The 72,089-nt window shown below is 38.0% G+C and overlaps 3 protein-coding genes across 3 annotated transcripts; 2 read left to right on the top strand and 1 right to left on the bottom strand.

Annotated features, from left to right (window-relative positions):
• Nucleotides 1-27,492: 27,492 nt before the first annotated feature.
• Nucleotides 27,493-30,560, top strand: LOC107827209 (cyclic phosphodiesterase-like). Its single transcript, XM_016654301.2, has 3 exons — nt 27,493-28,077; nt 29,420-29,474; nt 30,200-30,560. Exons 1-3 carry the CDS (start codon nt 27,745-27,747, stop codon nt 30,400-30,402), a joined length of 591 nt encoding a protein of 196 aa, XP_016509787.1. The 5' UTR covers nt 27,493-27,744; the 3' UTR covers nt 30,403-30,560.
• Nucleotides 30,561-36,982: 6,422 nt separating this feature from the next.
• Nucleotides 36,983-55,454, bottom strand: LOC142177970 (uncharacterized). The gene is made up of 8 exons (XM_075247157.1): nt 55,174-55,454; nt 54,617-55,013; nt 54,033-54,478; nt 53,631-53,961; nt 38,454-38,873; nt 38,247-38,389; nt 37,699-38,099; nt 36,983-37,569 (listed from the first exon to the last, which is right to left on the bottom strand). The coding sequence occupies exons 1-8, from the start codon at nt 55,452-55,454 to the stop codon at nt 36,983-36,985; spliced, it is 3,006 nt and encodes a 1,001-aa protein (XP_075103258.1).
• Nucleotides 55,455-59,246: 3,792 nt separating this feature from the next.
• Nucleotides 59,247-69,153, top strand: LOC107830708 (serine/threonine-protein kinase 12-like). Its single transcript, XM_016658343.2, has 13 exons — nt 59,247-59,732; nt 61,224-61,298; nt 61,439-61,533; nt 63,955-64,024; nt 64,142-64,227; nt 64,362-64,482; nt 64,689-64,768; nt 66,008-66,070; nt 66,227-66,345; nt 66,609-66,694; nt 67,528-67,649; nt 68,235-68,346; nt 68,817-69,153. The coding sequence occupies exons 1-13, from the start codon at nt 59,388-59,390 to the stop codon at nt 68,922-68,924; spliced, it is 1,482 nt and encodes a 493-aa protein (XP_016513829.1). The 5' UTR covers nt 59,247-59,387; the 3' UTR covers nt 68,925-69,153.
• Nucleotides 69,154-72,089: the final 2,936 nt, after the last annotated feature.

Below are 72,089 nucleotides of genomic sequence, written 5' to 3'. Positions count from 1 at the left end.
GTTTACCGTCAAATACTAGCATTCATTCCATATAGAGCGAATGGTTTCTTCATGAAATTGGCTATTGGTGCTAACCTCGATTGCATAAACACTGAGATCTTCATCTGGGTGTACCACCTGACACCTCCCTAACTGTCTCATCACCCGGTAAGGCGCATAAGGCTGAATGCCTCGTAGTCCCATTAAGAGGAAGTAAGGACCCGTGGCGGGCATGTACACAATTTCTTCAACAGGAAGCCAACCCAATGTCCACCCTATTTGCGCTGTAGTGATGGTGTGAAGGCAAGATACCCAGTCTTCAGACCCTTCTGGCAATTTGAGCCCTCAAACCCTCTTGTTATATCCTTCAATGCAACCTTCGTTTGTAGATATATAGCTCATATACCGAGGATGATGACACAAGTGCATGATCATCCACATCTGCAATAACAAATTGCATCCTTCGAAAAAATTTGCCCAGGCTTTACAGGCTGTGAGAGCTCGGTATATCTCGGACACTATCATAGGGGCAAGCGTGCTTTTGTTGTTGGCAATCAGGACCTTGACGACTCCAGCCACCTTCAAATCAATATTTCTGTCTTTCTGAGGAAACACCACAATGCCCAAGAACGCTACCATGAAGGCGAACTGCCTATGTTCATCCCATTTTGTCCGATTCCCTCTGCTGCAAACCCCGCTTTCCAGTTCGTCGAACCCTCCTATATGCCCATACCTCTGGTATATGAACTGCAGAGTAGAAAAACCTCTATCCAACTCAGAGTACGGGACTCCCTTGCTTATCTTTAGTAGATCCATGAACTTGTGCGAATTGACGGCTCTTGGAGCAATCAGATATTTGTGCCTTAGCCCCTCAGTAATGTCCATATAACCTGCTACCTCTTCTAAGGTTGGGGTGAGTTCAAAATCTGAGAAGTGGAATACGTTGTGGGCCGGGTCCCAAAATGTACCCAAAGCCTTTATGATGTCACATCTGGGTCTGACGTTCAACAAACTGGCGAGACCTCCCAGATGTAGTTTGATCTTATCTCGCTCTGACTTTTCCAAATCCTCCCACCACAAGCGCAACTCCAATGCGATCTTGCTCCTAACTGTTACCGGCAAACTTGGACTCGGGCTCATTCTGTATATTTGTTTGGGGTGATTAACACTCATTGGACTCAAAGAAAGAATAAACTAAAATTGACACACATTTAAATAAAACTATGGTCTTGTCAATACGGCCTTTCAGCACTTCGAAGAAGATTTAAAGGCTGTGTTTTACCAACCAGACAAAACCTTGAAAATGACCCAAAAGTGGCTATTTTCGCAAAAACAGCCTTCCGGCGTCTTTTAAGGACATTAGGCTATTTTTAGAAGAATGGAATCACCCGACTTATTTATGACGAAAGATTAAAATTTTTGACATTTTTGGCTATTTTTGCAAAAGGGGAGGTTGGACCCGATGAGGGCTGCCTATGTATCTCACATCCTGTGACACCTCCTTTTTCACCTACACCCAGTGAAGGGACATAAAAGGAGTTTTTTCAATTAAAGGATAATCGAAACGGGATTTATTATTTAATTCAGAGTCGCCACTTGGGAGATTTATGGTGTCCCAAGTCACCGGTTGGATCCCGAATCCGGATAAGGAATTCTGTTAACCTGGGAGAAGGTGTTAGGCATTCCCTAGTTCCGTGGTTCTAGCACGGTCGCTTAACTGTCATATTCGGCTTAATTATCTGATTTTTATACAATTATGAACCTATGTGCAAATTTTAACTTAAACCTTTTTTATTATTATCATTATTATTTTAACAAAGAATTGCAACGTTGTGAAAACGTATCTCGAACTCCGTCACATTAATGTACCCGTGGTTATCGACACATTTCGACTCCGTTGAGATTTGGATTTGGGTCACATAAATGTGCACCCGAGTTTAAGAAAGTAAATCATTAAAGGCGCGCCTAACAGTGACTAACGCGTTATTACTTTGGGGAAGGCCGTGAAATCTGCTAAACGGCCCATCCCGAATTCTATGTATTCATGATATTCCTTTATTGAGGGCCCCGCAGCTTGTGCATTTTATTTGGCGAGGCTCGTCTCCTTTTTATTTTTTTAAAAAAAGCAAGCCTAAAGCAACTATAATTTGCTATTTTTTATTGTCTCTAAAGTAAAAAAAAGAAGTCCTAATTAATTTGTTTTAAGAGCTACTTCCCCTTTAAGAAAGAAACTTATAATTAATCCGCATCGGGCCTCCAAGGCCTACCTGTGGGACAACCGGCTTTCATCTCCAAATCCAAGCACAACTTTCCTAATCAATTAACTAATTAACAATGGTTACAATTATTAGCTTAATAACACATTACCATTAATTTCCAATCTCGTGTTAACTATTGACCATTGTCTATTACTATCAGATTAAAAACGTGTACCATAACATTATTATTACAACTAAAATATATTACTTGTCTAAACTACAACGATACAAGTTTAATTCTTAACAAAATATGAATAACGGATGCACTCTTAATCAATAACCACATTTAAACCCATACTTGCTGATTTCAGCTCAATTTTATTAGTGCATGCGAAATGCATGAATTCGAAAAACACTTTATGCGCCTTACCGTTGGTGGTATTGGTTGTCAAGGATAGTATTGGTTGTCGTGAACCTGAAACACTGGTTCATCAGATGATTTTTGCAATGTGGCGGGTGGAGGTGCCACAAAAACAGGAACAGTTGGTGGAGGAGGGTTTTGTTTGGGTGATGGAGCTTAGGGATTATAGGAAGTTTCTCCCTGATAGTATTGGGCAATGGGGAAGCTCGTTGATGGACCAGTGGGAGGGTTTTCCGGAGTCCGAGCCGGTGAGAGGGTAGGAGTAGGGGGAGGTATTGGTGATGTTTGTCCCCTAGCCCAGGCTAGGTGCATCCCAACTATCTCTTGTCTCAACCTGTCTACTTCGTCCTTCATTATTTGCATCTCCGTCTTTTCCTCCTCAACACTTTTGTCCGAACCAGACATACTTTTCGGAATGGGCCCTTTAGATCTTGTGTGGTAATGGTAATCTGCCAGAACGTTCTAACGAGCTAACTGTTTCGAAATCTCTGGATCAACAACAAACTTGTTAGCGTTAGAGTTTAACACATATTGCAATTTCACGTTGGAGATGCAATGTTCCTAAGCAGTTTAACCATTTCTATCATGTCTTTGTTCTGACTGCATGCGTCATTCCGACTTCTTTTAAGTGCCTCCAAACTTTCCTTTTTTTAGTGGTGGTCGAATCTTATGTGGATTGCCTACGTATCATGCCCCCGCATGAATCAGACCGTGCGTAATTCTGACACATAAATGCGAAAGCAAATTTTGGGAATTTTCCATTTTCTTTACTGAAAAATTATAATACAAACTAAAAAATTTTTGGAAAGGAGAACAATCCCGAAGTAAAACCAATGACGGACTAAAAAAACTACTGACACATTTTGATGCAAAAGAGAATACACAGACAGACAACAAACTCTAAAACAAAACACTGACTCGAACTATGAATACATTAAAGCTCCAAAATTTGGTGCCCGCGAGGCATCGTTCAGCCTTGCCGCGGGCTTTGGTGCGAGATCCCTTTCAAGTTGCTCCAGTTCGTACATTGTCCGCTTGACGAAAATAATTACTGCTGACATGAAGGTAGTGCGGGTCATGTATTTACACATTCGGCATCTCCTAATGATGCATGGGCAATAGTCTCAATCTTGTTCCTGGTTCGACCTTTTTCCATGAGCAGGCGCCTTATCTAATCACTACATCCCCCCAAAACCTGAGAATCCTGGAGATGCCGCCTTTGCAGCTGCCGTATTTCATCTTCCATTCGAGCCAGTAAATCGTAACAGTGTCCACTTTTGATTTCATAAGCTTCAGCTTGCTTAGCTGTCTTGTCCTCGAGGGTGGTCATTTTTCCCTTTAGTTTGGCGATGGTTTTTTCATATTCCTTCTTCACCTGCTGCAAGTACTGTGTGCGCTCTTTTGTTATTTTTGCCCATTGTGCCCGGAGCTGTGCTACGGCACCCTCGGATTTCTTCAGGTCATCCCTGCGCTCAATGATTTCCTTATCCTTGTTAGAAGTTAAATTTTGGTTTCCTTATAATTTTATTGAGATTCTGCCTTATCTGTTATTCCCCGAAGCATGTTTCCCCTCCCCAGTTTTAATTATTTGTTTTCGTCTATCTTTCCACTGTATATATATACATAACTGCACTAGTTTATCTGGAGTCTGGTCCTAGCCTCGTCACTACCTCGCCGGGGTTAGGCTAGACACTTACCAGCACATGGGGTCGGTTGTGCTGATGCTACACTCTGCACTCTATGCAAATACCGGAGCAACACTTGGTTAGCAGTAGTAGGGGAGCCAGCCTCCGATCCACTGAGAGTCCGAGGTAGCCCTGCAGGCTTCCGCAGGCCCGGCGTCTCCTCTATCTTTTATTATGTTCTGTTATCATTTGTATCTGAAATAGACAGTGATTTTTCTTTCAGACATTTGTATGTAGTAATCATAGTTAGTCCGTTAATGTTGTGACACTAGTTTCTAGGTAGAGGCATATGTTGATTTCCGTATTATTTTGGTTTATTTTGTCCAAGTCTTACGCTTAAATTCATGTTCCGCTATTATTTAAATGTTTATCACCTGTTAATGCAATTTGTTAAAAGAATTAAGAGAAAAGAGTTAAAGATTTCTAAACTTCATGGCTTGTCTAGCTTCTATGAGTATGCACCATCACGACTCCCGAGGGTGGGAAATCTGGGTCGTGACAGGTTGGTATCAGAGATCTAGGTTACATAGGTCTCACAATTCACGGACAAGCTCAGTAGAGTCTGAGGGATCGGTACGGAGACGTCTGTATTTATCCCCAAGAGGCTACAGGGTTAGGAAAACTTCACATTCGTTCTTTCTTGTCGTGTCGTTTGTTTTTCAATGCTAATTGAATTTCTACTCTGTTCTTTCATAGATGGCAAGAACACGCGCCTCCTCATCCACCGCTCAGCAGCCTGAGCCCCCAATAGTAGCTTCCACGAGGGGCAGAGGGCGAGGCCGTGCTAGAGGGTAAGGTCAAGGCTATGCTAGAGGCCGAGGTAGGGGCAGAGCTCAACCCCGAGTAGCAGCACCAGTAACAGAGCCTCAGGTTAATTTTGATGAGGAGGTTCCAGCCCCAGCAGTTTCGGTGGGCCCAGCTCAGGTCCCAGAGGGGTTTGTTGCTACCCCAGCTCTTTAGGATGCTCTGGTCTGATTAGTGGGCCTCATGGAGAGTGTCACCCGGGCAGGCTTGCTTCCTGTAGCACCATCCGTCTCTCAGGCTAGAGGAGGGGCCCAGACTCCTACTATTTGCACTCTAGAGCAGGTAGCTCCTTAGATTCAGACTCCAGCGATTCAGCCAGTTGAAGCAGTTCAGCCGGGTGTGGTAGCTCAGACCGACGATGGAGCGGCTATGTCTGCCGATGCTTTGGGGAGGTTGGATAGGTTCACCAAGCTCTTCACTTTTACTTTCAGCGGTGCATCTGCTGAGGATCCCCAAGATTACCTAGACAGCTACCACGAGGTTCTCAGGAACATGGGTATTGTTGAGATCAATGGGGTCGATTTTGCTACGTTTTGCTTGTCTGGATCCGCCAAGACTTGGTGGAGGGATTATTGCTTAGCTAGACCAGCTGGATCGCTAGCCTTGACTTGGGAGCAGTTCATACAGCTATTTCTAGAGAAGTTTCTCCTCATTACTTAGAGAGAGGCCTATCGGAGGAAGTTTGAGCACCTCCAGCAGGGTTCCATAACTGTTACCCAGTATGAGACCAGGTTCATCGACTTAGCTCGCCATGCTCTTGTCATACTACCTATCGAGAGAGAAAGAGTGGTGAGGAGGTTTATTGATGGTCTTATTCAGCCGATTCGTCTATGGCTAGGGAGACTGGGAGTGAGATATCTTTCCAGGAGGCGACCAATGTGGCTAAGAGAGTGGAGATGGTCTTGTCACAGGGAGGTGTTCATGGGTCGGATAAGTGGCCCCGTCATTCAGGCAGATTCAGTGGTACCTCATCTAGAGGTAGAGATTTATATGGTAGAGGCCATCCCCCTAGGCCTTTCCAATCAGTACTCCAGGTTTCTCACGGTGCGTCAGGTAGCCGTGGTCCTCAGATACAGTATTTTGAACAGCAGTCCTACAGTGCACCACCACTTTAGAGTTTCCAGGGTCGTCAACCCCAGTAGCCGAGGGCTTGTTTTACTTGTGGTGACACAAGGCACATTGCTAGTTATTGCCCTCGAGCTTCGAGTAGTTCTCTGCATCAGGGTTCCTGTACTATGGTTCAGGCACCAGGTGTCCCACAGACTACCCAGCCAGCTAGAGGTGGGGGTAGAGGTGCTAGAGGTGGAGGTAGAGGATTTAGAGGTGGAGCTCAGGCCGCTAGAGGTGGAGGACAGCCAGCTGCAGGTCATCCCAGAGATGTAATTCAGGGTGGTGGGGCCCAGCCCCGATGTTATGCTCTCCCAGCCAGGCCCGAGGCTGAGGCTTCAGATGTAGTTATTATAGGTATGGTTCTGGTTTGTGATAGAGATGTTTCAGTGTTGTTTGATCCAGGGTCTACATACTCGTATGTGTCATCTTATTTTGCACCATATTTGATCATTCCTAGTGATTCATTGAGTATTCCTGTTTATGTGTCTACACCGGTGGGTGATTCTATTGTGGTCGATCGAGTCCATCGTTCTTTTGTTGTAGTGATTGGGGATCTTGAGATTCATGTAGATTTATTGCTTTTAGACATGGTCAATTTCGATGTTATATTGGGGATGGACTGGTTATCACCTTACCACGCTATTTTGGACTGTCATTCCAAGATTGTGACCTTAGCTTTACCGGGTATGCCTCGTTTAGAGTGGAGAGGGACTCCTGGTCATTCTACTCGCAGTGTTATCTCGTATGTGAAGGCTCTGCATATGGTCAAATTTGGCATATGTTCGTGATTCTAGTGCTGAGGTTTCATCTATTGATTTTGTGCTCGTTGTTCATGAGTTCCATGAGGTACTCCCTTCAAACCTGCCGGGTATGCCACCCGACAGGGATATTGACTTTTGCATTGATTTGGCTTCAGACACTCAGCCCATTTCTATCCCGTCGTATCGTATGGCCCCGCCTGAGTTGAAAGAGTTGAAGGAACAGTCGCAAGACTTGCTTGAGAAGGGTTTCATTAGACCCAGTGTTTCACCTTGGGGTGCGCCGGTGTTGTTTGTTAAGAAGAAGGATGGGTCGATGATAATGTGTATTGATTACCGGTAGTTGAACAAGGTTACAATCAAAAATAAGCATCTATTACCGAGGATCAATGATCTGTTTGATCAGCTTCAGGGTGCCAAGGTATTTTCAAAAATTGATTTGAGATCTGGCTACCATCAGCTGAGGATTAGGGCATCTGATGTCCCTAAGACAGCTTTTCGCACTCGGTACGGGCATTATGAGTTCTTGGTGATGTTATTCGGGTTGACAAATGCCCCAGCAACTTTTATGGATTTGATGAACCGAGTGTTCAGGCCTTATTTGGACTCGTTGGTGATAGTCTTCATTGATGATATTTTGATATATTCCCGCAGCCAAGAGGAGCACGAGCAGCATCTCAGGGTGGTTCTTCGGACTCTGAGGGATAGTCAGTTATATGCTAAGTTCTCGAAGTGTGAGTTCTGGTTGAGTTTAGTTGCATTTCTGGGTCATGTCGTATCAGTAGAGGGTATTCAGGTTGATCCGAAGAAGATCGAGGCAGTCAAGAACTGGCCCAGACCAGCATCAGCTACAGATATTCGGAGTTTCTTGGGGTTGGCAGGCTATTATCATCGGTTTGTGGAAGGGTTTTCATCCATTGTAGCCCCGATAACCAGGTTGACCCAGAAGGGTGCCCATTTCTGATAGTCGGATGAGTGTGAGGCGAGCTTTCAGAAGCTCAAGACAGCTCTGACTACGGCACCAGTATTGGTTTTGCCCACAGGTTTAGGGCCTTATATAGTCTATTGTAATGCATCTCGTATTGGACTTAGTGCAGTGTTGATGCAGGATGGCAAGGTCATTGCTTATGCTTCGCGGCAGTTGAAGATTCATGATAAAAACTACCCGGTTCATGATTTGGAGTTGGCAGCCATTGTTCACGTATTGAAGATTTGGAGACATTATCTATATGGCGTGGCATGTGAGGTGTTCACGGATCACTAGAGTCTTCAGTATTTGTTCAAGCAAAAGGAGTTGAATTTGAGACAGAGGAGGTGGTTGGAGTTGTTGAAAGATTATGATATCACTATCTTATATCATCCGGGAAAGGCCAATGTGGTGGCCGATGCGTTGAGTAGGAAGTCAGCCAGTATGAGCAATCTTGCTTATATTTTGGTCGGTGAGAGGCTGCTTGCTTTGGATGTTCAGGCTTTGTCCAATCAGTTTGTGAGGTTGGATGTCTCTGAGCCCAGCCGTGTGCTAGCTTGCACAGTCGCTCGTTCTTCATTATTGGAGTGTATCCGTAATCGGCAGTATGATGAACCCCATTTGTGTGTCCTTAGAGACATGGTGCAGCGGAGGTGCCAAGCAGGTTACCTTAGATGATGATGGTGTTTTGAGATTGCAGGGTCGATTTTGTGTGCCTAATGTGGATGGACTCTGAGAGTTGATCTTAGAGGAGGCCCATAGTTCCCGGTACTCTATTCATCTGGGTGTCACGAAGATGTATCAAGATTTGCGGCAGCATTATTAGTGGTGTAGAATGAAGGACACCGTTGCATATGTGGCTCGGTGTTTGAATTGTCAGCAGGTTAAGTATGAGCATCAGAGGCCTGGTGGTTTCTTTCAGAGGATTGAGCTTCCCGAGTGGAAGTGGGAACGGGTTACTATAGATTTTTTTGTTGGACTCCCGCAGACTCGGAAGAAGTTTGACGCAGCATGGGTCATTGTTGATAGGCTGACCAAGTCAGCGCATTTCATTCTTGTGGCAGTCTCCTATTCATCCGAGAGGTTAGCTGAGATCTATATCCGGGAGATTGTTCGTCTTCATGGTATGCCCGTGTCTATCATTTCGGATCGAGGTACGCAGTTTACCTCACGTTTCTGGAGAGCAGTGCAACGAGATTTGGGCACTCAGGTTGAGTTGAGAACAACATTTCATCCTCAGATAGACGGGCAGTCCAAGCGGACTATTCAGATTCTGGAGGATATGCTCCGAGCCTGTGTCATCGATATTGGAGGCTCGTGGGATCAGTTTTTGCCTTTAGTAGAGTTTGCCTACAACAACAGCTACCAGTCGAGTATTCAGATGGCTCCTTATGAGGCTTTATATGGTAGGCGGTGTCGGTCTCCGGTTGGATGGTTTGAGCCGAGAGAGGCTCGGTTGTTGGGTACTGATCTGGTTCATGAGGCCTTGGACAAGGTCAGGATTATTCAAGATAGGCTTCGTACAGCTCAGTCCAGGCAAAAGAGTTATGCAGACCACAAGGTTCGTGATTTGGCATTCATGGTCGGTGAACGGGTATTGCTCTGAGTGTCGCCTATGAAGGGCGTGATGAGATTTGGGAAGAAGGGCAAGCTTAGCCCTAGGTTCATTGGCCCGTTTGAGATTCTTGATCGAGTTGGAGAGGTGGCTTATATACTTGCTTTGCCGCCGATCTTATTAGTCGTGCATCCAGTGTTTCATGTGTCCATGCTTCGGAAGTATCACGGCGATCCATCCCACGTGTTAGATTTCAGCACTGTCCAGTTGGACAAGGACTTATCTTATGAGGAGGAGCCGGTGGCTATTCTAGACCGGCAGGTTCGTCAGTTGAGATCGAAGAGTTTTCCTTCTGTTCGTGTTCAGTGGAGAGGTCAGCCTCCTGAGGCATCAACCTGGGAGTCCGAGTCCGATATGCGGAGCCGTTATCCCCATCTTTTCCCCGACTCAGGTACTTCCTTCTTCTGTCCGTTCGAAGACGAACGGTTGTTTTAGAGGTGGAGAATGTGATGACCCACTTGTGTTGCAATGAAATTCTACGTTCTGAGGCCTTAAAACCCTCCTTTAGTACCACCTCGATTTTCTTGCATAGTCCGGGTGCGTAGCCAGAAAGCTTAAATGTGAAAATCTGTTAAAAATGATAAGTTTTGACTATAAAATGAATAAATTTGATTTAGGTCAACTTTTTGGGTAAACGGACCCGGACCCGTGATTTGACGGTCCTGGAGGGTCCGTAGGAAAATATGGGACTTGGGCGTATGCCCGGAATCAGATTCCGAGGTCCCAAACTCGAGAAACGAATTTTTTAAAGAAAATTATTTTTTGAAATTATTTAAAGAAATTTGAAATGAAATTAGCTTAGAACATGGTGGTATCGGGCCCGTATTTTGGTTCCAGTGCCCGATACAGGTCTTATATATGATTTAAGACATTTCTGTGGACTTTGGTGAAAAACGGATGTCATATGATGTGATTCGGACTTAAATCACAAAATTTATATTTAAAGAAGTTTTGAAAAAATTTCATTGATCTCGAGATTTAATTTGATGTTATTTTGATGATTTGATTACATGAATAAGTCCGTAGGATGTTTTTGAGGTTTTGTGTGCGCTTGGTTTGGAGTTTTGAGGGCTCGGGTGAGTTTCCGGTAGGTTCCGGGGTGTCTTAGGTTTAAAAACTGAGCTGTTGCAGGCTCAGAGAGGCGGAGGACCTCTGAATAGGCCAGTGCGGTCCGCACAATATGGACTGCTACCGCGGAGAGGCATGTGCGGCCGCACTAGTTTTGGTGCGGTCCGCGGTGAAGAACAATTCACTGGTCCGATTTCTAAAGCCTATATCTTTTGATCTACAAGGAATTTTGAGATGATTCAAAAATAAAAGTTGTATCCCTTCATGTCTAGTTTCCAGAAAGGTAAAGAAATCACAATTTGGACATCTGTAGAGAAAGTTATGGCCAAAATACTAAGACCTGTCACTGCAGAACACAGGAAGCATGTGCGTCCGCAGTTGATTTTGTGCGGTCCGCACATGGCATCTGAGGGCAGTATATTTAGACGGGATTTTTAGTTATTTTTCATTTTTTAAGACCCCAAAAACATAAGAGGTGATTTTTCAAACAACCTTTCTTCTCCAAATCAGTTGTAAGTCATTTTTAACTAGTTTTCTTCAATCATTAACATCTTTTAACATGATTTCAACTTCGAATCAATGATTTTCATGGGGGAAATTGGGAGTTTTGTGTAGAACCTAGGTTTTTCAAAAATTGGGGATTTGGACCTCGATTTGAGGTCCAATTTCAAAACAAATTACATATTTGAGCTCGTGGGGGAATGGGTAATCGGGTTTTGGTTCGAACCTCGGGTTTTGACCACGTGGGCCCGGGGGCGATTTTGACTTTTTGGGTAAAACTTTGAAAAACGCATTTTCATGCATTTAAATTGATTCATTTAGCGTTTATTGATGTAATTAAGTAACTTGTCGCTAGATACAAGTGAATTGGCAGAGGAATCAAGGGGTAAAGCTATAATTGAAACTTGAGTTGTGTTTGAGGCATCGAGGTAAGTGTTCGGTCTAACCTTAGCTTGAGGGATTAGGAGTTGAGTCCTATTTATTAATTGCTTCTTGTTGAGTACGACATATAAGCATGGTGACGGGTATCTATACGTTGGAGTCGAGCATGACCGTGAGTCTTAAATTGATAGTTGTTGTGTTCTTAAATGTTACTACGGATGCTTTAATTGATGATTCTCGATATTGAGCAAAGATTTAGTTTATTCTCGTGGATTTTATTTATGATTGAGTATTGGTATTAATTGAGCTGAGTAGAAGTTGAGTTAGGATTGGTTATAGCTGATTCTCCCTTGCCGGGATGATTGTTTCGATATTGATGCTCCCTTGCCGGGAAGTTATTATATTGCTTTTGTTCCCTTTCCGGAAAGTTATTATATTGCTTTTGTTTCCTTGTCGGGATTCCTTGTGATTTTGTGCTGGCTTGTAAATGGGAGCGGGTGGTACGCCTACCACGAGATTTAATGAAATGGGAGCGGGTGGTACGCCTACCACAAGATATGATAAAATGGGAGCGGGTGGTACGCCTACCACAAGATATGATGAAATGGGAGCGGGTGGTACGCCTACCACAAGATAAGATGAAATGGGAGCGGGTGGTACGCCTACCACGAGGTTTGATGAAATGGGACCGGGTGGTTCGCCTACCGCGAGATTTAATGAAATGGGAGCGGGTGGTACGCCTACCACAAGATATGAGAAGTGGGATCGGGTTGCACGCCTGCAACAAGATGTAAAGTGAAAGTGAAATTTGCCTTTATTTTCCTTATCCTTGTTAGAAGTTAAATTTTGGTTTCCTTATAATTTTATTGAGATTCTGCCTTATCTGTTATTCCCCGAAGCATGTTTCCCCTCCCCAGTTTTAATTGTTTGTTTCCGTCTATCTTTCCACTATATATACATAACTGCACATGTTTATCTGGAGTCTGGTCCTAACCTCGTCACTACCTCGCCGGGGTTAGGCCAGACACTTACCAGCACATGGGGTCGGTTGTGTTGATGCTACACTCTGCACTCTGTGCAGATACCGGAGCAGCATTTGGTCAGCAGCAGTAGGGGAGCCAGCCTTCGGTCCATTGAGACTCCGAGGTAGCCCTACAGGCGTCCGCAGGCCCGGTGTCTCCTCTATCTTTTATTATGTTATGTTATCATTTGTATCTGAGACAGACAGTGATCTTCCTTTCAGACATTTGTATGTAGTAATCATAGTTAGTCCGTGAATGTTGTGACACCAGTTTCTGGATAGAGGCATATGTTGATTTCCCTATTATTTTGGTTTATTTTGTCTAAGTCTTCCGCTTAAATTCATCTTCCGCTATTACATAAATGTTTATCACCTATTAATGCAATTTGTTAAAAGAATTAAGATAAAAGAGTTAAAGATTTCTAAACTTCGTGGCTTGCCTAGCTTCTATGAGTAGGCGATATCACGACTCCCGAGGGTAGGAAATCCGGGTCGTGATACCAACGTTGGTTGGTCTGCCTTTTGTTTGATTAGTGGAAGGGAGTATGAGCACCCCTGACTTGTGTGTCCCAGCCTACCGTATGCTTTGCATAGTATATCATCTCCTTCATATAGGATAGGTTGTTTTTGGTGACCAATCAGCAAATAATTTTGCACTGGTTGCTCCAATGGTAACTCCACACAAAGCCTGGCATATCTTTCTCTTAATGTGATTGATGTGCAGGCATCCACTTTGAGTAGTTTGCCAATGGAGTTGCCAATTCTTGTAAGAATAATTCCATCGTAAAATTCAGTGAGGAGTTATGGTAGTCGTACCCATACTACTGTATAGTTTTGATGTGCTTCTTTAGCTACAAATTGGGCACCCATTTTTGAACTGAGAGGAAAAAACCATTGATGAACCAAGGTCCATTATGTAGTATCTTAGTCATACTTTCCTCCTTAGCCAACTTGACTGTGTAATAATCTTCTCCAAGATCAATAAGTGAAAAATTCTCATTTATCTTCCACAGGTCTTGGAGTTTCTTTTTCAAGTAGTGATGCACCAATCGTTTACCCATGAGTTTTATGATGATGGAAAATTTTCAAGGATTGTACATGCGTTTTCTGTCCTCCTCAGATAGTATTATTTGCTTTAATTTGTGGGACAAAACCTCTGGATTATGATCATCCAATTCTGGTGATTGGATGTCCATTGGAAGTGTTGAGATTTCTTCCACTGATTAAGTAGTGTTGTTGATGAAGAATTCATCTTGAATCAGTGTATCTTTGTAGGATAGTGTATTAGGTGTTTGAGGATTAAATTTATCAGGGGGTTTGGGAGGAATGTGATTTTGAGTACCTGAATGTTGTTTTAGTGAGAGGTCACTCATTCTCTCTCTAAAAACTAGAATCCCTCTTACTATTTGGTTTGTTACTTGTACTTAGGGGTGTCAATGGATATTCGAAAACCGACTAAACCGATCACATCGTACCGCACTGAACCGGTTTTTAGGTTTCTTTTTAAGAAACCGTAGGTTTTTATATAAATATATAACCGCACCGAAATTAGGTTAGGAACCGAAAAAATACCGAACCTTACCGAATAAATTTTACATGTAGAAAATATATTTATTTAGTAAGTTTAAAAATAATAATGCATTAAATTTTTTTTAGCCTTGGAATTATGAATACTATTACAAGTCAACAAGTAATTAAACTCAAAATACTAATTCCTAAAACCTATTATGCTACTTCTACTTAAACTAAGCTATTTCAAGTATCTTTATTAACAAGACACAACGTATTCTAGCGATTATGAGTAGCAAACTACAATGTATTGAATATGTTTCCTTTCATATAATTTAGATTTACCTTTTTGAATATTTAATCTTCTATAGACTTTATTCTTGAGTCCTAGCTTGGTATATCTTTCAACTCGTGTGATTAATATTTTCTTTGTCTTTGTTTGATTTCTTTTACGTTGTTGTAGAATAGTTGATGGATCTATACTCTAGCCATCTTTTTTTTTTAATTCATCACTCTTTAAACAGTAAAAATGTCTAGAGAGTTTTGTTAAGTCCTATAAAAGAACGTATGTTATTGCAATTCTACTTCTACTGGTGACTTTTACATGATATTAAAAACAATACCGAAAATTAATCGAACTGTATCGATACAGAAGAGAAACCGACATGATTGGAATGGTTTCGAAAAGTCTAATTTTGGTTATACATAATAGAATAACCGAAAAATTAGTATGGTACAAATTTTATAAAATAATCGGCCGAACCGAACCATTGACACCCCTACTTGTACTATTGTGTATGTTTCCTTGTAAGCCCATTTTTCTCTTAACTTAAAAGTAAGACAACTTGCTCATCTTATTAAATCAAAATAAATGGCAAAAGCATTTTTCTTGAAAAGGAAAATCTGATTCCAGAATTAATTTCCTAAATTATTAATTCCTTTCATGTGAGTGATTGAGATTGACTAAATTATTTGAATTTAGTGATGTAAAGTAAATCATAAATCTTGGGTGGTTATAAATTATTTTATTAAAATTAAATGAAATATTAAATTATATTTATTCTAAATATAAAAATATGCTATTATCTTTGTATTCAGAACAGACTAAACATGAAGAGTATCAATAAGGGCTATTATCATTTTTAACCAGCACCAGAAACTATTTATATCTGGTAGCCGAAAAGTGTATAAAATTTGTATATAACATATATATATATATTGTACACACACACAGTATATTAAAAGTATGAAGACCCTTAGCGAAATGTTGTTTGCCTTTTTTACCCTTTAATTATATTGGACAAAATTATAATTTAAATTATTTTTCTAATATCTAGGACAATAAAATCAACTAAATGTTTGATTGTTATATCTTTCCTTATGGAACTAAGTAAGAAATCCTAATATTTAGGTTTAATTAATTAATTTTTTTGATATTGGAAATAACATGATGTATAGGTGGTGGAAGATATCTATTTTTTTAATTTTCTTTTCTTCTTACAATTAATATTATTTTTGGTAAGTAAAAGAATTTTATTTACCAAGTAATATTTACAAAGTATAAAAATACTTTACAACCTAGACATAAATTCCCGTCTGTCGTAAACTCTCAATCTTTAGCTATAACTACGAATCCATCCTACTTTGCAAACAAACTAAATTGTACAATTAATATTATTCTTATCTTTTAACAATATACTAGTATAAGCACCCGTGTGACGCGCGGACACAAAGTATGTCAAATTATAATTTGTATTATTTAGGTTATGTGCAAATAACCTTACTATTAAATTTTCACATAAAAATTATAGATAATCATTAGATATTAAGAAAGAAGAGTACATGAAATCATTTTCCAAATCTCGTAGTGGATAAGATATTTTTTTCTTTTTGAATTTGTAAGAACATAATCTCTTGATTTTATTACTTTCATCTCATTTCGTAATTAATATTAAAGAATACTAAACATGTCATGTTGTGATCTAAACATAATTAAATCATATTATTTTAATAAAATTGTTACTAAAACTTTGTTTTACATCTCAAGTTAAAATATATCTTATCTTTCTACATTTTTTTCTCTTTTTGTTCTTTGCTTATAGTTATTGTATTACTCATTACTTAATGTTGTCTACTATCATGTGATTTTTTATTAGTTTGACTTAATGTCTTGATAATTTTTCTTATAATAATTATCGATAATTATAATTTTTATTCTTGAAATTTAATGTCTTTTTACACTTTACCCTCTTACTCGAGACTCTTTTATCATTTAAGTGTATCAATAATATTATATTATCTAGCTACTTAATTTATTTATTTAAACTAATTCAAAGTATAAGTATAATTCAAAGTATATATTTAAAGTCTAATATATATAGTATTATCACATTTTCATGTGGTTTTCATTAACTTGTCACTTCATTTAATATCATTATCCAAATATAATATAAATAGATAAGTAAAATTTTGATCTTGAATAAATATTTATTTTGTTTTAAAACTATTACTCTAAATTCTTAAATTATTTCAATTAGTCAATAATTTTTTTAAGGGTTGCATATTTATTTTATTTATCTCTAATTTATTTTTATTCTTCCATTTTTTTTTTTTGTTTTATCTATCAGACTTTAGTTACGTGGCCTTAGCCACAATATGACACTTTTATTAATCTACTAATGTTAAGTTCGGCATTACAATTATTTATTTTAACTTTCTTAAGTGTAGCAACAACATAATCTCTTAATTTTCTTACTTGTATTTCGTTCCGCGATCAATATTAAAGAATACTAAATATCACGTTGTGATCTATCTTGTTTGAGCATATTAAATTATATTATTTTAATAAAATAGTTACTAAAATTTTGTTTTACATCTCAAGTTCAAATATGTCTTATCCTTCTGCATTTTTTTTTTCTTTTTGTTCTTTGCTTATAGTTATTGTATTACTCATTACTTAATATCGTCTACTGTCATGTGAATTTTTATTAATTTACCAACTGACTTAATATTTTGCTAATCTTCCTTATAATAATCATCGGTAATTATAATTTTTTATTGTTGAAATTTAATGTATTTTTACAATTTATCCTCTTACTTGGGACTCTTTTATCATTTAAATGTATCAATAAATTATATTATCTAGCTATTTAATTTATTTAGTTAAACTAATTCAAAGTATAAATATAATTCAAAGTGTATATTTAAAGTCTATATATAGTATAATCACAATTTCATGTGGTTTTTCATTAACTTGTCACTTCATTTAATATCATTATCCAAATATAATTTAAATAGATATGTAAATTTTTTATCTTGCATAAATATTTATTTTATTTTAAACTATTGCTCTAAATTCTTAAATTATTTCAATTAGTCAATAATTTTTTTAAGTATTACATATTTATTTTATTTACCTCTAATTTATTTTTATTCTTCAATTTTTTGTTTGTTTTATCTATTAGACTTCACTTACGTGGCTTTATCCACAATATGACATTTCTTAATAATCTACCAATGTAAAATTCGGTATTACGATTATTTATTATAACTTTCGTAAGTCTTATATATAATAGCCTATTATAAAACATGAAAGCTGAAAATGAAAAACAAAACAAACCAAAAGAAGAAGAAGAAGAAGAAGAAGAAGAGGGAGATAGAAGATTTACGTTAAATTTAGGATAGAATTGAACTAATTACTTCCATTAAATAATGTTTTTTCTAATTATTAATTGTTAATGTTATCCTAAAAGCCAAATGACTTCTTATTATTTTGCTACTTGATTTAACCACATTATAAACTATCCTCTTATTTTATGTATATAAAAAATATTGATATAGATATGAATATGGCTATGGATATAGATATATAAATATAATTTATTAATTCAAAAAATTTTATTGCAATTTTTATTAGCTTATTCCTAATTTTGTTATGTGTCTTAACTCGGCTTAACCACATTGTAAATTACCATTATCTTATTAAAAATAAAATTTTACAATATAAATATAGATCAGTAATTACTCTGCCTATATATATGTATGTATATTTTTAAATATATATATATATTATTAAATAGGCACCTAAATTAAAGGGATAATATCACAAAGACTAAACCTTGAGTTGGGAAATGTATCATGAACGAAAATCAGTCCAAATTCACTGCTATTCGTTTATCACTTGGACCAAAATTGAAGGGAGAATATTCCTTAAATAGAAATTTTACTATAGAAATATTTCTTGAACAATTTAATTTTGATTTTGTCATAATCTTGTTAATCTATATTAGATTTTATCATAAAATCTATTTAAATTTTATTTTAAAAGTGCCAAGTGGCTTTTTCTCAATATGCCACTTGGCTTAACCTCATGCTTGACTACTCTCTTTTTAATATAATATAGATTATAGCAAATAAAAAGTTAATTTTTTGAGAAAAAAAAAGAACAAAAAAAGCTGAGAGCCTCTAGTTGTAATTTAGTTTGATGGTAATATATATATATATTTTAAATCTTGTATCATTTTCAAGTACTTCGGTGATATTTTTATTAGCTAGAGGCCTGCAATCCACTTTAAAACTTATCTACTTTTTACTAAGTTAGTTAAATTGGATAAGTATTTTTTAGAAACTTAAATTATTTTTATAACTCAAAATATATTTTTAATAATATTTAAGTGATATTCAACATTTTGTGCTTATTAATTCTAAGTACAAATGTGTTCTTAAGGAATTATCATTAATTATTTTTCCTTTTAAAATATGTATTCTAAATGAGTTGTCCTTCATTATTATTCTTTTCTGAATCTATTCCGACGAAGGATAACTTCCCATATTCTTCATATTTTAAGTTATTTGTCGCAAAATATGAACTCAACATTAGTCAATTTTATATTTTCATTATTAATATTTAGGAGGTCAATGCCATTCTTTTCATTCTCAAATTCTAAAAGACGAAAAGATTCAATCTAAGAATCATGAAAAAATATTTTCGTATTTTATTTTAGTATTAATCACGTAACAATAAATTTTATAAAATTTTCACATAAGTCCTCATAAATCACAATAAGGTATTTGAAAACTTCAATTGGACATAGATTTCATCATCTATTGAGCTTGCTGAATACAAAAATATCTATTTTCAAAAAAACTTTTATGTTATAATTTTATATAAATATCTAATAACATTTACATAATTTTCAAAAAAATCAAAAATCATTTTCAAGATTATATAATATATATATATATATATATATATATATATATATATATATATATATACATACATACATACATTAAAAGCACGAAGGTCATATCGAAATGTCGTTCGCCTTTTTTTACCTTTTAAAATAGAGCTCAAATTAGACAAAATAGTCATTTAATTAATTTTTTAAATATTTAGAACTTTAACATTAATTAAACTGCCTTTTATGAAGTCTTTCCTTATAAAAAAAATTTGGTTTGATTTCGGTAGGGCCTCCCTATTATGTTTAACCATATAATTTAGAAGAAGTCAGATTTTACGGAACCTGCCGTATAAGAAGTTAATGATGGTTCCGTAAAACGAACTGGATTTTTATTGTATGTTAAAAGTTCTAATATGGTATCCAAATCAGTCTCGAATTCGTTAAGAAGTACTTCTTGTATTGGTCGAAATCTGACCGCTACGGCCGATCCAACCAATATCTTGTTCAAGCGGCGAAGCAGCGAAAGACGACATGATTTATTTCAAATCTCGTACTCACAATACCCGTCAAGTCAAAAAACAACGTTTAGAGGACGACAAAGGCGGAGTAGTATGAAAGAGCATCAAACCAAGTACATAGCAAAGATTCCTTAACTATATATATATATATATGTGGGGAAACCTTCTTAAAGGGGGCGGCGGCTTCTCTCTCTGTCCCTCTCTTTCCTCTCCTCTCTAACCTTCATAGTAGAAGGAAGAACAAAGCAATCTCCCAGAAAATATGTAAAATGGTCTCCTCCACTGATTAAGGGGAGACAAAATGAAAATTATCAATAAGATTGATTACCTCTATCTCATCTTATGCATTATTTTCTGATTAGTTTATAGATCTGGAGTTTATTAAGTTTAACTAAGATTTACCCCTTCATTGTTTCTATTGATTTAATCGAAAAAGTTTCAATATCTTTTTGGTCAAATAATTTGGTGCTGTCTGTGGGAATTTCTTAGTGAAATTTCCTAGTCTCTTACAGATCAAAAACCGGAAACACGATTACCCACCAAAAAGAGCGTTAAGGCAAAGCCCAACCCACGCAGGGCAAAAGCACAACATAGAAGGGGAAAAAGAGCAGAATACAGTCACCGAATTTAGAAACCATCAACCATTGAAACGCCAGGCAAAACGAGCAACGTTGTAAATCCACCCTCATTCACCGACTCACCGGATCGGGGTAAGGAAAATATCATTTTGACTCACCTTCTGATCTTTGCTCAAACAGGAACACAAGCGTCGTGCAGGCGAGCGAGCGAGCATAGAAACATCTCAATCGGAGAATGGGAAACTACTACAAAACAACCAAAATATCGCCCACCAATGACATCTCCAGACCGGAAAGCGAAAAGATTGGACAGGGAAACTCCAATGTATGCACGAAATGAACGTGAGCAAAACAGTAATGTTTCATACTCTCCGACATTACACTCTCCGATGCAAACAAAATCAAGCAAACTGGGACTCACCCAGGAAGCGCAGAGGTCGAGCAGAACTAAGACTCCCCCAGAGGATACCCGATTCTCCAAAAAACTGGGACTGACGAAGGGTTAATATTTTGACAAGTTCGAAATAACACCCTAAAGGACAAGGGCCTTCCAAAGATTAGAGTTCGACCTTGATCGAACAATTACGGGTTAATATTTCGACAAAAGTTCGAAATAACACCCTTAAGGCCAAGGGCCTTCGCCAAAAGAGATGTGTTCGACCTCGATCGAACAACGACGGGTTAATATTTCGACAATTTCGAAATAACACCCTTAAAGCCAAGGGCCTCCTCCAAAGAGAAGAGTTCAAACTCGATCGAACAACGACGGGTTAATATTTCGGCAAAAGTTCGAAATAACACCCTTAAGGCCAAGGGCATTCGCCAAATGAGACGTGCTTGACCTCGATCGAACAACGACGGGTTAATATTTCAACAAATTCGAAAATTCACCCTAAAGGACAAGGGCCTTCGCCAAAGAGAAGAGTTCGACCTCGATCGAACAACGACAGGTTAATATTTTGACAAAAGTTTGAAATAACACCTTTAAGGCAAAGGGCCTTCGCCAAAAGAGATGTGTTCGACCTCGATCAAACAACGACGGGTTAATATTTCGACAAGTTCGAAATAATATCCTAAAGGTCAAGGGCCTTCACCAAATAGAAGAGTTCGACCTCGATCGAACCAAGACGAGTTAATATTTCGACAAAAGTTCGAAATAACACCCTTAAGGCCAAGGGCCTTCGCCAAAAGAGATGTGTTCGACCTCGATCGAACAACGACGAGTTAATATTTCGATAAGTTCGAAATAACACCCTAAAGTCCAAGGGCCTTTGCCAAAGAGAATAGTTCGACCTCGATCGTACAATGACAGGTTAATATTTCGACAAGTTCGAAATAACACCCTATATGCCAAGGGCCTTCGCCAAAGAGAAGAGTTCGACCTCGATCGAACAGCGACGGGTTAATATTTCGACAAAAGTTTGAAATAATACCCTTAAGGCCAAGGTCCTTCGGCAAAAGAGATGTGTTCGACCTTGATCGAACAACGACGAGTTAATATTTCGACAAGTTTGAAATAATACCTTAAAGGCAAAGGGCCTTCGCCAAAGAGAAGAGTTCGACCTCGATCGAATAACAACGGGTTAATATTTCGACAAAAGTTTGATTAACACCCTTAAGGCCAAGGGCCTTCGCCAAAAGAGATGTGTTCGACCTCGATCCATAATTAACACGAGCCTCTCGTGCCTTCACCCGTGATCCTTCATATGCGGCATCGGTAACATTGCTCGCCTCCCACTCCCACAGACTCATATATATATCCCGCTGGGCTTCAGCACGAACCCAAAGCTCGTGTAGTTGGGGAACAACGGCGGAGGAAGACTCGATTTAAGCCAACAATCGCTCCCTTTTGGCCTCCAGAGCGGCGACCCGATCTCCCAAGGTCGATGCTTCCCGATCTATCTCACCAATGTGTTCCTCAAGCCTCGCCTCTTTTAGCGTGGTCGTCGCCCTCTCCGATTCCTGCTCGGATTGGAGGACGAGGATAGTGTTCTCCAGGGTCGCTGACCTTGCCGAAGCCGAAGACCAGGCACTCTCGATGTTCTCCAACCAGGCAACCTTTCTCTCCAACTCAGCCAATTTTCCCATCCACTCCGTGCTCATCGCCTCCACCCGGATAAGGTTCTGATCCATCTCAGACTGCATTGACCTCAGCTTTCCCTGAAGATAATCACACTCCGCGGCAACCCCTTTGCCTAACTCAAGCTCTTCGTCCTTCGCACGAAGTTGCTCTTCGAGCACGCTACTTCTGCGAATGGCCTCCATCAATTGCTGGTCCCTCTTCTCCAATTCCTCGCCAAGGGATCGAGCATCGGGATTCTCCTTCAGCCGGTCATGCATCTCACGACACTTATTGCGATAGCGCCAATATTTATCCAATGCCTTCAGGAAAATCTTAGTCCGAATGTGAGCCCTACGAGCGCTCTCAATATCCAACATGTACGTCTGAAAAACGAAAAGATGGGTCAAGACCGTATCGTCCTGAAAAATAAAAGAAACATGAAAGAAAAGTGGAATGTACCCTCAGGCCCATAGCGGCCACTTCATGCATCAAGTCGATATCAGGAACGTTCCGAAGAGCTTCGTTCTCGATAGTGGAATAGGTCGAACTGCGGCACCAGATCCTCTATGTCCCTCAAGAGATTAATATTTGATGGGATCTCAAGACTACGGGACGGGCCTCCCGCATGAACCACCGAGAGGGTAAGACCCTCTTCAAACATCTTAACATCATTAAAATCGAGGTCCGACTCGGATTTGTAGTCATCGACCACGACGCCCTTTCCCCTTTCAGCAACCGAGGAGGAAGCACGACCAGGTATTGAGGACGAAGGCCCGTCCAATACAACAACAACGGCCTAAAAAATCTGACCCCCCATCGTGGCAGGTTGCTGATCAACGACAGTGGCGGGAATCTCCGTCGACAGGGCAGATACAATGGCTGGCTCCGTCTCTACAGGCGAAATAGTGTCAACCCCCGCCCCAGATCCCATCAAGGGAGAGTCTTCTTCCAAATGTATTACAGCCGGAGGTGTTGTCTCGGACTCCACTCGCTGCCTCTTGGATGACCCCTCAGCATAGGAATATTCACCCGTCAGATGAGCGGCACGAGTCGGAGCCTCAGTCTGAGGGGTGGCCTCCATAGGTATGACCACAACCGTAGACTCACCTGAAGCAGCCCTCGACGAAGGTCGAGCAGTAGACACTGCAGTAGGGCGAGTAGACGATGCAGGATGGCGAAAAGATAATGGAGGAGCCCTCGCTCTCCGCACTCTCTCTGACATCGACGAATAGCACATAAGAAACCAAGTAAAAAGAGAAAAGGGAAAAATAGCGAACAGAAACGACATCTCACCTGTAAGGGGCTTGCATCCATATTTTTCATAAAAGGTCGACCATGTGCGGACCCCCGCTATATAAGGAAGGATGTCACTCACCCACTCGCAGATACCTTCAACAGGTGGAGAGGGTAGTTTCGCAGTTGCAGAAACATAAAAGGGTTTAGTACTACAACGGAAAGCGGTCAGACATCTCTCCGACTAAAAGTATAGAAACTTACGCGCAAAGTTCCACTTCTCAGGGAACCCCATAGGATCCGCCACAAGGTGCTCAATCCGCACATAGAAGTAATTCTTGTAGAAGTGAAGGTTAGCCCTGTTGTCAATCTTCACCACCAGACTCTTCGACCCTCGATGGCACATGTGAATCGTCGTGCAGTGAATGAGCTGAGGGGCGAAGATATTGAGCATGTTCCCCAAAGTGATCTCACAACCAGCGAGCTCCGTAAACTTGAGCAACATAAGGAACAGTTTATACAGGTACGACGAAAGTTGAGCGGGGCATACCTCGTAAAAGCGGCAGAAATCTACCACCAGGAGAGGGAGAGGAAGCGTGTATCCAACAAAAAAGGGGTAAGCGTAGAACACGCAGTACCCTGGGCGGTCAAAATGGACTATGTCGTCCCCTACAGCCGGCAATATTTCGATGTAGCGAGGAATTTCCCACCTAGCCTTCAATTCTGCGATCTCCTCCTCTTTTTTAACAGAGTGAACAGGTTTCGGCTCCTCCCCGGCGGGACTGCAGAAGTCGGACCATGCTTTCCCAGGGCGAGGCAAGATCTCGGCTACCGACGGGACCTCCTCATCCTCTACCACTTCTTCTCCTCCGGTGGCCAGAACATCATTCTCCAGTATCAGAATTGTGACAGGGAGGTCAGCGCAAGAAGAATCACCAACCATTGTTTTAATTTGGTAAAGCAAATGGATAGAGAAAAGGAAAGATGAAAGTTTTTGGCTAACCGGAGAAAATAAAAAATTCAAAGTATCAGGAGGAAAGAATATTCGCAAAGTTCTTTCAAGTAAAGGATAATGAAGTGTGCCAATCGAATGATGTATTCCTTCTATTTATAAGAGACATAAATCCTCCAAGCACGAAATCCAAAAGTCGCCAATCGAATCTGATAGGGTACGTAACATTTCAATTCCCTGGGAACGTGTGTCATAATGGCGGCAACCACGAATAACATTTCAATCCAAACGACGTTTCGGTTCCGAAACAGCCGCAACGGTCCAAGGATACCAAAAGGGCACTGTTACCTCACTTAAACCTAAGGATCAAACCCAAGGGGTAGGTAGTCAGATTTCTCTCAGATATATAACAATCATAGTCCGTCTGCCAGGCCCGACAGGGGATGACCCCGGCAGACGGAGGGACTAACTGTATTGGTCGAAATCTGACCGCTACGGTCGATCCAACTGACATCCCGTCCAAGCGGCGAGGCAGTGAAAGACGACATGGTTTATTCCAAATTCCGTACTCACAATACCCATCAAGTCGAAAAATAACGTTTAGGGGATGACAAAGGAAGACGTAGTATGAAAGAGCATCAAACCAAGTATATAACAAAGATTCCTTAACTATATATATGGGGGAAAACCTTCTGAAAAGGGGGGGGGGAGGGCTTCTCTCTCTCTCTTTCCTCTCCTCTGTTACCTTCATAGTAGAAGGAAGAACAAAGCAATCTCCAAGAGAATATGTAAAATGGTCTCCTCCACTGATTAAGGGGAGACAAAATGAAAAGTATCAATAAGATTGATTACCTCTATCTTATCTTATGCATTATTTTTCGATTAGTTTATAGATCTGGAGTTTATTACGTTTAACTAAGATTTACTCCTTCATTGTTTCTATTGATTTAATCGAAATATTTCAATATATTTTTGGTCAAACACTTCTAATATGATAATACCAGACAAATATGGTTTTTCTCTCCTCTCAGATTTCTCTTCCCCTTCTTTGTTTATACTCTTTTCTTTCTAATAGCCTTTTTACGGAGAGGTAAACGTTTAGTTTCCCTCCCCTCCCCCCCCCCCCTACTATTTAGCTTCTTATCTCAAGTTGTTGGAATCGTATTATCAAGTAATTAAAATATGTTACAATTTTTTATGATGCATTGACGTTTACTTTGTAAAAGAGAATCGGATTCTCCACTTATTTAAGTTAGTTAAATTCGTTAATAATTTACTTTGACTTTTACTCCATTGGTTTATTTTTAATATATTTCTGTAGCATATAAAGGTGTAATGGCCTTGTCACATCTTGCATGCTAATTAAGTTTACATTATAAATTGGGATTAGCTTCTTCAATTTACGGTACTTATTTTCACCTTGGCGCTATTCTGCCTCATACTTTCATGCAAACATGGTTTTGAATCTTGTTTCTATCTTTAAATAGATATATGTTATTTGATGTCTACTTCTACACCAGGTATTTATTAAATACGGGATAAAAGATTGTGAATATGGTTTTCAAGATTTAGAAAGCCAAGAAAAACTAGAGCCCAAGAGCTTGGAAATTATGAGAGCAGGTAAGATATTTGCTATATTTTTTTTTAAAAATGTGATATTTGATGTTTTTCTTGAGTTTTTTCAAAAATAATTTCTACTGATTTTTTCTGCTTTATTTGTGGTGTTTAAAATTTCTAATGAAAATTTTCACTATAATTTAAGTAGGTATTATTTTTTGCTTCAATCTTAATCAATAAATTATTTTTTAAGAAAATTGATTAGTTATGGGTGTCTCAATGAGTAAGAAATAATTAATTGGTAAAACATCATGTTGTATTTATCAATTTATGAAAATAGCAGCTGATAAAAAATTGGAATACTTTAGAATTTTATCTAATGTCTTGAAGAAACAGGATGCAGGCCTGATACAGTTTTGAAAAATTAGAATCATGATAAAGGTATGTAGTATTTTGATATTTGTTTGTTATATGCATTTTCTTTGCTCGATTCTTCTGTTGTCATTATGTTTTATTATTTGGTGGTGTAAACATATGTCTGATTGTATGTAGCATATTAAGTTTATAAGAAATTTGCAACTTTTACCAAACGGATATAAGAAAAATTTAATTGAACATGAGATGTCAAATTCAATGTATACTTTGTTGCCAATATATTTGTTAGTGTGTTGTATACATAGCTGGAATATGTACGCGCGTGTGTCATAATAAAATATCGTTCAGATAATTAATTCAATCTTTTACCTTTAAAAGGGTACTTAATGTCAACTCAAATCACCATAGAATGTGTAAGACATTAAATATTTTTATCCCAAATATAGGCTATCACGTATTTTGCAACCAACTGCTATTAGTTGTAAAGTTGCCTATAAAAGACTTGCTTAAATGTTATTACTTACTTCAATTAATTGTTATTTTCTTTAAATTGGACGATGATTTGAAAAGCTTGTGAAGGAAAAAAAATCATTATATTGAATATGGTCTGCAATATAAACTATGTTTGTTATTGGATAAAAAAACAATTAGGATAACAATAGCTAATTGATTTATCACTCAAACAAGGAGTTCAGAAATGGGATTACCTAAAATTTTATATCTTTCTACACAAATTTTATATTAACGGACATGGACAAATGTGCACTAAATTGTTCTTCTTTACAAGTTCAAAAGATAAATAAATTTTTTATTTAACTATTACGTCAATGGAATAATTGAGCATTGCATCTTCTTTAACGTACTTTACTATTTCATATGAGTCGTTTTTGTTGTACACAAATATTAATTGATTAACACGAAATACACGTACTCTAAAGCTAATATATATAATTTATACATTTTTTTGTATCAATAAACTGGAACACCGGACTCCGGAGTGTGTGATTTTTGAAATATTTGAGCCACGTGTTACGCACTCGAATATTCCGGACTTCGAAAAATTCGTTATTGCCACCCATTTGTGCTTTCCCTAAGATTTCCATTACCTCTTGAGTCTTGACAATTGCGTTGCCAAATCATAAACCAAAAATAACTGAGAATAAATAAACCATAAAAATCAAATCTCAACACCCACAATTTATTTCCCATCAGATTCCTTGGTTTTCTTCGAATTATTTGTTTCATTTCCTATCGTTCAATTCCGTTCTGATGGAGGCTGGTACTGCAGTTATGCAGCAGGTACAAGTCAGTGAAGCTGTGCTGGAAAAACACGTTTACTCTGTGTGGGCTCTGCCCCGGGAGGATGTGAGAGTGAGGGTGAAGAAGTTGATGGAGGGTCTCCGATCGGAGTTTGGTGGGCCCCAGTTTGAACCTCACGTAACGGTCGTCGGAGCAATTCGGTTGACGGAGGCTGAAGCACGTGACAGGTTCAAGAAAGCTTGTGAGATAGTGAAGAAGCCTTATAGTGCTACAGTGGAGAAAGTGGATAGTGGCACTTTCTATTATCAGTGTGTTTACCTTTTGCTTCACCCTACCACTGAGGTAACGTTTTGCAATTTCATTGATTCGCTTTAGCTACTCTGTTTGTTGTCATTTTGTACTAATGTTGGTAATCTCAAATATCTTGTTTTTATTTTCAAAAGGTGAATATAAGAAATGTTTTTGGCATAATGAGTTGGCTTGATGAACGATGTTATGTTCGTTCAGCTTATGTAGTTGTAATTTGTTCAATCGCTTGTTTATTTTGTTATTTATTTTATTAGTATATTTGATGTAGAAAATGGTTCATCCAGCAGTTGTTGAATACAGCTAATGGATGATTTTGCAATCAGCAAAGTGGACTGTTTTAGTAAGAGAAACTGCACGAAGATTAGTCTAGTGTGCTGAGCAATACTAATGTTCTTGATTGTCTCCTCATACCGTCATACGGTGTGCAAGATCATATGAGGAGACAATCGCCCGTATGTGTAACACTTGACGAGCTGAATATGTTCAGGTCCTATTCTTAATTTCACCTATGTCAAACAAAGGAATAGTTTCCTTTCACTTTCACCCCGATCTTGCCTATTATTTTTCTTACATTTGCTTATTTCCAAGGAGAGCATAAGTTTGTGTGTTCACACATGTTACCCAAGTATAAGGAGACTCAAACATGAATGTATATTGAAATTTTTCCTCTAGCAGGGTCTCCAGATGCCAAGGTTTTACATTTTCATCACTTTCAATAGGAACTGAAGGCAAGTCGACAAAAATATCCCTGTTGAATTTCTGTGTTGGGAGCAACGCATAGAAAGGCAGTTGAACATGCTTTGAGACTCGTCCCAATGTGAAAGGGGCTCAAAATTAACCGAGTCAGTCATGTTGAGCAGAAGCCTCGCGGGGAAAATGTCTCTATAAGTGAGGCTGAGCAATAGCCCTCTGCATCTTAGCTCCATACCTATAAATGCCTTATACACGCGTTACACCTTAGATTGTCGCTCTTTTACATCCCAATTAGTCTTCTTTTAATTTTTTTTTTTAAATAGTTGGTTATAACTTATATAGCAGTGTAATATTTTTTCCAAATTCAAAACTTGGTAACTTAATACATTGTTATGTACATATGTCATTACGTCTAGATACTTAAATTAATTTTATACCTTTTTAGCTTTTAAAGTTTATACATTACTAAAATAACTCGTGGGGCTTATGCCCCATAACTTGGGTAATGTCCTGCTCTTTACACCTTCTAAAACACTGATTTGGAAAGAAAAAAAGGAAAAAGGTTTTTTTTTTTGGGGGGGGGGGGGGGGTGTTCAGAAGCAGTCTTACCTTTGCCATGCTTTTTTGTGTACAACTTTTGTTGTAATTACTGAGATCAGTGACCTGAAATTTGTTGTTCCAGGTTGTGGAGGCTAGTGCTCACTGCTGCAGTCACTTTGGTTACAACCGATCAGGAAGTAAGATAAACGTTCTCTGTGCAGATTTGTGCCTCATTCAGTTTCTAGAGTTGTAGTCAGAAAAAGTTTTTGCTTGTTATCTTTTTCTGTTTCTTAAATTATTGCACTTCCTGAGTAATAAAAATGGCTCCAACTGCTTTCTATTTCCCTCATTTTGGTCATCAGTCTACTTCTGTGGCAAACTCCTTCAAGCTCTCCTTCCCACCTCATTCCTAGACTCCTTCTTGCCCTCACCATCATATCCCCTACTTCGTGGATGTTCTCATTTCGCTCACACTATATATTATAGACAAAATTGGTGCCGCATGTGGCTGAAATCTAGGAGATGGTTTGGAATCCCTTGCCTGCTGTGAAGGGTAGAGTTGTAAAATCACCGCTAATTTCTTTTGAGAAAATCCTCAATTTTTTTTCTTCTCTTGTTGGAAGGGTTTGGGGGTTGGGCATGTAACAGAGAGAATATGTGAAATACTAAAACCATAATTCAAAAGCACTGATGCTAGATATTGGAAGTAATGGATGATTAATTTGTATCAATAATTTGAAAACTTGCATTGATCACATCAAGTACAAATTTCAAATTGTCAACAGTTTGGTTGTTTAGCATGTGCTATCTTTATAGTCAACCAAATATAGTACATACAATTACCCAAACTTTGGCTGCTATTGGCTATGGAATTAATCTCCTACTCTTCCTTGGCTGATATCTTACTTTTGTGATCACGCAGCATATATGCCGCATTTGAGCCTTCTCTATGGGGATTTAACTGATGAAGAAAAGAAGAAAGCTCAAGAAAAGGCTAAAATGCTTGATGAAGGCATTTGCAGCTTGAGCTTCCCGATATCTCATCTCGCATTGTGTAAAACAGACACTGAAGACAAAAGCTGCAAATCATGGGAGAAGGTGGAAGAGTATAGTCTTCATCCCTAGCTAGCATGCTGAAACAATAACATGTCCATGAGCAAAAAACTCATCCTGTTTACTTTTACTTTACACCTTGAATTGCAGTTGCAAGGTTGAACTTTGTAATACATGTACTACTTACTACTCTTTATGTGCTATAAATAAGAACTTTGGACTTCCCTTTACTTGTATGCTTTCAAGGTTTCTTCAAGGGGTTCATTACTCAAAACAAAGCTTAAATTATCTTAAATTTCCAAACCTTCAGTCACTTGCTAATAAGCATGACAATCAGTTGGTACATTAATTTTAGTCATGACTTATGAGATTACTTCCTTTCATACACATTGACATTGGTGTACAAATTCCTGACAGGTTCATCTGTGAATCTCGTTATGGAATAGAAAAAGAAGAAAATGCTAATGCAAGGGCAAATAACTAAACTCCTGGTAACCCTTCATGAGTTGTGGCAACTGGCAAGGAACGTCTTCTGGTGATTCGTTGGAAATTGACTCCAACTTCTGGCCAGGAGGCTATTTTCGCACGCTTTTTTTAAGTAGGATTAAAAGTTAAGCAGCGACACTCAAATATCCTACAACAACAACAAACTTAGTTTAATTCCGCAAGTGAAGTCTAGGGAAGATAGTGTCCACAGCTCTACGTTGACCTTATATATGCCTTGTGGAAGTAGAAAAGTTATTTCTGGTAGATTCTTAGCTCGGTACAGTGAAATAGCCTATTTGCAATAAATTTGTGCAGAAAAATAAGACTGCAATCACAAACAACTATAAAGAAAAAAAGAATTTTTTGATAAACATTGCGGGTTACAACTCCGTTTATCCTTTAATTCTTTCCTTCGATTTGTTAACCGTAATTCGAGGGTCTTAGCAGCGTATTTCTCAAATGTAGAATAATATGCATCTTCTTGATGTATTTGATGATCAAGAAGGATATAGCAGCACTTCGTTTGGATCTTGAATATTGCTAGAACTTTGAGCAAGACATATTTGACTTGTCTTTGATCTCTTAATGAATATTACAAAAGTTTTATGGAATTTCAGAGATTGCATATTTGAATTATGGAATTGCTGAGATGGTTTTTGAAGGACATACCTATCTTCATTTATAGGCATAAATTAGGGTTTGGATGGAGCAACCACCAAATAACCCTAATGGGCTAAGGCCCTAGTCTAAATTTTTTTTTATGCACTAATTTTCAATGTCCACATAGCCTATTTGCATAAATCTCCCAATAGATACTTGGCTCAGCCATTGTTGGCAAATGCTTTCATTTTATTCATAGAACACACCAGACAAAGGGGCGTGGATTTTTTTTAACATTTTCCAAGAACATTTTGGATTCTCCAACATTTAACATATCTAATAGTAGTATTTTATTCAAGGAATATTTAACCATTTCTCGCTTACTAATGGTACATTGAACAGCGAGAATATGCTGAAACACATGAAGTCGTTGTATTTTATTCACTGTAACTAAAATACGTAAAATTCCTTAGGTTTTTAGTGTAGGAAAAATAAAATAAAAAGAAGGTTTGAAAATTGGCCGTTGTACAATTTTTCTTAAATGGCGAAACAGTCGGAAATAAGCCTCGCCCTCGTGGCAGCTTATTTTCCACAAGGTTAGACAAACAGCCAACACAGAATTATTACTAGGCAATTCACATTATAATGTATTGGCGGCTTCCCTATACCTAATTTAACACATGATGCAAGATTACTATTGGCGGTTCCCAGTTGTCACCTAATTTTTCTATTTAAGAGAAAGCCTTAGTCTTATTAGGGAACTGAAATGTAATATTTTTATTTGTTTGTTATTAATTTTTTTTCTTTATCAATTTAGAGAAAGAAATATTTTTATTATACACATTCTTGTTTCGAAAATACTCCTCATTTAGTGAAAGAAACATGTGTCATAAGATACACTTAGAAAAAACGTTTTCCATTAAAAAAAAACATTTTCCCCCTAAAAGAACTACTAAGTACTACTTTAGAAGGTATATAAGTTGATGGAGGGTGTCGGTGTGTAAAGGGTAATTAAATCAACAACAAATTAAAAAAATAGTTCTTAATTTGCAACTTGTACAACTGCTTATGATCATGTTAGTAGTAAAGAATTGAGGATAAGATCGAGAGAACTTTTCAGCTTATAGACATTTAGAGCTGTTAATATTCTTCTGATTGCGACTTACCATATCATTGGCTAGCTAGGTCATACAAATATTTCATGAATATTCTCTTTTATACTTTTTCTTTAATGAACAACTTGAACTTAATTCAACCTAGCCGGCTAGAACAAGTGGCTATATATATTATTACCTTCAACTAGCTTTTTCGTTGAAAATTTCAAAATTTTACAAGTGCATGTGTAAGAATATACCAAAGCCCGTACAATAAGAAAATAGTTAGTGTTTACAAAAATACTACACAGAAAATGTTGATTAATGAGTTTCATACTGAAAGTAAACGTTGTGCTATTTTTCGTTTCTTTGATGGTTAACCAGTAAGAAACTTGTTGAGAAGATGGTACCAAAGTTCAAATTTGGTGATTAAAATTCTCCAGCCATTAGAGCATGTGGGGTGTGGAATAAATCATAAATCACATTCATTTGGCTGCGAATGAGTTGGAAAATAGGTAGATTATGAGTTACACAAAAGTCAGACTTTGTTATTGTGCCTACTCAAACTTCAAAATCACGCATCTTTTGTGGTCGATATACGGACGACTTTGGGGCTGTAACACTTCCAATTGATTTTAGATGTTAAGTCAAAGTTTTAAACACCAACGTTAGGGTAAAACCTTTTTCGCACCACCAGGTAACATTGAGCTGCTGTAACATGTTACCAATTTTTCCTATTTATAAAATTCAAATGCTGCTTTTCCTCCCTCCCTCTCTCCCTTCAAACCCTCGTCTTCCCCGGTTTCTCAAATTCTATTTTATTATTAGTTTTTGTAGCTTCCATCCTTTAATATTTTTATCTAACAATTCACAATATATATATATATATATATATATATATATATATATATATATATATATATATATATATATATATATATATATATATATAGAGAGAGAGAGAGAGAGAGAGAGAGAGAGAGAAATGTCGTCTCTGAAAATCGTAATTTTAAATAGGTCGCTAATTTGGATGGCCACTTGTTGACATCTTTTGCTGGCGACTACTAAAGCGCCACTAATGTCGCCTCGAAGATTTTATTTCCTATAATGCTCTAATAGTAACAAACCTAAAAGAGAGTTATTGAAGCCAAGTACACTATTATTTAAATTTTTACTTTTATTAGATAAAATATTAGCTGATCGAGATCATTTTATTTTACCTATAATTATTGTAAAAAAATTTCGCTAAGGTTTGGACCAATTTGAACGTGCATCTGTTGATATTGCATTATGTTACTTATTTTTATAGTTGCTTTGTGACAGCTAAGCTCGCCACATAAATAAATAAATATATCACAAAATAGATTTTAGGTAGGTTGTTTCAAAACACATATTGTTTTGGATATGGCTGAACAGTGACAGCAGCATGCAATAAATATTCTAGGAATATCAAAAGCAATAATGTAGCATTCAATATCAACAAACAACAATAAATGACATTTAAGTAAATAGAATGAATGCGTCACCCAAGAAAGGATGGAGTAAGTAGATGTTCTTCTGAATTTTGATAATGATAAATGATAGACAATTATCTCTTGAATATTTGAGTTATTCTCGGATCTAGTGGAAAAGCATAGGCAAGAATCTTAGTGAAAAGGTAATGTTTGTATATTAGCAATGAGATCTGATTCTCTTTCTTAAGTCAAATTGTATTTTTTACAAAATGAATATCACATGCCCGCTATCACAGTATCTTTTTCTATTTATAGGGAACATGCTCTTAAAAACCCTAATAGTACAAGTGCAGAAAATATCCACTAGAATTATCCACTAGAATATTTTCTGTAATATCCTATCTCGAAACTAGCCATTATTACTTCGTCAAAGGTACTCGACCTTGATCTTTGTTGACTCCTCGACTCTGTCCCTTGTTGACTCTTCGATCACAGACTTTGCTATTTCTTGGGCCATTTCGACAAATGACGACTTGGGAATTCTTCCCCTAGTATTATCTTGACTTAAATTGTCATGCTCCGAACCATGGTCTGGGCGTAACACGGCACCCGGCGCCTGACTGCATGTGACCGAGCGAACCAACTGTATGGCTAGATCAATGTGTGGTATAACTATGAGCTAGAGGTAAATATAAAACATGATAATCTACTAAAGAGTCTGACTGAAATATCATAGATGCGGAAAATACTAAAAGGTTTGCAAGTATAAACAAGTAGCCGACAAGGCTAACATATGAAAGCCTGCTAATATCTGACTGACTGGATCATAGTCTATGAAGCCTCTAAAGAACACTGAAAATGCTAACTGTTTACCAGGAGAAGGTCCCCGGTATACCTTATTAACTAAAATATTATAATGGCTAAAACAAAAGAGAGAGATAAGGCCACAAAAGACTGGGGCTCACCAATAGCTGATACGAGATGTCCTAGCAAGTAGAATCGTCAACCTGAAAATCGTTACCTGCATCATGAGATGCAGGCCCCGAGCAAAAGGGATGTCAGTACATTTGAATTGCACTGGTATGTAAAACATATGAAGAAAAGAACTGTAAATACTGAAACTAAAACTGAACTGCTAGTTGATAAACTGATAACTGAACAAGGAAGTAAGGATATGAATGCTCCCTCTTCTGAATGATGAACAACATGTTTAACTAAATATTAAACTGCGGTCTCATGTCCTATATATATATATATATATATGCACAACTGCGGCCTCAGGCCCAAGTATACGTATACATAACTGCGGCATCAGGCCCAAAGATACATAAAACATAAACTGCGGCCTCAGGCCCAAATACAGGTGTTCAACTTTCAAGAATATAAAACTTAGGAACTGAGAATCATGTTGTAGTACATGATACTGAAATAATGAGCCATACTGGGTTACATGATACTGGAATAGTGAATAGGATTAGACTGAGATGGGTACTCATAATAAGTTGATTTGTTATAACTGAAACTCATAGAATATCGAATGATTATGAAACTATTCCATCTAGAGAATAGAAGTTCTACTACTATTTAGGGAACTAAGGCATAGTTACTTTCTGAGGAAACTGGTAATGGTCATAATGAATGGGACGTAGGGAGGATCACAGATATTTCCAAACGTAAAAAGTTAGTCTTACATACCTTAACTTCCTTCCCTTGAGCGTAATACAACGTTTGTCAACCGTCTCAACTTTAATCTACAGCAATACAAAGTCAAAGGGATTCCGTATTAGCTATGATGCTCATGTTTTGGTCACTTAAGTATCCTATCAAACACTTGGTGAGAATAAAGCTTCATAGTCCTTATTAATGGTGTCTCTACACCCAACAACCCATTCTCTTGTTCCTAGATAAATTCTAAAGTCTCAAATGATTATAATCAACATTATTCTTCATCACCCATAAGGTAAACAACACCCTTAACCAATAATCAACACTCAACACCCCAACCCTATAATCGTTCATGCTTTTCTATCAAACCCATCAACTCATATCTCATGAACTAGGGTTTATAATCATTAAGCCAATGCTAGAATCAATTCAAGGGTGAAGACATTACCTTTTTGAGGTTCAAACCCTTTGAATTCGAGTTCTAGGCTTCCTTCTCTCAACAATGATGTCCCAATCGAATATCTAATGATATGGAGGATTTACCCATGTTAGTAAGATGTTGGAAAATTGCAATTAACTTAGAATCACTATTAAAACTTACCTTGGGTGGTTGAGGGACCCTTAAGGAGTTAGATTTTTGAGAGCCTTCCTTTCTAGAGCAAGTTATGTTTTGGGGCTGTGGGGGACCAAATAAGGCTAAAAAAGTGACTTCCCAAGTCGTCCACCGCGTCCCAGTTGGCCCGACCGTAGTAAATCGCTGGGACACTCACCACCGCGGTCGCGGTAAAAACGCGGCAGGACCGCGGTGGTTACATACCATTCTGTAAAATGGACATAACCTTTTGCACAGAGCTCTGTTTGGGCTCCACAATATATAGTTGGAAAGATATTTCAAAGGCCTACAACTTTCATGCTTTGAGTGTTTTCCAATTCCTTACATATGTTCACTAAACCCTACTGGACAACAGACTTTCTGCAAACTTAGTCGATTTTATCAAATCTTATGCACCTCACTTTCCATCTTGATTTTTAAACAATTATTTTCACCTATAATCATCCCGATGGGACTTCACGTGTTCAAAATATATCCTTACTACTCCTTTAACTCATTCTTATACAAATTTTTACGGGGTGTTACATTATCTCCCCCTTGGAATCATTTGTCCTCGAATGATGGTCCTGGCTGTAACTACGACTATCTATGGACATTAAACGGGTGTGATGGAGATATGAGAATACTGAAATATCATGAATACATGTATATCAAACTGGACAAGCATGTGATCACTAAATACTAAGCTGAGTAAATACTGAAGGACATGGAGATTATAATATAAGACCTGAATGGAAAGGTTAATTTCCTTCCACATTTTCCTTTTGCTCTTCAAAGAGATGGGGATATCTGGACTTCATGTCCTCCTCGGCTTCCCATGTAGCCTCTTCAACCTTTTGATTCCTCCAGAGCACTTTTACTGAAGCAATTTCCTTAGTTCTAAGCTTGCGGATTTGACGATCAAGAATAGCCACTGGAATTTCTTCGTAAGACAGGCCATCTTTAACCCCTATAACCTCTGTAGGAACCGCAAATGATGGGTCTCCCATGAGTTTCTTCAACATGGACACATGAAACACTAGGTGTACAACAGCTAGTTCTTGTGGCAATTCTAACTCATAAGCCACCTGTCCGACCCTTCGCAGGATTCTATATGGACCAATATACTGGGGACTAAGTTTCCCCTTCTTCCCAAATCTCATAACGCCTTTCATGGGTGATACTTTCAGAAACACCCAATCATCAACTTGGAACTCTAAGTCTCTACGCCGCATGTCCGAATAGGACTTTTGGCGACTTTGAGCCGTCTTCAAATGCCTTTGTATCAAGTTGACTTTGTCCATAGCCTGATAGACCAAATCGGGTCCTAACAACTCCGCTTCTCCGACTTCGAACCAACCAATTGGTGATCTACACCTTCGCCCATACATAGCTTCGTATGGTGCCATCTTGATACTAGAGTGATAGCTGTTATTATAAGCAAACTCAATGAGAGGTAGATGATCGTCCCAATTACCTTTAAAATCAATAACATACGCCCTTAACATATCCTCAAGAGTCTGAATGGTGCACTCCTCCTGACCATCTGTCTGAGGATGAAAAGTGGTGTTGAGGTTCACCCTTGTTCCCAATCCCTTATGAAAGGATTTCCAAAAGTTTGTTGTGAACTTAGCACCACGATCTGAGATAATGGACAAAGGAGTCCCATGCAATTGGACAATTTCTTTGATATACAACTTGGCATAATCCTTGATCAAATCTGTAGTCTTCACTGGCAAGAAGTGAGCTGACTTGGTAAGTCGGTCTATAATCACCCAAATCGAATCATGCTTCCAGAACGAGCGAGATAGACCTATTATGAAGTCTATGTTTATCATCTCCCATTTCCAAATGGGAATTTCTATATTCTGAGTTAAACTGCCAGGTCTCTAGTGTTCGGCTTTCACTTGCTGACAATTTGGACACTTAGCCACAAAGTCTGCTATATTCTTTTTCATATCGTTCCACTAATAAACCTCCTTAAGATCATGATACATCTTTGTGGAATCTGGGTGAATAGAATACCTGGAATTGTGGGCTTCTGACATAATCCACTCTCTAAGCCCATCTACGTTTGGAACGCATAGTTTGCCTCTGTATCTCAAAGTACCAGCATCTCCCCCTTGTTCAAAAGCCATAGTCTTATGTTTGTGAATTCCTTCCTTCAGCTGCAATAAGTAGGGATCACTGAACTGTTTTTTTTTTTACTTCGGCTACTAAGGAGGATTCAACCCTGTTCTGGAGAACAACACCACCATCTTCGGAGTCCAAAAGTCGAACTCCTAGACTTGCTAAGCGGTGGACTTCTTTCATCATAGTTCGCTTGTCTGCCTCAACATGAGCTAAGCTTCCCATAGAACGTCGACTGAGAGCATCGGCTACAACATTTGCCTTTCTCGGATGATAGAGGATATCAACATCATAATTTTTAAGTAATTCGAGCCACCTCCTTTGACGTAAATTTAATTCTCTTTGCTTGAAGATGTACTGGAGACTCTTGTGATCTGTAAAAATGTCAACATGTACCCCATACAAATAATGGTGCCAGATCTTAAGCACAAACACCACAACTGCTAATTCAAGATCATGAGTCGGATAATTCTTCTCGTGAGCCTTGAGTTGCCTCGACGCGTAGGCTATGACTTTACCATGCTGCATTAATACACACCCAAGACCAACCCCTGAAGCATCACAATAAACAACGAACCCTTTGGTTCCTTCCGGTAGTATCAGGACTGGAGCTGAAGTCAACCTCTTCTTTAACTCCTTAAAACTTTTCTCGCACGCGTCTGATCATTGAAACTTGACTTTCTTCTAAGTTAATCTAGTCAAAGGGGACGAGATAGAAGAAAATCCCTCTACAAAACGCCTATAATAGCCTGCTAAACCCAAGAAACTTCTTATATCGGATACGGAGGTGGGTCTAGGCCAATTCTTCACTGCCTCTATTTTCTAGTCCACCTTCACGCCTTCCCCTGAGATGACATGGCCCAAAAACGCTACTGATTTCAACCAAAATTCACACTTAAATTTTTTTGCATATAGCTTGTGATCCTGCAGTGTCTGCAACACAATTCTGAGATGTTCTGCATGGTCAGTCTCGCTACGAGAATAAATCAAGATGTCATCAATAAACACGATAACAAACAAATCAAGATAAGGCTTAAAGACCCTATTCATAAGGTCCATGAAAGCTGATGGTGCATTCGTTAAACCGAATGACATTACCAAAAATTCGAAATACCCATATCGAGTCCTACAAGCTGTTTTTGGAATATCAACTTCCTTAACCTTCAACTGATGGTATCCCGATCTGAGGTCAATCTTGGAATAACACTAGACACCCTGAAGTTGATCAAATAAATCATCTATTCTGGGAAGAGGGTGTAAGCACGTGATTTTTGACCCTCCCCGAGGATTTTCACATTTTTTTAGCATAAATATGTAATTGGGTCTACTATAGTCATTTTAGCTATTTTACTTTATTTCGTTGCAAAAAGAAAAAAATCACAAAAATACATATATAAATTTTAGTTTATGTATTTCTCATAAACTTGAAAAAATACGAAAATTGTACTTTATATAAATTCGAAAATTACAAAAATATAGTTCTATTAATGTTTGCAGTCATTATAATTTTGAAAAAATACAAAAAAATATATTACTTCATATTTTGTCTTTACATATAAAAACGAAAATTACAAAAATAGTTTTATTAATATTTTGTAGCTATTTTAAATCTTGAAAAAATATTTTAAAAAAAAAGAGATATAGTGTTGTTTAAATACTTCTTATTTTTGGTAGTTGTTTTGCTTACATTTGGCTAGTTAAGCAACGTTTCCTATTTCTCGAGTCCGGGCAAAAGAATAATATTCGGGTTCAAACTACCCGGTTCTAGGCTTAATTCCAGACCTAGCCCATAATAAACCGAGTCCGGGACACATGGGGAACCCCACCACGCGTGGGGGACACAAATCTCGAACCCCACCACGCGTGGGCTCATTTCCCTGGGCAAAGCCATGTCAAATACACGGACAAACATTTTTGAAGGGGGGATTTTTGAATTTTGGGGTTACTGTGCATCTTCTTCTTTCTCTTTGAAAGAAGAATCAAAGAAAAAACCCTACTGTCCCACGAAAAACCAGCAAAACCACCCAAACACCCACCTCCTTTCACCGTCGTCACTGTTCGCCATCGTCTTCCCCGGTCGCAGCCCCACTCCCCCGACGCCATAAACACCACCTCCATCAACGCTTGAACCACCGGCAGTCCACCACTGCTGCCTCACGTTCTTCACCACCAAACGACCACCCTCCTCCTCCTAGCTCCATCACCTCATCGCCAAATACCTACCCAGACCACCACCAAACCCTGCCTCCATCCAAACCAGTCCAAGGAAAACCCTAGCGAACGACCACACCATCTCTTCCAGTAGCCCCACAAACCCGTCGACCTACTGTCACAACCAAACAGGCTCGTCACCTTCCCCAGCACCCCTACACCCTACTGTCCAAACCAACTTCACAACCAGCAACCCCCGTCAGCAGTCTCCTTCCCGTCATAGCCTCGCCAGTCGACAACCAAACAGCCCGTCGCACGCTCCACCGTGAACCACCGTAGTTGCTCCTTCCTCAAGCCAAACGACCCACCACCACTGCTTCAGTTGTTCTGTCCAAAACACGACAACCAATCAGCCATGTTATCGCTGTTCTTTCACTGTCGTCGTGCAGTCCGTTAAGGTCATCTTTGTTCGTCGAGGTCCGGCGCGTCTAGTTTGTTCGTTGAAGTCGATGTTGAGGTTTGGTCCATGGCCCTATGCATTTCTGTTTATTCAGGTTAGTAAACCTCGATGTATTGGATAAAGAAATTTTACGTTCAATGTTCGAAGATGCAATATATCAATTGATATGATAATTTTCTGCTTATGTTTCACCGTATGCATTTTAGTTCATTTTTGTGTTATGTTATTATTGTGTACTTGATGTCATTTGATTTAGTTGTATTAGTAGTCCTAAGACACAGTTTGACGTTGATTCGCTCGTCCCTTCATTGTCTTAGTTTATTTGGACAAAATTAGTATTAGTACCTGTTGTTACTACGCCCGAAACACTCATTCGCTTAACTTCTTTTATTAAATCCAACAAGTTATGAGATTTTAGTTGTAAAGAAGCTGTAAGGTTTAGTATGGTTAAAGGCATAAAAACGGCATCCTTTAAAAATAAAAATAAATAAATAAATAAAAAATGAGACGAGCCTCTCCAAATAAAAGAGACAAATTGCGGGACCCTCACAAAATATATGTATTAAGTACTTAGATTCCGGGACGGGCCGTTTAGCAAATTTCACGGCCCTACAAAAAAAAGTAATAACAATGCGCTAGTTGCTTTAGGCGCGCCTTTAATAATGTTATCTCCCTAAACTCGGGTGCACATTTATGTGACCCAACTCCAAATCTCAACGAAATCGAAATGTGTCTCTAATCACGGGTACATTGATTGTAACGTGGTTCGAGATGCATGTCCATGAAGTTGCAAATTCCTTTTAAAAAATAAGAATGGGATGAGCCTCGCCGAATAAAAACACAAATTGCGGGGCCCTCAGTAAATACTGGTTTAAAATTACTTAGAATTCAGGAGGGTCGTTTAGCGAATTTCATGGCCTCCGCAAAATAATAACGCGATAGTCTCTTTAGGCGCGTGTTTAATAATTTACTTTCTTAAGCTCGGGTGTGCATTTCATGCGACCCAAATCCAAATCTCAAAACATCAAATAAAATGCGTTCCGGATTGTGGGTGCATTTCATGTGACGCAGTCCAAAGACGTGTTTTAAGCGATGTTCACATTCTTGTAAAAATAATAATAATAAAGCGGTTAAAAATTAAAATTTGCACATAAGTTCATATTCGTATAAAATCAGATAATCAAGCCAAATATAACAGTTGAGCGACCGTGCTAGAACCACGGAACTCGGGAATGCCTAACACCTTCTCCCGGGTTAACAGAATTCCTTATCCGGATTTCTAGTACGCAGACTGTAATATGGAGTCATTCATTTCCTCGATTCGGGATTAAAATTGGTGACTTGGGACACCCTAAATCTCCCAAGTGGCGACTCTGAAATAAATAAACCAATCCCGTTTCGATTGTCCTTTAATTGGAAGAAACTCCCTTGCGCCCTCTCGGGTGCGGAAAAAGGAGGTGTGACAGCTCTGGCGACTCTGCTGGGGACTTAGTGACCCAGAACCACTAGTTCAGGGTTAAGAATTCGAGCTTAGAATAATTGTTATTATTTGGCTTTATTTATTATCTTATTTTTACATGATATATGCTTAATGTGCTAAATGATGCTTTTACCGCTTTAATATTATCTGAATTGTGTATATAAAACTGCTACGAAACCCTTCTTTATGAGTCTTCTGAATTTATGGTGTACACGTGCGCGTGACCCACCTTTCTGTTAAAGTCATACCAAATAAGACGAAGTTGGGGCAAGTAACTAGGCCGGGTAGACTTTCGTGCTCCCGGTACGTTGCCCCCACTTCAGCTCAAACTGTCCGTTTGGGTAAGCCAGGTTTAGAACAATATGCCTCAGGTTTTTACCTAGAATAACTCAACTTCATGCCGGATCCCTAGTAAAAGCGTTTATTTGCATCATGTGCATTTGACTTAGGGGACTCAACACAGGGGTTGGGTCCGTCTAGGACAAGCAACCTGAAAATAATAGACCATCTTTCGGCATCCTATGTGCTACATGTTGTTTTTAGTCAAGGGCGAATGGTCATTTGGTCATTTCCAGCATGGTGTTATTTTAATCAAAGCATGGGGAACATTTGTGGAATCCAAGAAGCCTTGGAATTCCCTATGTCCCCCACGCTTCATTTTTGGGAAAAACACCTAGGGAACATTTGTGGAATCCAAGAAGTCTTGGAATTCCTATGTCCCCCATGCTTCATTTTTGGGAAAAGCACATGGGGAACATTTGCGGAATCCAGGAAGTCTTAAAATTCCCTATGTCCCCCATGCCACATTTTTGAAAATATAATAAATATAAAAAATAAAATATATATGAAAAAAAAAGAGCATGAGAATTCAAAAGATTGTGTATGTTTTCATCATCATCCACAAATTAGAAAATAGTGGAAAAGAGGAGAAAATAACAGTGTAGAGATATAACTACTTATTGTTAGAAAAAAAAAACAAATGTCCAAGTAGTGTCGAAACTCTGCCGAAATTTTGAGAAAATAAAAAAAATGTGTTAGTTTGTTTTATTAAAGCAAAGGAAAAGTAGAAAAAATAATCATTGTTTTGTCTTATTTTTTTTCTTTTTTTTTTAAAAAAAAACATTAATAGAAAAGAAAATAGTTTGTCTTGCCATAAAAATGAAAAAAAGAGTCTTGTTTTTAAAATATGTGTTATTTATTTGTTTATGAAAATGACAAAATTAAAATAATCCAAAAATATTTTCTCCATTATTGACTTCTTTAGGAAGTCTTTCTAATTGTTTTCAAAAAAAATAATATAATATAAAAAAAAAATAAACAAATCCGAAAATATTTTGATTCTTTTTTCAAAATTGAAAAGAAAATTCAAAATTCAAAAAAAAAAACATTTTGAGAAGCATTTCTTTTATTAAAAGCAAAATTCCGAAAAATATTTTCTTCGTCTTCTTTAGAATAAAGAAAAAAAAAGAGCAAATGAAAATTCAAAAATATATCTTAGAAGTGTTTCTTTTAAAAAGAAATCAATCAAAAAAATACTTCCTTTCTTCTTTTAAAGTAGTTCTTTTGCCCGAACTACGCGGGTTTGATTCTCACCGGATGTGAGATACGTAGGCAACCCTCATCGGGTCCAACCCCACCTTTTGCTAAAAAGCCAAAAAAAAAACAAATAAATAATAATAAAATAAAAATATATATATGTCAAATTTTAATTTTGTCATAAAGAAGTCGGGTGACGCTGTTTTATCAAGACATAGCCGAATGTTCCCGAAAGGGACGCCGGAAGGCTGACTTTGCATAAACAGCCACTTTTTGGGTCATGTTTTGGATTTGGTCCAATTGGCCCACACAGCCTTAAAAATCTTCGTCCCCGAGACGTTGAAAGGTCGTGCTTGCAATATGGAGTTTTCTAATTTGAAAAAATGATAAAAAGAGTCATAAATAAGTCAGGTGATGTTGTTTTGCCATAAATAGCCGAATGTTCCCGAAAGGGACGCCGGAAGGCTGACTTTGCATAAATAGCCACCTTCGAGTCATGTTTAGGATTTTTGGTCTAGTTGACCCACACAGCCTTATAAATCTTCGTCCCCGAGGCGCTGAAGGGCCGTGTTTGCAATACCAGGTTTTTATTATAATTTGAAAAGAAAAACAAAAAAAAATAACTAGTCAACAGTCAGGTGAATACCGTTCAATTTTGTCATAATAAGCCGAGCCAGCTTCGGCCGCGTCTTAAACCGTTCTTGCCGAAATAGCCTTAGAGTATCTTTCAGTTGTCGAAAGGTTATTTTCGTAAAAGAATGGACAAATTTGTAAAGTGTCATAAAATAATCCTCCCCGGCCTCAAAATTTATATGAAATTTGGAAGGGGCCACATTTGCAAAAATAACCGTCTGGTTGCATTTGGCAAACGGGGAAAGGAACTGGCCGTTTCGTTTTTGAGTTTGTAATTTTTGATTAGAGTATGCGAATTATTTTGATTTTCGAGTCCGTTTGTTGTCTCTTGCAAAAGTCTGTTAGTTAGTTTTTAAACTTTTGCAATCAAGTTTGTTTTAATTTGAAAGTTGGAAATTCCAAAAAAAAATGTGTGTTTATTATTGTTTATCTTTTATTGGTCCGAACTACGCAAAGTCTGATTCATGCGGGATCATGATACGTAGGCAATCTCCATAAGATTCGACCACAACAAAAGAAGAGCAGAAAAAAAAGAAATGAAAAAAGAGGATGAAAAAAAAGAAGGAAAAAGGGGAAAAAGAAAAAAAATGAAAAAAAAAACGAAGAGAAAAGGAAAAAATCGAAAAAAAGAATAAAAAAAGATGTTAATAATGGGGACCGACTAAGTCCATTCTAACCTGTTTGTTTTGAAGATGTTGTTAAGGTGGTTGGTTTGTGGTAAGCCGGACAATGACACCCAGAATCCTTCACTGGCATCTCATGATACACACTCTGCGGGGATTGGGCCTGATAGCAGAAGCACTCAAATCCTATCGGGAACTTGTTGACGGAGGTTGACGATACTGAAGCTGGCAATGGTCTTCACAATACTAATGCAAAGCTCAGTGGCTAAGATGCCAGTTTTGATAAAGTGGGAGGACGCTCCGTTCCTTGGTTAGCAAGAGAGAAGCTTGTGGTGGCTTATTTTGTTGTCATTTCTGTTGTTCGGATTATTAAGGTTGTAATTGGGATTTTGTCATGTGTCAAACCTTCTTATCTTTCCATTTTGTCATAGCAGTTTGTTTAAATTTTGTCCAGTTTGTGTTAGGATTTTATTCTGGTTGTTTTGTTTGTTTTATTATTCAAACCATTTCGCCGGTAGTCTAATACAAAGTCGGTCTTTTGTTAGTTCCAGTCGTCTTTTGTTTAGTCCTTTTATCATTTCATTCAATGCCGATTCTAGGGACATGACATGCGCACACACTTTGGGCCTAGTCTTTAAAGTTAATCATAAAACCCTGGAAAGACGATCAGACCATTTAAAGAAAATAAGGACGGTTTGAGATTTTCAGAGCTCGAGTCATGTGGAACTGAGGCAAGTTAAGCACAAAGAAAACCGTTAAAAGCAAGATTCGCCAAATTGGCATGAGGGTCGGTCATGATAATGAGAGTGTCGCCCAACGGTGCTTTAGAAATGACAAAGAAAAAAGCAAATGTTTAACATAATTGTCAAGTCCAGCACCATCGGAAGAGACTATAAATCTATCGTTTAATTGTGTTGTTTGCACTTGGCATGTTTTAAAGACTGGAATGGCGAAGGCATTTTGTTCTGCTACCTAAACACTTTATCCTTTGCTACCCCTTTTGAGCCTTATTTATTTTTTCTTTCATACCCCTCGTTCGGAATCAGTAGCAACGACTAGAAGATGCGAACATGGAAGATAAAAAAAAGAAGAGAGAATAGCAAAACAACAAAAAACAAGCAAGAAAAAAAAAGCAAAAGAAAAAAGAAAAGAAAGATAAGAAATGAGTGAAAAGAAAGTCACAATGAAAACAGAGGAATTGGGAACTACGTTTGACCTGATTCCTCAAAGAGGATACGTAGGCGCTTCACGGCTCGGTCATAGTTTTGAAAAATGAAAAAAAATCAATTAAAATATCCCCAAGCAAGAAACTGGGGCAAGAGTTGCGTTTGTTGTAAATAAATCTAATTCCGAAGGTTGTAACTAATAACCCAAAAATTAGTGTATTTTTGAGCCTTTTATACCCTTTCTTTCTAGCCTATCCAAAACCCACATTACGGTCCAAAGAAAGACCTTCTGATCAGTCTTTAAAAAATGCCAAGTCAGACAAATGAAGAGTCTTACCGGCGAACATAGCATTCTGTTCCACAGCAGAAAGGACTCTAATCTCCAACAGAAAGAGTCATACCAGCAACACTCCAAATCCCCAGCTGGAGAGAAATATAAAACGAGAGAGTCTTAGTGGTGAAAATCTTCACAAGCACCATAAGGCGATGAAAGTTGAGAGAAGAACCAAAAATGAGAGAGACTTGATGGTGAAAACCCTTCGGGCACTACAAGTCGAATAAGGTTGAGAATCAGATGGGGAATCGCCAATTGAAGATCTTGAAAGATGATTGACGGTAGAGGATAGGCCACATACGCATGTCATGGCCATTAGAGTCGGTATCTGCGTTTGATAGGTTTTTTTTTATATATAGTTTCTTTTGTTAAAAGGTCATCTTGTTCCTTTTGTCCTTTTATTCTGTTCCCTTTTATCTTTTTTCCTGTCATAGAAAAATCCCCAATAGAGTCTGTTTGGTCCGAACAAGTGTGAATTGACTTCAAAATAGGCCATCAGCTTTCCAAAATGAGATCTGACTAGTACATCCCAGTGGTATAGTCAGCAGGGAACAAACGCGAGGCCAGTGTCAAAAAGATATCCCCAGCAAAAAGGAATTGACAGAAGGATTGACAAGTGTCAAGAGGGGTACCCTTGCCAAAATCAAAGGTTATAAACCTCAAGGCCAAAACCCGTGGGCAAATCAAGGAGAGCAATGAGCATGATTTGGGAAATTTATACTAGACTAAAAGGTCGGGGAAATGCCAGTTTCCGAGCTATGTCACAAAAGAAGAGGGATATCCCCAGCAGGAAGGAATATCCCCAGCACATAATATCATCCCCAACAAGTTGTGGAGCACAGAGCAAGGAAGAGAGAAAGGGAAAGCCATCCCAATAGGAGTATCACAACCAACCACCGCGTTTTAAACTAACAAAATTTTGTTTGATTTGAAGCAGGTAACAGAAATGGCATTGATGCCAGAACCACATGCCACAAGGGATATTATCAAACTGGGGCAGAAAATTTTCCTTCCATTTAGAAAAATTTTCTGGAAGTCAGGTACCCCCAACTGATAACATTTTATCCCCCAGCAGGTAAGTAAATAATCCCCAGCAAGTGTTGAGGTAAGACATTTTCAAGCCTTAAGGATATTTTGGGTTCATCCGCCCTCGAATAGGATATTTTGGGTTCATCCGCCCTCGAATAGGATATTTTGGGTTCATCCGCCCTCGAATAGGATATTTTGGGTTCATCCGCCCTCGAATAAGATATTTTGGGTTCATCCGCCCTCGAATAGGACATTTTGGGTTCATCCGCCCTCGAATAGGATATTTTGGGTTCATCCGCCCTCGAATAGGATATTTTGGGTTCATCCGCCCTCGAATAGGATATTTTGGGTTCATCCGCCCTCGAATAGGATATTTTGGGTTCATCCGCCCTCGAATAGGATTCTATTTTTAAAGTTGTTGTCTATACCAGGCGCCCACCTGTATAACGAGAGGAATACTTTCAGTCTTTAAAATTCTTACCAGGCGCCCACCTGTATAACGAGAGGAATACTTTCAGTCTTTAAATTTCATACCAGGCGCCCACCTGTATAACGAGAGGAATACGTTTCAGTCTTTAAATTTCATACCAGGCGCCCACCAGTATAATGCGGGAATACATTTAAGTTCTATGTCGCCCACCAGTATAATGCGGGAATACATTTAAGTTCTATGTCGCCCACCAGTATAATGCGGGAATACATTTAAGTTCTAGGTCGCCCACCAGTATAATGCGGGAATACATTTAAGTTCTAGGTCGCCCACCAGTATAATGCGGGAATACATTTAAGTTCTAGGTCGCCCACCAGTATAATGCGGGAATACATTTAAGTTCTAAGTCGCCCACCAGTATAATGCGGGAATACATTTAAGTTCTAGGTCGCCCACCAGTATAATGCGGGAATACATTTAAGTTCTAGGTCGCCCACCAGTATAATGCGGGAATACATTTAAGTTCTAGGTCGCCCACCAGTATAATGCGGGAATACATTTAAGTTCTAGGTCGCCCACCAATATAATGCGGGAATACATTTAAGTTCTAGGTCGCCCACCAGTATAATGCGGGAATACATTTAAGTTCTAGGTCGCCCACCAGTATAATGCGGGAATACTTTTAAGTTCTAGGTCGCCCACCAGTATAATGCGGGAATACATTTAAGTTCTAGGTCGCCCACCAGTATAATGCGGGAATACATTTAAGTTCTAGGTCGCCCACCAGTATAATGCGGGAATACATTTAAGTTCTAGGTTGCCCACCAGTATAATGCGGGAATACATTTAAGTTCTAGGTCGCCCACCAGTATAATGCGGGAATACATTTAAGTTCTAGGTCGCCCACCAGTATAATGCGGGAATACATTTAAGTTCTAGGTCGCCCACCAGTATAATCCGAGAATATTTTTAAGTTCTAGGTCGCCCACCAGTATAATGCGGGAAGACAGTTGTTTGAGTCATTGAGGTTTTATTTTAGCAGACGCATTTGCTAACAAAAGTTTTTGTTTTACTCGTAGAAGATGCACGTCCTGGCCTAGTCTTTAGTTTACTCATCATTGCATCAGTAGTATAAATGAGTTACAATTTTGCTAACGACTCACGAATCTTCCCAGCACAAACTGGGTTAGGAAATTTTGTTTGTTTTGTTTGTTTTGGTTGTCAGGGACCCGCCTGTAGAACGGAGGTTGTTGTATGCCAAAGAAAAAAAGAAATCAGGCGTCCACCTGGAGAACAAGGACAAAGAAAAGAAGTAATCAGGCGTCCACCTGGAGAACAAGGACAAAGAAAAGAAGTAATTAGGCGTCCACCTGGAGAACAAGGACAAATAAAAGAAGTAATCAGGCGTCCACCTGGAGAATAAAGACAAAGAAAAATAGAAATCAGGCGTCCACCTGGAGAACAAGGACAAAGAAAAGAAGTAATCAGGCGTCCACCTGGAGAAAAAGGACAAAGAAAAGAAGAAATCAGGCGTCCACCTGGAGAACAAGGACAAAGAAAAATAGAAATCAGGCGTCCACCTGGAGAACAAGGACAAAGAAAAGAAATAATCAGGCGTCCACCTGGAGAACAAGGACAAAGAAAAGAAGAAATCAGGCGTCCACCTGGAGAACAAGGACAAAGAAAAATAGAAATCAGGCGTCCACCTGGAGAACAAGGACAAAGAAAAGAAGTAATCAGGCATCCACCTGGAGAATAAGGACAAAGGAAGGAAGAAATCAAGCGTCCACATGGAGAACAAGGATAAAAGAAATAGAAATCAGGCACTCACCTGGAGAATAAGGGAATACAATTGAAGTATTGAAGTCAAAAGCCCGCTCATATGAGAAAGGAGCACACTTAGAATCAATAAAGCAGAGGAATACAACAGGAATCCCCAGCAGGAAGCAATAAAAATCCCCAGCATTCACAAAAGGCTGGTAAAAAAAACAACAAGAAAAAAGAGAAAAAATGAATGATGAATCCAAAGCACGGAAGTGGAGAACAGAGGTGGTCTGCTCAAGAACTAGCGCCTACAACTAACAAGTATCAAGGTTCAAATCCAAAGTCTGTATGAAGCACCATTCAAGACTCAAGATCAAGTTTCAGAAGACTTAGAGATAGGAATCCTTTTAACTAGTAGCTGATAGGTTTAGTTAATCTTTTCAGTTATCATTTTTGATGTAATGACAGGACCGCGGACCGGAACCTCAACGGAACGGCACCTCGATCGGCTCTTCACCTCGGTACACTCTACCATCTCTCTCATTTACGAACTACACGTGGCCTGATTCCTGTATAACCAAGGATATGTAGGCAGCTCAGATACCAGGGCTCGGTCACATTCCTTTCCTTTCCGTAGTGTAGTCCCCTCCAAATAATGGTCGGGTCAAAAATACGTCTAGTCTTTGTCGGAAAACTCTTCGTGTTTTCAGTCAAAGAGGGGCAGCTGTAAGCACGTGATTTTTGACCCTCCCCGAGGATTTTCACTTTTTTTTAGCATAAATATGTAATTGGGTCTAATATAGCCATTTTAGCTATTTTTACTTTATTTCGTTGCAAAAAGAAAAAAATCACAAAAATACATATATAAATTTTAGTTTATGTATTTCTCATAAACTTGAAAAAATACGAAAATTGTACTTTATTTTGGTACTTTATATAAATTCGAAAATTACAAAAATATAGTTCTATTAATGTTTGCAGTCATTATAATTTTGAAAAAATACAAAAAAATATATTACTTCATATTTTGTCTTTACATATAAAAACGAAAATTACAAAAATAGTTTTATTAATATTTTGTAGCTATTTTAAATCTTGAAAAAATATTTAAAAAAAAGAAAGAGATATAGTGTTGTTTAAATACTAGTCTTATTTTGGTAGTTGTTTTGCTTACATATGGCTAGTTAAGCAACGTTTCCTATTTCTCGAGTCCGGGCAAAAGAATAATATTCGGGTTCAAACTACCTGGTTCTAGACCTAATTCCAGACCTAGCCCATAATAAACCGAGTCCGGGACACATGGGGAACCCCACCACGCGTGGGGGACACAAATCTCGAACCCCACCATGCGTGGGCTCATTTCCCTGGGCAAAGCCATGTCAAATACACGGACAAACATTTTTGAAGGGGGGATTTTTGAATTTTGGGGTTATTGTGCATCTTCTTCTTTCTCTTTGAAAGAAGAAGCAAAGAAAAAACCCTACTGTCCCACGAAAAACTAGCAAAACCACCCAAACACTCACCTCCTTTCACCGTCGTCACTGTTCGCCATCGTCTTCCCCGGTCGCAGCCCCACTCCCCCGACGCCATAAACACCACCTCCATCAACGCCTGAACCACCGGCAGTCCACCACTGCTGCCTCACGTTCTTCACCACCAAACGACCACCCTCCTCCTCCTAGCTCCATCACCTCATCGCCAAACACCTACCCAGACCACCACCAAACCCTGCCTCCATCCAAACCAGTCCAAGGAAAACCCTAGCGAACGACCACACCATCCCTTCCGGCAGCCCCACAAACCCGTCGACCTACTGTCACAACCAAACAGGCCCGTCACCTTCCCCAGCACCCCTACACCCTACTGTCCAAACCAACGTCACAACCAGCAACCCCCGTCAGCAGTCTCCTTCCCGTCATAGCCTCGCCAGTCGACAACCAAACAACCCGTTGCACGCTCCACCGTGAACCACCGTAGTTGCTCCTTCCTCAAGCTAAACGACCCACCACCACTGCTTCAGTTGTTCTGTCCAAAACACGACAACCAATCAGCCATGTTATCGCTGTTCTTTCACTGTCGTCGTGCAGTCCGTTGAGGTCGTCTTTGTACGTCGAGGTCTGGCGCGTCTAGTTTGTTCGTTGAAGTCGATGTTGAGGTTTGGTCCATGGCCCTATGCATTTCTGTTTATTCAGGTTAGTAAACCTCGATGTATTGGATAAAGAAATTTTACGTTCAATGTTCGAAGATGCAATATATCAATTGATATGATAATTTTCTGCTTATGTTTCACCGTATGCATTTTAGTTCATTTTTGTGTTATGTTATTATTGTTTACTTGATGTCATTTGATTTAGTTGTATTAGTAGTCCTAAGACACAGTTTGACATTGATTCGCTCGTCCCTTCATTGTCTTAGTTTATTTGGACAAAATTAGTATTAGTACCTGTTGTTACTACGCCCGAAACACTCATTCGCTTAACTTCTTTTATTAAATCCAACAAGTTATGAGATTTTAGTTGTAAAGAAGCTGTAAGGTTTAGTATGGTTAAAGGCATAAAAACGGCATCCTTTAAAAATAAAAATAAATAAATAAATAAAAAATGAGACGAGCCTCGCCAAATAAAAGAGACAAATTGCGGGACCCTCACAAAATATATGTATTAAGTACTTAGATTCCGGGACGGGCCGTTTAGCAAATTTCACGGCCCTACAAAAAAAAAGTAATAATAATGCGCTAGTTGCTTTAGGCGTGCCTTTAATAATGTTATCTCCCTAAACTCGGGTGCACATTTATGTGACCCAAATCCAAATCTCAACGAAATCGAAATGTGTCTCTAATCACGGGTACATTGATTGTAACGTGGTTCGAGATGCATGTCCATGACGTTGCAAATTCCTTTTAAAAAATAAGAATGGGATGAGCCTCGCCGAATAAAAATACAAATTGCGGGGCCCTCAGTAAATACTGGTTTAAAATTACTTAGAATTCAGGAGGGTCGTTTAGCGAATTTCATGGCCTCCGCAAAATAATACGATAGTCTCTTTAGGCGCGTGTTTAATAATTTACTTTCTTAAGCTCGGGTGTGCATTTCATGCGACCCAAATCCAAATCTCAAAACATCAAATAAAATGCGTTCCGGATTGTGGGTGCATTTCATGTGACGCAGTCCAAAGACGTGTTTTAAGCGATGTTCACATTCTTGTAAAAATAATAATAATAAAGCGGTTAAAAATTAAAATTTGCACATAAGTTCATATTCGTATAAAATCAGATAATCAAGCCAAATATAACAGTTGAGCGACCGTGCTAGAACCACGGAACTCGGGAATGCCTAACACCTTCTCCCGGGTTAACAGAATTCCTTATCCGAATTTCTGGTACGCAGACTGTAATATGGAGTCATTCATTTCCTCGATTCGGGATTAAAATTGGTGACTTGGGACACCCTAAATCTCCCAAGTGGCGACTCTGAAATAAATAAACCAATCCCGTTTCGATTGTCCTTTAATTGGAAGAAACTCCCTTGCACCCTCTCGGGTGCGGAAAAAGGAGGTGTGACAGAGGGTACTTGTTCTTGATGGTGAATTTATTCAACTGATGATAGTCAATGCACATACGCAAAGACCCATCCTTCTTTCGGACAAACAAGACCGGTGCGCCCCAAGGTGAGACACTTGGCCTTATAAATCCCTCATCTAGGAGATCTTTCAACTGGACTTTTAACTCTTTCAACTCTGCTAGAGCCATTCTGTAAGGCGGAATAGATATCAGCTTAGTTCCTAGAAGTAGATCAATTCCAAAGTCAATCTCTCTATCGGGAGGGACTTCAGGGAGATCTTCGGGAAGCACTTCTGGATACTCATTTACAATTGGTACCGACTGGAAAGTGGGGATATGAGCATCTGCATCCTTAACTCGAACCACGTGATAGATATATCCCTTGGAGATCATCTTTCTGGCTTTAAGATAGGAAATAAACCTACCCCACCCTTCCATTCTAAGACTGGTTCACCAGGAAATTCAAAACTTACTATTTTGGTTCTACAACCCATTGTGGCATAACAGGACTCTAACCAATCCATGCCCATGATTACATCAAAGTCTACCATCTCCAATTCTACTAAGTCTGCTGCAGTAAGATGATGATGCACTTTGACTGGACATCCCCTATAGATACACCTTGCTATAATTGATTCTCCAACTGGAGTGGATACTTCAAAGGGTTCACACAACTTTTTTGGTTCTATCCCAAATTTCTTTGCAACATATGGGATTACATAAGATAGGGTGGACCCCGAATCTGTAAGAGCATAGACATCAAAAGTGAATATTGTTAGCATACCCGTGATAACATCTCCACGAGCCTTTGTATCCTGATGGTCTGCCAGTGCATACAAGCGGTTTCGACCACCGCCTGCATTATTAGACTTTGCTGTATCGCGCCCTTGTTGGGCTTGAGAGTTATGATGGGCTGCTGAATTAGTGGACTGAGCTGCATTGCCTCTATTGTTCTGCTTTGCCTATGGACAATCCATCAAGAAGTGACCCTGCTGACCACACCCAAAGCAACCATTTGTGCCCAAATGACACAACCTTAGGTTCCTCTTACCACACGTGTTGCAAATAGGGTAACCAGGGACTCTGTAGCCCACACTAGCCTGTGACTGTGAGTCTGCTGTTCTGAAATTCTGGTTTTTCTTGTTAAACTTTGACCTTTGAACCGGTGCACTAGCTGAAGATGGAACAGGTCCTGATTTTGATTTCTTGAAAAACTGGCGATTGCCTCCTGTTTGAGATCCCCCATGGTTGAAATTTCCTGCAGACTTAACTCTCTTGTTGAATTCCCTCTCCTTCTCTCTCCATAGCCGTTCTTCTTCCTTCAACCTGTCTTCGTTCCCTTGAACAAAGGCAACCATCTTAGTGATGGTCATGTCATTATTTTGAGCAGCTATATTAGCATCAACAAACAAATCATCCGAAATCCCCAACATAAACCGCCTAACTCTGGCCCTCATATCACGTACCATTTCCGGAGCATACTTGGCCAGAGACGAACTTAAGGTAGTACTCAGTCACACTCATATCATTCTGTTTGAGTCTCTCAAACTCTAAAGCCTTAGCTTCCAAGACCTCAATAGGTAGAAAGTGCTCAAGGAACACATCTGCAAACTCCTTCCAAGTCGCAGGATCCGCATCCTCCCCTCGGGACTCTTACCAGGTTTCATACCAAGCGTTGGCTACATCCTTTAGCTGGTACGCAACAAGCTCTGTTGCCTCAGTGTCCGTAGCATTGATCACTCGAAATATCTTCTGAACCTCATCAATGAAGTTTTGCGGATCCTTATCCTTTTTGGACCCTGTGAAGACGGGAGGTTTCATGTTGAGGAATTCACTAGACCTGGAACTACCCGTACCATGAACATCACTTGTTCCCTGCCTTTGAGCTTGAGTAGCAACAATCTGGGTGAGCAACTGGATAGCTCCCCTAACATCCATGTCTGAAGCACTAGTCTCTGAGCCCGGTGCAACCCCTAGGCCGGAGTGTCCTCCTGAGCAACGTTAGTTGTGGCCTCCTGGCTAGCAGCTGAGGCCCTCCTGGTGTACTTTCTTTTTGCAGGCATTCTTCTGAAATACGCAATTCGCATGGGTTAGAAAGATTCCTGAAAGCATAGCTCTAACTACACGATCTAGAGTGTGAAAGAAATGGAACAATCCTAGATATCTTGGTGGTCAACTATTTACATGTGTGGCGCGCACACACACATAAAAAGACCCCACTGGACACGGCTTCATAGACTCCCTAGGACTCTTGAACCTAGGGCTCTGATACCAAGCTTTGTCACGCCCCGAACCATGGTCTGGGCGTAACACGACATTCGGTGACTGACTGTATGTGACAGAGCGAGCCAACTGTATGGCTGGATCAACGTGTGATATAACTATGAGCTAGAGGTAAATATAAAACATGATAATCTACTAAAGAGTCTGACTGAAATATCATAGATGCGGAAAATACTAAAAGGTCTGCAAGTATAAACAAGTAGCTGACAAGGCTAACACATGAAAGCCTGCTAATATCTGACTGACTGGGTCATAGTCTACGATGCCTCTAAAGAACACTGAAAATGCTAACTGTTTACCGGGACAAGGTCCCCGGTATACCTTATTAACTGAAATACTATAATGACTAAAACAAAAGAGAGATAAGGCCCCGAAAGACTGGGGCTCACCAATAGCTGATACGAGATGTCCTAGCAAGTAGAATCGTCAACCTGAAAATCGTTACCTGCATCGCGAGATGCAGGCCCCGGGCAAAAGGGACGTCAGTACATTTGAATTGCACTGGTATGTAAAACAATTGAAGAAAAAAACTGTAAATACTGAAACTAGAACTGAACTGCTAGCTGATAAACTGATAACTGAACAAGGAAGTAAGGATATGAATACTCCCTCTTCTGAATGATGAACAACCTGTTTAACTGAATATTAAACTGCGGCCTCAGGCCCAAATACAGGTGTTCAACTTTCAAGAATATAACAATTAGGAACTGAGAATCATGCTGCAGTACATGATACTGAAATAATGAGCCATACTGGATTACATGATACTGGAATAGTGAATAGGATTAGACTGAGATGGGTACTCATAATAAGTTGATTTGTCATAACTGAAACTCATAGAATATCGAATGATTATGAAACTATGTCATCTAGAGAATAGAAGTTCTACTACTATTCAGGGAACTAAGGCATAGTTACTTTCTGAGGGAACTGGTAATGGTCATAATGAATGGGATGTAGGAAGAATCACAGACATTCCCAAAAGTAAAGAGTTATTTCCCGTGGTGAACGCACATACTTATCAAAAATTAAAAGTAATAAACTGGATCGAGGTTATGAATTTTGATAAAAATATTCAATAAACCATTATACTGCCAAATCTAGTTAGCTCTTGATCACTGAAAGCTTCTATGTTAAAAAATTGTAAAAATGAGGATTTCAACTTTACAATTATTTGCACTAAATATATTCAGAGATAAAAAATTTCAATTAGTAATTAAAGCCATTCCCAACAACCGAAAAAGAACAGAAGAATTGAGCACATCATGGTGGCATTTTCAGATATACTAAAAACTTTGGATGCAAACCGTAAACTAGAGAAAAATCTTAATAAGTTCGAGCACCCACAGCGTGAAGGAGCTCGCAAGTCCAGAATGTCCAAGATTATCTGTTTGGCTAAATTGGAAAAATTAATTTATTTTGAGATTTTTTTTAAAAGTATTTTTGGTGTGAAATATTTTATGTTTGACTAATTAATTTGAAAAACATTTTTAAGCAGCAATTAGTATTTGATCAACCTTTTAAAAAGTGCTTCTAAGTGTATTTTTTTCAAAAATATTTCTAAAAAAAAGTGTTTCTAGGAAGAAGTTGTTTTTTTCTGCTTCTCTAAAACTGCTTCTGCTTCTCCTCAAAAATACTTTTTTTTCTCCTAAAAGTTTGGCCAAACACTTCAACTTTGGAAATGGAAGTTTTTATTTTTATTTTAAGAAAAACATTTTTCAACTTGAAGAAGTTTGGTCAAACATGCTATTAGAATGTTTGAGGCGTTAGAATTAGTTATTCTCCCCTTTCAATTTAAATGACACATTTTCCTTGTTAGCACGTTCCAAAGAGAATGACACATTTATATAGTTGGAAATAACAACAACAATAACAACCCAGTATAATCCCACTTAGTGGGGATCTGGGGAGGGTAGTGTGTACGCAGACCTTACCCCTACCCTAGGGTAGAGAGACTGTTTCCAATAGACTCTCGTCATCCTTCATCCAAGAACTTTCCACCTTGCTCTTGGGGAGACTCGAACTCACAACCTCTTAGTTGGAAGTGGAAGTGGAGGTTGCTTACCATAGTTGGAAATAACTTAACTTTAATTTTTTTTTACCTACTTTATCCTTAATGAGAAGCTTTTATAACCACACAAATATCATGACACCATAAATCTTTTACCCATTAAACTTTTAAGACCACATATTTTAAAAATCTTCGATAGAACTAGGAGATTATTTTGGTACAGCTAGGATTGGACTTGTCTTAAAATATATATTTTTAAAATTAATACTCAACAAAGAAAAAGTACAATTAATGTGACTACCTTTGAAATTACGTGATGGTGTAAAAGGTTTTACACACCGACGTGCACAAAACTTAAACTCATTATAAAAGTTTGATTGGGATTTCGAAAACGAGTTGTTCATAGAAAATTAACAATAGGTACATACTTCTTTATATATAGATGATAGTTCAGTTTCTAAATTACAAGTCAATCCTCAAAATGGTCCAATTTTAAATACTTATAAGTTATAACTAACTAATATTTCATCCTTATATATGGAGTTTAAGTACTAATTATATAGGAAAAGAATTAATCAAAGTCATAATTGAATTGAAATTCAAGAATTCTTCCTACGAAATTTGTGGGTTTCAACATAAGATCATGTTGAGGTCAGCATTCCTTTGTTCTCAAGGCAATCAAAGAAAAGGTCAGCTGTCATCTTGTTTAATATGATCCAAATCTAACTCAAAGAGATAAAATTCCAGATAATCAAGAACCAAATTGGCTAACTTAACAATAAAATGCAAAGAGCTAAGTTTGACCAAACACCATAAATGCACTCCTAATTTTCCATAAATTTGGCCAAACGTGCTACAGTTTGAATAAAAACCCCTATGAATAATGATTGTCGACAAAAAACTCCAATATTTAGATGAAATTACATACTGACCCACGTCCGTTACAGTTGGTTTAACTTCCTTTCCGACCAACTTGCGCGTAAAATTAGATTCTCCACCAATCGCGTCCATCGACGCGTGAATACCATGCGCCTCCTTCTTCCTTATTTCCAGTTGTCAACGTTTACCAAACCCCCTCTTGACGTCTAACTTTTTTCACTTTCCTAAAACCCTCCGAAACTCTCAAAATCATCACATTGTTATCCTTTTAAAAGCCCTCATTTTAAGCAAATTCTCATTTTAAACGTTTCTTCTTAAAATTGCTAAATTTTCCTAAGTTTCTGTGTCTTTTCCTTTAATCAAAAGTTCAATTTTTTTTTCCTTCCCTTTTCTGATTGTTTTCAAAATTATTTACCTCTGATTCAAAAATTGTAGTGAAGCAATAAGTTTGGAGGCTACCCTTTTGCCGATTTTGGATTCTTGAAAAGGCTTTAGTTTGAAGCAATAGGTTTTGCTAATACCTTTTGCTAAATTTTGAATCATGAAATAAAAAGCTTTAGTCTTTTTTGATTCTTTTAAGCTTCTGAAGCTGCATTATTTATTCTTTACTGTTTTAAAGTCAAATTCATGTTTCAGTAGGCTTGTTAAGTAGAGTGATTGTAGATCTTCAAAGGGGTTTTAAGCAAATTAGTTGTTGGATGAATCCTGATCTAGAAATGGAACCGGTAAGATTCCCATTGGGTAAGCAATCGTCCCTTGCACCGGAAAAGGGGGTTGAGGTGGCAGTGGAAATTGAGAGTGAAGATGGAGAAGAAGGTGGTGTTGTAGATATTGATCCAAAGATCAGGTTGATGTATTCAGCTAATGAGGGTGATATAGAGGGGATCAAGGAGCTTTTGGAGTTAGGGACTAATGTAAACTTTCGAGACATCGATGAGAGGACTGCACTGCATGTTGCTGCTTGCCAAGGTTACAGTGATGTTGTGAAGCTGTTGCTCGATAATGGGGCTGAAATTGATCCCAAAGATCGATGGGGAAGCACGGTATATCTCATGAACTAGTTTAATTAGCTTAAAATTTCTGTTATTACTACTGATTGCTATAGTATGTCTGATTAAGAATATGATTTTCTATTGTTTGTAGTATCATCATTTTTTCGGGAAAAAGTCTGTGAATGTATCTTTATTGGTGAAATAGGATTTTCTTAAGCTATCAGAAAGATGTGTATGTGATGTTGAATATTTGTGACTTGGTTTTTCTTTCCAAATTTATTCCAGATAATTGTGGGCTTGAGGTAATCCTCAGATGGCATGTGTTGTTGCCCTTTGTTCGTTCTGTTTACATTGATATGTATTAATCAAATGCACACTTGATCGATTGATGGTACTTTCGCCGGCATTTTGCTTGATGAGTAATATTTGCCCTTCCATTTGCCTCATCTTGCCTTTATGGTAGTTTGCTTTGTTAAATGGCACAATATGGTGACGAACTTATACTAAAAAAGGCCTTGGTGGATGTTAGTACCCATATATGTCATGTGAATATTGTAAAATAAGGAACTATATCAACTTAAGATATTTCAAGGGTTCTAAAGCTCACATGATATCTGTTCCTTGTGAGAGGAGAAAGCAATTGTATGACGAGCTATTATAGTCTTTTCGTTTATATGATCAATGTCTACCGTCCTAAAGTTATTTTTATACTTTTAGTCTCCAAAACCACAATAAGGTTTACATATGAAGACTTGACAGCTTTTTTCTTTCTTTAAGAAGCTCTATGTCATTTCACACAAATATGCAGTGAAATGAAAGAGTTGTTTTATATGCATGTTATGTTTGTAACGTTCGAGGAACTTCAAATTGATCGTCAAGGAGCTGGTAGCCAAAGTGTTTTTGACTTAAACAGTTTACACATTGGTTAGATTTGAATCTTTAAGCAAGCTTGAGTCTTCTAGCTCCTCATTATTCTATACATAACAATTATTTGCGGAAATGATTCAGTTATTAAAAAGATGTCTTGAAAATAAAATCTACTTTTATCAAATGAGTTGTGTACATTATGAAGTTTATTTGCTAATGATTTCTGCAAAGATTAAAATTACATTCGGGGTTTGATCTGATTTAGAGAACCTCAGCTTTTATTAGTTTCTTCTCCTGGTCTGAGTTCCTCATTCCCATCTTGTACAGACTGCTAGATTCTCTAGAGCTACTTCAATTTTCTTAGGCATCACTTCATTGTTATTCTTTTAGAACGACAGTTGTTATACTTGTGTACAAATGATTTGTAGGTCATAATATCTGTACAATTTCAGTAGACCTGAGAATTGCAGCTCCCAGTTGTTTTACTTACAACTCCCTTTTGCATTGAGGGAAGAGTAAAAATGACAATAGCATTTTCATGAATCAATCACCTGCGTTTTTTGACTCCTCAAATTATTCATGACACAATGTTTCCATCTAAAACTTAAAAAACAAATATCCCGCTTTTCCTATTGATCAATACGTTCTGCACCAATCTGATATTTGGTTGAACAGCCTCTTGGAGATGCAATACATTATAAAAATCATCATGTGATCAAGTTACTGGAGGAACATGGTGCCAAACCTCCTGTAAGTTTTACTTTCCGTTCTATTTACTCATCAAGTAATTAACAAATAAATTAAGAAAGAAAAACTTTGTTTCGATAGAAGAATTCGCTTGGCTTTATTGCTGTCTAACTTTGTTTTGGCAAAATAAAATTCCCATCCAGATGGCACCCATGCATGTCAATAATTCACGTGAAGTTCCAGAATATGAGATTGATGCTAAAGAACTTGATTTCACAAACAGCGTTGAATTACCAAGGTAAATATTTTGGTTTTAGTCTGGTGACCAGCAGAATTTTGTGTTTTTTATTTTAGGGGGTTCGCCATGCCTCTCTGCCAGAGTCTACACATTGCAATGCTTTTCTCTTTTCCTTTCTCTTATTTTTGCTTTAATTTTTGGCGGTGTACTGGTCTTTTTCGGTAATATCTTTGTCTTTAAGTAATCTGGTATGGGTTCTGGTAGTAACATATATAGATACTTGTTATAAATTTGCATTGATGTGTCATAGTAGCCCGACAAGTCCAGGAAATTACCTTGTTTTTGAGTTGTGAATGTTATGTGTCTCAAGCTATAGACTTATTATATTGCACTTCATAGAAGGGTCAGTCACCTGTGTGACAGCTGCATAAGGCTCGACTGCGGCTGCTGCACCTAGAAAACAAACCAGCTACAAAGTTATCAAGAAAGTTAAATAAAAATAGTTCCAGTTACAAGCAGCATACAGGTGAGACGAGGTGCCTAAACGCAGATGTCAAATGAGAAATGTTAACTTGAGCCTCCAACGAGTATCAGTCCTGTAATGGATGATTGAACTATTCTACTAAGAAGTTTCTAATGTTGAAATTGCTTTTCTAGTTTTCCACACTCTATATTGCGTGGCTTGCCTATTGTTGAGGGGTTCCACACCTTAGACGATCAGGTAAAGCAAACTGAATGTATTAATGTAATCTAAATTGGAATTCAGAGTATGAGTACGGTACATGACTGAGAAGGGACGAAAAGAGGAGGGAGAATGGAGGATCATAAGAAAAAGTAACAAACCATTCTCGGCACCTTTTAACTCTGCTATCCAACCCTCCAAATGAACATTGTCCAAAAGAAGGAGATAGCAGAACATGTATATAAGATGCGAAAGAGAAAAGCTACATAATTATTAGCTACAGAATAGGGATCTATCATTGTTGCATGGATTGTGAACAGTTAAATGATAACATTTAGATAAATTTGATTGGTAATTAGTTATTTGTCTTCAAGGCGTTGGTCTAGTGGTAAGAGCGCAACACGTGATGTGTGGATCAGGCACACGTCGGGTTTCAAAACCTTGTTGTGGACAAAAGCATAGTATTTAAGTGGAGAAGGGTAAAGGAGGACCCATTATTTCCCGAGCGTCAAATCGTGCGCCAATGGCCCTCGGGGGTTTCTCGTTTTTAAAAGAATTAGCTATTTTCAATGGGCTAGGTATGGTGATTTTCCTTACAAAATACTGTCTGTTAACCTATTATCTTGGAAGATTCTAGACTAAATTGAGTAGGCACCTCAGATTTTAATATTATGCTAATACAACGATAGATCATTAGGACCACAGTTGCATGATAAAAGAATTTAGAACTATCAAACTTTTAGAGGTGAGGTCCTTATTTCTTTCATTGAGCAACTTTGGCCCCATGTACATCCATAGTCTGATAGATCCACTGAAGAGTTGATTAATGGGACAGGAATAAAGACACAAGTTTTTATAGGTAAGACCCCAAGGAGATGGCTTATAGTTGAGGCAGCGGAGACAAACCAAGATATCCTAGGTTCGAATTCCCAGTTTAATGCTCAGTGCAAGCCCATTTGCTTTAACCTTGGTAGGTATACTGTTGGAGGTGACCAGGTGGCCGGTAGACTAGCTGAGACGCGGGCCCAGACAGTAGCTCCGAGGACCCTATTTTAAAAAATAATAGGTTCATAGGTATTTAAAAAATAATATTTAGTATTTTTAATACAAAACTAGAGTTTTTAATATAAAGGAAAGCAAACTTTTTAGATATATAAATAAATAATAATTTGACTTGCTAAAAAATGTGTAGATGAATAGTTTTCATAACTTTTAGTTTTTCCTTTTTACTCCTTCATTAAAAAATTTGCTCTCTCTTCCTTAATTTGTATAAGTCAATCTTTTTTTTTCCCAACCTCTTCATATTTCAGAAAACCCTACGTATATTTTGTGTTTCTCTTTGATATTCTTACTCACTTCTTTCTCCAAGATTTCACTAGTTCAAGTGTTCAACAATACTTTTAAGCTTCCAATAGTTCTATACTTATATTGCTTTGTAAAATCTTATCTAAGATCAACAATATCTCAAAAAAGATTAGATAGGTTGGCTATATTATCAATCGAGCAAGAATTATTAGAGAAAATCAATTATAAAAAAAATTATTAACAACTTTATGTCTCAAAAAGTTAGAAGAATAGATTTCAAATAAAAACATATCTTATAACTTTCTTTTAAAAACTTAGGTCTCCTATTAAACTTTGACTTTAGGCTGGTAGACTAGCTGAGGTGCAGGCCCAGACTATAGCACCAAAAAAATAAATAAAAGGGGAGAAAAGAAATGAAAATGAAGCATTTATGAGGTAAGATCACTAACGGATACCAAATGTAGCTGACACATCTTTGCTTGATCTGATGAAAGCTGCTCAGTTGCTAGGGATAAGTTGATCTTCTTCATTGTTTCTTTCATTAGAAATCGTCTGATTGATGTGGTATGTTTGAAAAATCTGGGAATGTTCATCTGATTCTGTTCATATTCGGCTAGTATATCGCTCCAATCTTCAAACTTTTGCTTTTTTATCTTTTTGATGATTCCTGAGATATTGTAGGGAACGTTCCATATTGCCTCATGGCGTGGAATACAAGTTGCTGTTAAAAAGTTCGGAGAGGATGTGATTGCTGATGAGGATAAAGTGTGAGTATAAAATATCAATATTTCTTCTATGGCATTATGAGAACGAAAAAGCCATAAGAACTTCTTCGCATTATTTAGCTCTCCTCATATCTCGCGTATTTTATTACATTCTCTAAATATTCGGATTTTTACAGGACGGCATTTAGAGACGAACTTGCACTGCTCCAGAAGATAAGACATCCAAACGTCGTCCAATTTCTTGGTGCTGTAACACAAAGTAGCCCGATGATGATAGTGACGGAATACTTACCAAAAGTAGTCCCAAATTTACTCTCTTGTTTTTGCTTTATCTAAACTTGTTGTGGCGTGCATGGTTATGTTTCAGAATATTTCACTAGACAGTGAACTTTTCAGTTATTCAACCGATTTGTCTTAGTTGATTCCTTTCTCCATTTTGTTGTTTTCTTGCAAACGCAATTCCCTTATTACTAATTATCTTTTTCATGGCTATATATTACCAGGGTGATCTCCATGCATATTTGACGAAAGAAGGACCTCTTAGACCAACCAAAGCTATCAGATTTGCAATGGACATCGCAAGGTTCACAAGCCACCCTCTGCTATTAGCTAATGTTATAAACTCACTACCTAATTACAAGGCCAATAGTATAAATATCTGGAACCTAGGGAACTATCTGGAGTAACATTTGAATCCATAATAACTTGCATCTTTCTTAATTTCAAAAAAGTTAGCACTCTTTGGGAGGCAAAGCAAGATATCGGACTGCTGTTGATTATACTTTTGAGTAAATTAACTGCTTAATGCATCTGGTAATTTGTTATGAATCTTATGATTGAGTTAGTTATTACGTCTATTGTGTTTCTAAAGATCCCATCTAGTGTTTTCTTATCCACAAAATATGGAGAGAGAAGAAGAGAAAATACATACAATAAAAGAGAAGATCATACTTGTTATTGAACATGCCACATTTTCTACAATTGTGGGCTATCTGCTGACTAATATTGTAGTGGCCTGCATAGCTCATTTTTTCTGCATTTAGCTTTAATCAGACCCTAGTTACCTCGAATAGGATGTATTTATTAAACAAAAAAGAGAAAAAAAAATATTGAGAAACACTGTTTGCTTTTGCATTCAGACAAAATTGGCATGAAAAAGTTACTCTTGGTCATAATTCTTCTCTTCCAACTTTGGATGGTTGCAAGCACATATTCTGCCCTTAGTGCCACTCTTTCGAAATTGAAAAGTGGTAAACATCATTTGATATTACTCTCTACCTCCCACTTTTCTTACCTGCTTTCAACGTCCTAGCTAAAACTTATAACCTCTCCTATAACAGAAAAATTAACCAAATTCTAAGAAAAGTCAAAGGGTAGTACCCTGTGTTATTTCAAATATGCATGATATCTTTACACCCATTTCATTTCCTCCTACCATTTAACATATATGTATGAAACAAAAATATATTAATCATTGGAATCTTTTCTCAAAGAATATATCATTGGAATCACTCTTAAAACTCTGTGAAAGTCAACACAGCTCAAATGAATTGGAACGGAGCACTAAGGATCTCCTTACAAGTTCTTGTACAGTTCCATTAATATTCAGATTTCCAAATTTCATATGAATTCCCCCAGCTGCTAGGCATGTGAATCATTTGATTATATTTATTTCTTTCCAATCAGCTCATGTTTGTTAGTTACTCAAATAGAACATACTGTTCCCATTCATACAGAGTTGAAGCTTGCCTTTGATATCCCTGCCAGCATGACGTACGTAAGTAGAATATGGTTCTAACACTTGTATCTTATATGGCTGCAGGGGACTGAACTATCTACATGAAATTAGACCTGAAGCAATTATTCATCGTGACCTAGAGCCTTCGTGAGTTTTCCCCTTTGGTTAGGTCTCCTTTGACTCCATTTGTGAATGCCAATTCCTATCCAAGTTTTTGTTGACTAGTCTCAACTTTGAAGCTTTCCTCCTTAAAAAATTGAGTTCCTTCAGCTTAATGTTTTAATATTTTAATTGATATGACAGAAATATTTTACGGGATGATACTGGACATCTGAAAGTTGCTGATTTTGGAGTCAGCAAGCTACTGAAAGTTACCAACAGGGTCAAAGAAGATAAGCCTCTGACATGTGATAACACTTCTTGTGAGTACTGCTTCTGTCGGATATCAAAGTGATTCTTTTCAAATGGAAATCCATGCTGACATTTGACAACAGCCTCAAACAGAATTTCTGACACTGTTTTTACTGTTTGTTATGGATGTAAAATTCCTGCGGCAGCATCGCATGGTGCCACAAAAATTTGCTTCTACTGATTTGTTTCTATTGATTGATGTTGCTGAAAAATGGATACTTGGAAATCTTTAACCCTTTTCCTCTTTGCCTTTTGTTTTGTTGGGAATAAATAGGTCGATATGTAGCTCCGGAGGTTTTCAAAAATGAGGAATATGACACCAAAGTTGATGTCTTTTCCTTTGCTTTAATTTTGCAAGAGGTAACAATTTCTTTTTTCCTTTTAAGTTTCAGGATGTAAGAAAGGACAGCTTTTTTTGTTCATTCATCGTGGATACGGACGATATGTATAAAATATAAAAGTTCGAATGCATTTATCTTGATTAACACGCTCATTCTGAAGGGAGTTGCCATTATTGCGAGAAACATGTGGGGGAAGGGGTTGATAGTTGATGGTCAGTATTGGGTCTTTTTCCTGTTTAGAGAGACACTGTAGGTTTTGTATGTACTTTTGATCAATGAAGGCATTCTTCTGCACCGCTCTGGCTCACGAAAGAGAAAATAAAGCCTTGCACATAATTGAGATAGCACATATCCTTCTGACTTTTAATTTGATCGCCTTTTCCTTCATGACTTTGACCTTGTATAATCCTTAATATAGTTTCTTTTTAACGTTCTTCCCATGCAATACCATCAAGAGGAGATTTACTGTGATGCAATAAACAAGCAATGTAATTAGTTTTCCTTTTAAAAAATAATCTCTTTAGTGAACTCTTCCTAGCTTAAAGGAGAGTTATTAAAATTGGTTGTTAGAATGCAATTTGTTGTTATTTGGAGACAGTATAACTATTTGATGAGGGGAACTCGAAAGAACAACTATCTCATGCGAATTTTATTTTCTGCCATGTAGACAAATCATTTTATGCTGCAACACATTGATTATTATAGTTTTTATCTGGTCTATGATACTGAATATCAGCTAAAACTTCTAAATTGTGCCTGATGGACTTTCATAAGTCAAGGATGTGCATATTTGCTATTTTTGTTTCCGCTAATAGGTTAGAATTTTGATAATTGTGCTGGCTTGTATTGTAGATGATTGAAGGCTGCCCTCCTTTCCATGCGAAGATAGAAAATGAAGTAGCTAAATGCTATGCTGCCAAGGAACGTCCTCCTTTTAAAGCTCCAGGGAAGTTTTATGCCCATGGACTGAGAGAGTAAGTTTTCTATTAGTTTCTCTGTAGTAGTAGTAGTAGTAGTAGTAGCGTCCTCCTTTTAAAGCTCCAGGAAGTTTTATGCCCATGGACTGAGTAAGTTTTCTATTAGTTTCTCAGTAGTAGTAGTAGTAGTAGTGCAGTAGTAGTAGTAGTGCATTTGGAAATAATTTACCTTTACGCAATGATTTATAGCCACACAAAATATATGTGCCTCATTTCACACCTCAAGTTCAAAAATTTTCTCTTTTTTCTTAAACTCCGTGCTCAGTCAAATGGGTTCACATAAATTGAAACAGAGGGAGTATATTTTTTGTTATATACAAAAATTATACAAATTTTATACACTTTTTCGGTTACCAAATGTAAATAATTTCTGGCGGGCTAAAGTGATAATACTCCGCACTTAATGTGATACGTGGAAAGTTTTCACAGCGAAGGTCCATATATCCGACTTCTGGGTGAAATGACTATCCTTTCCCTGTGTGAAACTTTGTGGAGGATCTAAAATGATTTTTACGGTGATAAAATCATCACTCAACTGTTGTTAGTACTGCTGAAAATCAGAGCTGATTTTGGGTTTTCCAGGCTGATTGAAGAGTGTTGGAATGAGAAGCCGGCCCTGCGTCCAACTTTCAAGCAAATTATCCCAAGGCTTGAGTCTATCTACAACAAATTTGGCCACAAAAGGCGTTGGAAGGTAAACCCTTCAGTCATCATACTCTTTTATACCATCTCTATGCGCGTAGGTGGTGTTCAGTGCATATGTATTTTGAACTTTCATATTTCGGGTCAATGAGATAAACTATTTGCCAAGTTCTAGTCAAACAGAGATGTATTACCCAATCACTTGAGCGTCAGTGATTGGGTAAGTACTAAGTAGTTCCTATACATTCCGTTCACCTGCCCATGCTTCAAGAAGTGTGTAGCAGATAATAAATGCATAGAATTGGCAGATAATAACATGTTCATGTTCTGATTGATTAGAGTCTCTCTTAGGTTTTCTGCTGATTACACTATCTTTTCTTAGGCTTAACGGTTATTTAATCTCAGTAATGGCCTGTGTTGTGTTTCGGAAATATAGTTCTGTTGCTACTTCAATGCCCCTTTTAATAATTCTGAGTTAAGCATAGATCTCTCTTTTCATCCTCTATATGTTGCTCTATGCAGGTTAGACCATTGAAATGTTTTCAAAATTTCGAGGCCATGTGGAAGAAGGATCACTCAAGTTTAAGTAGCCGGAATGGCGGCTCATCTCGATCAAACAGCAGCATCTAGCAAATTGTGGATATTTCCTTAGTTCAAGTGTGCATAAGTTTCCTTCTCAGATTCTGATAAAGATTCAGTAGTAGGAAGTTGTATCACTATTTCTAGTTTTAAGTCAATCTCTCCCTGTCATTGAGGATGTCCAAAACAAATGGTCATCCTTTTTTGCTTTACCTCTTTCTATTGTTATCTATATTGTTTATGTACATTATATTTAATCACAGTGTGTTCATTGTGCAAATTCTATGCTTTCTCTTCACTTTGTTTTGTGGAAGCAAGCAAATAACAAATTGACTTGAAAGTTGAAGGCTACACTTCCAGCCAAGAGATTGTGAGTTCGAGTCACCCCAAGAGCAAGGTGGGAAGCTCTTGGAGGGAGGGAGCCAAGGGTCTATCGAAAACAGCCTCTCTACTCTAGGGTAGGGTAGATGTAAGGTTTGCGTACACACTACCCTCCCCAAACCCCACTAGTAAAATTATACTGAGTTGTTGTTCTCTCTTTGGTATAAAACATCTATTTTTTCAAGATTAAAAGGCGATACTATATTCCTTGAGTGAAAGATGAACTTTAACTTACATAATTCTAGTCCATTGCATAACGGAGAGTAAGAGGATTACAGGATAATAAAAGGGAGCTTTTTACCCATTCGATTCTCATTTTAAATCTGTAAAATAATGATATTAATTTGAATTTTATAACTTACAACTTTATCTGAATTCAAAGTGTATGCATATTTTTTTTAAAAAAAACTTTTTTGTGGCCCCTATTCGGCCTTGGGAAAGAAAACTAAACCCAAATGTGAACAAGATGGAATATTGATTTATATTTTTTCCGAGTGGTGTCGCGTGGATGTTATACATTATGTAAAGTAAGTTGCTAGTGCGAGTACACAACCTAACAGGACAAAATCTATATATGTTACTTTAACCTTTTTTTATGGTCTAAAATAAATAATTATTTTTCAGATTTCAAGAATGAATTAATTTTTTCCTACATTGCCCTTGGAGTAAATAGTGTTGGAGTATGTATTAGAAGTGTTTATGTGAAGAGATAGTAAAGGTTAAATGGTCAATTTCATTGCTAATTAATATTAAAAGATGAATTTCTTAATCTGTGTGAAAACAACTAAAAGATTACTTATTTTATCGGAGGGAGTACCAGTTTATTGTGTTTTTCGGGATTGCATTTAATATTTTCCCTATGTTTTCTATATTTATGTGATATATACACATTTTAGATATTTTTTGGTTACAAAAAATGACTTTTAATGTAAAATAGAGTTAAGTTGGATGACCAACTCCGAGTCAACCCCCCACCCCCACCCCCACCCCCTCTCAAAAAGTAAAGAAAAAAGAAAACAAGGGGAGAAAAGGCAATTTCTTTAGAAACTTTCCCAAAGGTTAAGGTTAAAGTATCTCTCTTCTCAAAACTTAGGTTAAGGCTCCTCTCTTCCCAAAGATTTAGGTCAAGGCATCTTTCTGAAGTCCAGTCTTTACACAACTTATGGTGGGGACCCTGACCATAAGCAGCAAAGCCAGCACACAATAAATTGACTACAAAAACCTTATTGAAAACACCATACATATTGTTAGCTAAATTAGTTAAGTTTTCATTATCTAGGACCACACTAACTTTAGAAATGCTTTCCCAATATAGAAACACAACGAATACTTAACAAATTCTTGATAGATGGTCCGAAATTTACTCTTAATTCTATGGTATTTTGCCTCTCTAGTCTTTTCACTTAGCCTTAAGCATAATCCCAATTCCCAACTGGTTTAAAAAGTTACTTAACTAAGAAATTTTTGATTCTATGCCGAAATAAATTAAATGCAAACACATCCATGTCAGTCCAAATTGTATTGGGAAAACTTGAGTTTACATATTAAAGTGGTGTAAAGATAACGTGTCATGACACATAAACTGATCAAAGAGTTACAACTGGCAAAGATGCACGAGTTGCAACAGATACGAATAAAGGCAAAGGAAGAGACACGAGCGGTTATCCAAAAGACTCAGCGCTCGTACTTATTTGAGTCCAAGATTCAAGGGGAATGAATCTGACACTACATGGGAGTACAAATACAATATTTAATGAGCTTTAAATACTAAAAACGTTAGAGAATCTGTATTAAATGCAATGATTATGTAACGTAGCATTTAATGTCTTTAATTGTCCATAATGACCTTATTATGACAAAGTCAAAACACATATCTCCAAAGTAGCTATAAAAGGGAGAGAACAGATCAATTGTAGGGACACAAAAAATATCTAAAGATACCGATTTACTTGTTTTTCTTCTGATTATATTATTGCTAGCCAAATTACTTTCTTTCATATATTCTTTTGATTATCAGTAACCCGAGTTCTTCTAAATTAAAGCTTTGACCGAAATCCCATTTTTTGGTTAAACAAATTGGTTCCGTTACCGGGAATCTGATAATCTATCCTCTTTTAGCTTAACTTTCCTTGTTGTATCAACCATGTCGAACAACAATGACAACATTCAAGGAAACCAACAACTTCAGGGAAATCCACAGGGTAATCAAACCCCGGTCCCTTCTCCACAAGGCTCTCCTCGGCGATCTCGTGAAAGCTCTTATGATGGATCTCATACAAATGGAAACGCTCAATTTGAAAATGTTGAAGCTATCAATGAAGCTTTGCAGAAACTAATTGCTGCACAGGTCAATAAAGCTCTTGAGGCTTTTGCTAGCCAGTTACCTGCTGCACCACCCACACCCACTCCAAATAACAACACTTTGGAGAACCCTCGTTCCGGGCTTGTTAATTCAGGTAGCGGTGGAACCTCCAGCGAATCACAGGAGGGAGAACCAGGTAACTTAGTTAATTCTGATTTACAAAATTTAGTATTAACATTGTAGAAACAACTCAAGAAGCAAAGTGACCGCATAGAGCAAATACCCGGGGTGCCGCCTGTAATCAAAGGGATAGATACAGATAAATACTCGCAACAACCCTGGAAGCCAAGTGCTGCTCCCCTCCCAATTTCAAAGAAATTCAAAATGCCTGCTATTCTAAAATACGATGGAACAACAGACCCACGAGACCACGTAACTGCATTCACAACAGGCGTAAAAGGCAACGGCTTGACCAAGCAGGAGATTGAATCAGTATTAGTCAAAAAATTCGGTGAAACACTCACCAAGGGTGC

This window comes from Nicotiana tabacum, chromosome 3 (assembly GCF_000715075.1).
Source record: "Nicotiana tabacum cultivar K326 chromosome 3, ASM71507v2, whole genome shotgun sequence".
Taxonomy (NCBI): domain Eukaryota; kingdom Viridiplantae; phylum Streptophyta; class Magnoliopsida; order Solanales; family Solanaceae; genus Nicotiana; species Nicotiana tabacum.
The sequence above is the reverse complement of the archived record's forward strand: the minus strand, read 5'-3'. Positions and strand labels throughout refer to the sequence as shown.

Excerpts from the sequence above, each read along its gene's own strand:
- LOC107827209 (XM_016654301.2), top strand. The coding sequence starts at position 27,745 with ATGGAGGCTGGTACTGCAGTTATGCAGCAGGTACAAGTCAGTGAAGCT. Across the intron at positions 28,078-29,419 it reads TGCTTCACCCTACCACTGAG|GTTGTGGAGGCTAGTGCTCA; the intron begins GTAACGTTTTGC and ends TTGTTGTTCCAG. Across the intron at positions 29,475-30,199 it reads TGGTTACAACCGATCAGGAA|CATATATGCCGCATTTGAGC; the intron begins GTAAGATAAACG and ends GTGATCACGCAG.
- LOC142177970 (XM_075247157.1), bottom strand. The coding sequence starts at position 55,454 with ATGGATGTTAGGGGAGCTATCCAGTTGCTCACCCAGATTGTTGCTACT. Across the intron at positions 38,874-53,630 it reads AGGGATTTATAAGGCCAAGT|CATGGTAAAGTCATAGCCTA; the intron begins GTCTCACCTTGG and ends GTATTAATGCAG. Across the intron at positions 37,570-37,698 it reads GTATGTTATTGATTTTAAAG|TCGGAGAAGCGGAGTTGTTA; the intron begins GTAATTGGGACG and ends GTTGGTTCGAAG.
- LOC107830708 (XM_016658343.2), top strand. The coding sequence starts at position 59,388 with ATGAATCCTGATCTAGAAATGGAACCGGTAAGATTCCCATTGGGTAAG. Across the intron at positions 59,733-61,223 it reads AAGATCGATGGGGAAGCACG|CCTCTTGGAGATGCAATACA; the intron begins GTATATCTCATG and ends TTGGTTGAACAG. Across the intron at positions 66,346-66,608 it reads GACATGTGATAACACTTCTT|GTCGATATGTAGCTCCGGAG; the intron begins GTGAGTACTGCT and ends GGGAATAAATAG.